Source organism: Serinus canaria, chromosome 3 (genome assembly GCF_022539315.1).
Source record: "Serinus canaria isolate serCan28SL12 chromosome 3, serCan2020, whole genome shotgun sequence".
In the NCBI taxonomy this organism is placed as follows: Eukaryota; Metazoa; Chordata; class Aves; order Passeriformes; family Fringillidae; genus Serinus; species Serinus canaria.
This window is the reverse complement of record NC_066316.1, coordinates 50,681,743-50,753,831: the sequence shown is the minus strand read 5'-3', so window position 1 is coordinate 50,753,831 and position 72,089 is coordinate 50,681,743. Positions and strand designations below refer to the sequence as shown.

Below are 72,089 nucleotides of genomic sequence, written 5' to 3'. Positions count from 1 at the left end.
CACTAAACCATGTCCCCCAGCACTACATTTACATGTCTTTTAAATACCCCCGGGGGATGGTGACTCAAGCACCCCCTGAGCAGCCTGTCCCCTGACAACCCTGTCAAGGAGGAAGTTTTTCCTAATGTCCAATATAAGCCTCCCCTTGTGCAAGTGGAGGTCATTTCCTTGTCCTATCACTTGCTACCTGGGAGAAGAGGCCAACCCCCACCTGGCTGCAAACTCCTTTCCAGGAGTTGGAGAGAAGCCTCCGTTTCTCCAGGCTAAACACCCCTAGTTCCCTCAGCTGCTCCTCACAGGACTTGTGCTCCAGACACTTCACCAGCTCCATTTTCTGCGGTGTGGCTCGTTTGAAGTCTTTCCCATTGAAGGAGCTGTGTGTGAACTATTAATATTTTAATCACTGCTCAACATCTCAGGTCCCACCCTCATCTCCCTGCATTCCCTGCCTCAGGCAAGCAGTCAGTTTTCAAGAAAGCCATTCAAATACCAATCAGAGAAAACTTCATTTAGTTAAGGTTCTCCTCCATTTGCTGTTCACATTCAAAGTGAGATATAATCTGTGGTGAGATGTAAACTCTGGACAATTGATAAAATATGATTAAATGCTTAACAAATAGCCTCACTTGTGTTGTCCACGGTTTGTATGATAAAAATCTTAAATCTGTGAAAGCAATTGCTTCTGACATCTTCAAGTAGGCAACAGGCTGCCCAAACAGTGCTGCTCAGTTAGTAATTCTGAGGCTATAGGAGTGAGAAGCACACAGTGTAGACAGAAATTAAAGCCTACTTATGATGAAGAGTCTGGGTTCTTTTCTTAAGCTCCAGGGTTTTTTGTGGTGAGGGGAGAAATCTGTTGGTAACAGCTACCCTTTTGTGGGTTTGTATTTTTAGAAGTTGTTGTGGTCTTGTGATTAACAGCAAGGAATGGCCACAGGGTAATTGTAATATGTTAATGAAACCCCACACTCTGCACAACTTCCTTGAAGATTCTTTTTATAGATTTCACATTGGGGAGGAAATGATCCATAAAAAAATGTGCTACCTAGAAAATGATAAATCATTTACCACTTACTTACTTTTTTTCCCTTGCTGTATCACTCTCCAGTTTATTAAAACATTTAATTCATACACCTGTCCTCCCTGTGTGTATCTTTTATGGATTTTGCTTTTTCAGGTAAAATCTGTAGGCATTTCCATACTTAAGCAACCACATTCTGTCATCTAAATGACTTAATGAAATAATTTTCAAAATTGCTTCACATGTGCAACACTCCTTAATTTATCTCATTTGTTGTCAGGAATTGGAAGTCTATGTGAACAATTTAGGAACCTTTTCTCTGGGTATGTAGGTTTAGTTACTTGAGCCTGAACATTTTGGCAAGACTTCATCACCTGGAATGATGAATCCCTGAATAAAGGACAATTTGTCTCTGTAGGAAGAATGCCAAAAAGTATATAAATCCTCTAGGTTTTCTACCAGCAGTAAAAGCCTACATTTCTAGAACTGGTGATTCCATTTAAATGTATATAAATATGACCCAGTAATTCTTTGGTTTTAGACATCTTGAAGAAAAAAATTAAGGTAGACTCATTAATCCCCTCGGGGGGGGCTGGATGCTGATGCAAACACATTACTTAATAGCACAGAAGCAGCATTTGACTGGTGCCTTTTCTATGTTCATGGCCTTTATTTCACGGTGATCCATTGATGGTTTTTGATTGCATACATCATGCACCAAGCTTATAGCATCAATAAACTTCTTTCAGTAAATGGACAGTAATGAAATACCATAATCAAAGCAAAGTGGAAGTCCTCTTCAACTGAACAAAAGCTATTGAGTGCAGTGTCCTGGAAAAGGAAATATTCAGTCCCCTCTTGCATTGTTGGTACTCCCACAGAAGCAAGTGATCTTGCAATGCCTTCACTGCAGTGCTATGCATGCTATTAATTGTTTTAATTAATTAAATTTAATTAGTCCAAAAATACTGTGGATTTTAATGTCTCTCTTAAGAATAAGCACAATGAGCCATGTCCTGGACTTCTCTTGCAATGTAAATCGAACTGCAGAGCACATAAATAGCTGTAAGAACCTGAGACTGTCCCTCTAAATGAATTCAAATTAGCAGCCCATGTTACCTAAGCAGCCTAATATTTTACCTAATTAATGCTTTATTGAAACATACTTTGAGACACTGAAGGTATAAGTCTACCCAATGACTTTGCAGGTAGTGGGTTTTAAAACTCAGTGATGTAAGTAATGTATGGACATAAAGTTGAACTTGCTATTTCTCACGTCTTCCCATGCTTTCCCAGCATCTCTTGCACCTTCCTTGGTGTGCCCCATAGACCACAAAGGGGTGATTGGAATGAGAACCAACATCTCATTTTGAAGATAATGTGGTGTTGAATAAACTAACATCTGCTGAAAAACAATGATGCACAATCCAGTTTTGAAACCTACTGACTTCTGAGTTAGGTTCCTAGATGACTTACATGCCTATGTAAATTTAATTTTCTATTTTTTGTTGCCTCCCTCGCTAGCTCGCTCAGCCTGCTCGCTCATATTCTGTACCTTCTTTCTTTCATCAGCTTGCTCAGTGTGCTAGGCAGTAAGCTGTTTGTCATAGGGTACCTGTCATTTCTTATATATCTGTAGAATGCCTCAGCTCTGCCAGGGATTACAGATGGTACTGCAGTGTGAGTGTTATAACTCAGAGGAATGTAAAAATAAAATCTGGTATATCTGTGTTACATATAATGATGTTTTATTTTCTTTACATGCGCATTATACTCTAACTAAATATGTCAAAAATTAAGTGAACAGTGCTCAAATCTGTAAGGATTATATCAAGGGATGTCACAAACCCCTTAGATGGTACAGAATTCACTTCGTGGAAGTCAAAATACTTAAGTGCCAGTGGCACTTCAAGTCTACTGTGAATTATTATTCTGTGACAGAAATAAGTCAAATGTTTATATACAGAAACTGCTTCTGCCACTATTAACTAATTACCACATTTCCCCCCACTCCATTCATTATATATTCCAGTTCACCATCTCTGTTTATCACCCCTTCTCTATGTCTTCCTGCCATGCTACACTAGAACCTCTTCCTTATTGCCAGCTCAGTAGACCTTTCTCAAACTTTATTGAAGGAGCTTACCAGTTCATGGCTTAGCATGCAAAAAATAATCAAGCCAGAGCCTGTCATTATATTCTGCTTTTCTCATGTCCCTTGCTTTCAATACCTACATTAGCCTTTCCATATCTACATTAGAAATGCATAGATTTTTTTCTCATTTAAAAGCATATTAGAGTAAATACTGATCTCTTAGGGGTTGAAATCACCTTTCTCCTTCACTATGTATGGCAAGGCCTCTCTGTTTCCAGGTTATGGACCTCAGTTGTCTAAAAATAATAATAAAATAAATTAAAATTAATATATAAAATTAATTTTGGCCAATCCTATTGTGACAGGTATAATCTTGGTAACATATCCCAGCTCAGCACAAGAGACAGCCACTTAAGAATTGTTTAGGTCCTGGCTTGTTTCACTGTATGGCCTGACCAAGATACAGTGGTCTGTCACCCCAGAACATCCCAGCTTTTGCTGCATTTTATTATATTAGCAAGAAATGTCTACTACCCTAATGAAACCTTGTTTGGGTTTTCTAGGGAGAGTTTTAGTTATTATTCCAACAACCAAGGGAAAAAGGTAAAGATTATACCAGTCATGATTTGACACTTGAAGCAGATGTACTCCAGAGGAGGACTAGAACACATTAAGTGCTCTCCTATAATTTCTGATATCCATGGTGGCTGTCACCCACTAGCTGAAGCTCATAAAAATTTATCAGCACTTGACAATGCACTTGGAAAGACTGAATTCTCTAGAAATATGCTTCACTGAGGAAACACAGGAAAGTTGGATTGCTTACAATGAAGTGATTGAAATGACTGCCAAGAAAAATGCATGCAGGTTTCATTATAACTATTAATCTAATAGGTTCACATTGTATTCTCTATTTAAATCAGAAACATATCTACAATTTCCCACATATACACTACTATTACCTTTAGTAGAAGAAAGGAAAAAACAGATGAGGCATCAGGCTTGAGACTGCAAGCACTGTGTGTAACCTAGAAGCAACTGAGGCCATTTTCTTCAACACAAAACAGAAATGGAAACAAATAAAACCTTCTATACCTCTCCAGCCAATTTGCTCTCCATATAACAAGCTGTACTCAGTGTTTCTTCCAAACACTGCTGCACACAGGCAGTCAGCCACTGGATTTCCAGCCCCATAACCCACATCTTATCATTATTTGTCTGATTTTCTCTCTACAAATCTAAAGGAAAGGTTGGAGCTGACAACCTGGTGCCAGATATCAAAACCACTTCCAGTCTGTCTTTGCTGTGACTGTTCAAAACACAAGAAAACAGGAATGGAAAGATATACATGCAACAGTGTGTCCAGAACTGCAGTCATGGGCTACTCTATTAGAAATATCTGTTTGTCTATCATCTAGACTACTCCATAAAATATTTATATTTTTATGCCACACCCATGGCAGCTACCAAAACTGTACTGCACTTTACAACAAATCTCAGTTATTTCATAAAAAGGCAAGGAACATAAGTATACTGTGCCACAAAGTAAAGAGGTTTTTTTTTTTCCCAGGATCTGGCAGGAAGGAATTTTTAAAATAAAATTTCAACAAAATGCTGGGAAGCACATGATGTTCCACGGTATGAGAAAAGATTTTAAAAATACCACTTAGGTAGTCAATATCTCAGCCACAGGAAAAAAACTTCCTGACCCCAAATCTGGTCACTGGTTTAATCCTGAGTGTGTGAGCAATATATAGCAATCAGACATATATGAATTTAATGCTGCTAAAAATACTTTATACATCTCTACCTCCATGGCCCAGAGGCAGGTGAAAATAAGAACTCCCATTATGGATCAAAGAAGGAAAATTCTTTCTAGCCCTAAAAGTAATCATTGGAAGCCCTGAAGCATGGGATTAGTATAATATAAATACAGTATATACAATATATATTACACCACCTTTTAAATTCAAACCTCTATTAACTATCTTGTCACAGATATTAAGCAAATTAGAGACTTAGCAAGTGTATTCAGTCACAGAATATTATCAATGCATTCCTGGAAAGAACTTCAGAAATTCTACTCTACAAAATGGCAGTGCATCTTATGCTTTTAACCTGACACACCAGAGTATAGAAGATTGCTTCATAAACCTATCATCCAGTCCAAGTTATTCATTAAGCTCCTATTTTCAAGGAGGTGTTAAGGCACAGAAAAATCTGGCTCATAGAAAGTTGCTATTTTCCAGAAATATGACGGATATTTTACTTTTGGAGATTTTGACTGAGGCTCTGACAGGTGCCTGGTATGCAGTACTGATTCTTCAGTGTCAGATGCATCTTTGAAAATCTTGTTATCTAAATTTCAGTGCTTTTGGCAATCTATGTTTTAATAAGGTCATGAGTCACAACTCTTTCAGCATCCAGAAAATTGAGAATCCAGAATTATGCAGTGTTGCTACTTCTGTGGTTTACCAGTTTCTAAAAGTCACAGGGACAGGAACAGCAGCAACTAGAATCAGTCTAGATCAGATAATGTCAGCAGAAATCCAACTGGTGCTTTCCAAACATGTTTGTGATAGCTGTGAAAGTAGAACTTTTCTGCCTGCTTGAGCAAGTACAGCCACTTATGGCAAAGCAGCTTAAGGTTTTGATTATGAGTGATTGGGGTAGGACTGAGACCCATTTACCAGTCAGATCATCTTTTGCTGTAATTTCTTGGCTTATGGTCAGCCTGGTCCAATAGTTAAGGAGTTCCAGTAGAGAACCAGACTCTGGCAGTCTGCAAGACTCTGCTAGATCTATTAATCACTCTGATTTTCAGTTGACCTCTGGGCCATTTTTAGTAACAGAGGCATAGGTCTAGTTAGCAAGACTTTTATTCCCAAAAGAGTAATATTTTCTTATGCACTGTTTTAATTTATGTAAGTTTCCCAGGTGCCAACAGGATGGTCAGTATAGCAGATCTGAAAGAAACAATTAAGGAGCCATGAGTAATTGAATGGCTTTGCTTAAATCTTTATTAAAAAATACCTGGCACAATAACAGACAATTTTATAGCAGCAAGCAACAGAGAATCTCTTTTATCAGATTTCCTTATCACACACAGTTCAGCATCTAGTTTGAAAGGCTTTATATACAAAACTAACTAAAAGCAATATTTAACAGAGAGTTATTTTCTATGTCACTGTAAATCATTGTTCAGCTTTAGGCACTGAAACGGTGGAGCTGTTCTGAGTCTGTTATTTTCTTCTGTTTGGATTCCTGCAGTAAAGAATAGATGGAAGAGAACAAAGAGGGCACCTGACAAATATGACAACCCAAATATCACAGCCAGGAAGGAAAGACGAAAGGAAGACAGAAAGGGAAAGAAATGGCAGGGCTATGCCAATAGTTGAGGAGTTTTTTGTAGGCTACATCACAAGGTAATTGGCTGTGATGTGAATTATGCTTCCCAAGCCAAATGTGAGAGTGCTTAACAGACACAGAGGTCAATTATCTCTTAGTAGAGCCTGCTCAGAGAAAGAGGCTACTGCAATTAGAATACACTATTAAAAATGGTTAGCCATTTTAGTATTTTAAATCACTACCCTTCTCAAAAAGCTCTGCATAGTAATTCCTGTCATTGTATGCCTCACTGAATACTCTGTCCTTGGAAGAAAAAAAAATCACTAAAAATATTATTCCTCTGAGTTTCTTCTGCTATGAGCCTTGAAACTCTGAGGTTATTCAAATAAAGAAACCAGAAATTTATTTCTAAGTACTGTATTTTGCTCACTTCTAAGCACTAAATATGTTTACCTTGTCAATAAAGGGAAATTTAGAGATAAACAGCACCTAGGGAAAAAAAGGTTGTAATTTGCAAATGTGATCTGAATTCTCAGTGTTGACAGTCTTTAAAGGTGTTGTAGGTTACAGGGCACTCAGATGCAAATTGGGAATCTGTTTCACTTCTTTTCACCTATAATATGACTGAACTTTGAAATCGTATTTGCTGTTGTATCTTTTTGAGGAACTCTATCATTTTTGTGGCCTTTATTAACAAAATTAAATCTTTTTTATTACAAGCTTTGAAATATGAACTCCCTTCAAGGTTGTATCAGGTTTCATTCTGGAGAGAAGTAGAGACAGTACTGGTAAAAAACTGTTCTAAAAGATATCTGATTTAAAATAGATAAATTTGTCTTATAATAGTGTATTTATTTAAAGCAAATTATATTTTTCAAAATGTTTGATCCCAACCTCTCTACAAAGGATTTTCGGACAGAAAAGTTCATGCCATGCTATGGTGAGTGAAAAACAAGGTGGAGCTCTGCCACCAAAAATAAAAATTAAATCAAGCAGTGAAACTGTTGTTTCACATACACAGAATGTAGCCTCTCACCAAGCAATTAGCACAATAAAACCAAGAGCTGTGATAAGCAATAGAAATACAGAGATCAACACAAGGAGCAAAGAGCCCCTTTCCCAACTGACACCAACAAACCACCAGGTTTTGTTTACTATGAACCTTCCCAGCAAGGCTGAATATGGCATTTCTTTAGCTATCACTCAAGAAATCTCTTTGTTTGAGAGCTGCTAGTAGAAACAGGAAATGATTATTCAAAATCATCAACACAAACCAAAAATATAATTCTCTTCAATGAGAAGAAATCTACCCAGCAAATAAACACTTCTTCATTTTCTAAGTAAAATCAGTTGAGAGGCATAATTTCTCTGAAAAGGGCTCTGTTTTCCTTCCTTCAATATACAAAGTTGCTTAAGCTCTACTTCCATTTCAAAACTCTGTTATCTTGTGTACATTTTTGTTTGTTTTCGTTGCTATGTTCCTCTCCTGAGAGATTCATTTCACTGATCTTCAAAGAATTTAATAACAGCAAAATCCATTATTTTACACACAATTTCAAAAATGGTAGCTCTGAGCTTAAATTTTCTGCAGCCCATCCCAATTTAGGATATTGAAGATGCACTTGCCAGAGTGTTGCAGCATGCACAAACATTCTTTCAAGCACAATTACCTCTGAAGCATGTATGACTGCACAAATACTGCATTCCTTAAAAAAACTGTTGTTCTTACAGAGTTTTAAAAATCTCTTCTGGAAGACACTAGTTGTCCTCATTTGATATGGGGGGAATTTTTTGCCCTTCTGAAAAGACAACATTATTTTGAAGATTGTTCAGTTCTATTGTAAAGGTAAAGGTAAAATCACACTACTAGAGAAAACCTCTTAAATCTAAACTTGTGGTGGAATTTCAGATGGTGAACATGTTCCCTAAAATCCTCTTATTCAGACATTTATACTTGGAATATATATACTAGCTGTTTGCTTGCTTGCTTGCTGAACTAGCTAGGCCTTTGTCATCATTTAAGAATTTAATGTAGTTTCCTGTAAGTGTTCAACCAGGCCCTATAAACAGAGAAGAACATATTAAAAAACTAGAAACCATTACATATGGGTCCAGCTTCCTGTATCAACATCCCAGCCACTCTCTGGAACATCAGCCAAGCAACCAGCGCAGAACCCCTTAAAAAACTGTGAGAAGTTTTAGCAGATTGGGTATTTTTCTGGCTCAGTTATCTGGAGAAGAACCATTTCCTACTTTAGTGGTTGATGTCATCAGATGCTCTACACACAACCACTTCTTCTGAATACTAGCAGATAGGTCAAAAGGGTCACAAGTTTTCTTTTTCCCAGCACAGCTTAACATCTGTTCAGGACTCACATTTTAATAATGGTTATCTCTGAGAACAATGCAAAACACTATATATTTTTTACTTATCTTCTGCATTTTTAATTTGCTTTGCAGAATAAGTCAGTAAATGACCCAGGCAGGACTCAAGGGTATTATCCTGACCTACAGAGGCCATGTTTATCCCAGTAGCAAAGTATATGCAAACAATCTCAGTTAGAGTTTTCTCCTCCAGTTCCAAAAAAGAGGTTTCATTTGTCAGACAGTCTTGTTAGACACCAACAACACTGACTCCAAGGGCTTGGAAGAAAACAGCAAATGGATAAAGATGGCTCCTGGAGTGGAAAATGATTCTATTGAAGAGCCAGAGACTCTTAAAATCCTTGATGTCTCTATATAATCCTCTTGCAAGAATACATTGGATACACATGGGTTTATGGCAGATACAAGGATATACATAAGGTCAAGGCATCTAAATCTTAATCTGTCCTTTCTATCCACAGTTGCTATGTAACCCAAATTTTCATATTTCCTTGGCTTATTGCAATCCCTTGAAGCATGAGACAATATGAAAGAGTCTTCAACCAAAAGGCCATACACAGCTGAGAGGAGCAGTCCACTTGCTGAGCATCACATATCACAGAGAATACACAGCTCGTGTTGTTCTCGCTCTCCAGTGAGTTCAGCCAAATCCAAGGTTTCAGAAACCTTTGTACTCACCTACATGAGTGTCCCTGTTCACAGCCCTGTCCTTATTACTCCAGAGCAAAGAAGCTGTTAGCCCTGAGAGAGAAACACATTTCTTGAACACAGGGAACTAGTACATGAAGCTGAAGTTCCTGTCTGGAAGAGATCAAAGACACAATACAACCTCAGCTGTTCCTGTGCAAACAGCTAAACTTACCTTTTGAATTACTTTCCCACCTGTGTACTCTGAGGTCTATGTCTCACTGCTTTGGTAAAGAATCAGGGAACAAGACAAAGAGAAAATACATCTTAACACATATTCTTCCCAGTCTAGGAACCCATTAGGATACTCTGGAAGACTCCCTAAGAGCCTCACGGAAGGTATCTGGGAATTTCAATATGCTCAGTCTCATAATAATCCTCAAGAGGTGTTTCTTACAACTGAAGTTGTAAGGTATTATTAGTTTTTGAGTTTGTCTGTTTTGGGAGGATACGGGAGTTGCTATTTTTGAAGTGCTAGTTGACCACATAGTGTACAATGAAAGCAGTTGAGTTTGCTAATTTGAAATGAGTCCTAAAGACTTTAATATTCCTTGCACTATAGCAACGCAGAAAGTCATTCCTGTTTAATTAGTTAGGCCAAAGTATTTGCAAAACAATTAAGAATGTAATTTAATTTTGGTGTTTGGTAAACATCCAGGGATTCATTCATTCTGAACTTATGACCTCCATGTTGAGTTTACTTTGCGAAGTATCGTTAAACCAGTCACTTAGAACTCACAATTATAATGCATGACATGGTAAACCGAATAAGTACATATTACAATTTAGAAATATGTGTTAGAAATTTGCTTTTTAAAAAGTCTTCATAGCTGAGAAAATGAACTGTAGGGTCAAATCAAAATGGTGTCAATGGGGAAGTCCCTTTGGAACATCTCCATGAAGCCGGAGGCATTTAGCCCTTTAAGAAATTATTTCACAAGTTGCCTCCTCATTCCCATGGAAAGACTAATTCAGTGTACAGGGCATTGTGCCTACACAAGCAGCTCCCACCAGGGCAGATCTAGGCAGTGATAGCATTACTGTGTGCTACAGTCAGCCTGTTTCTGTGGGGAGATAACAAGAAAATTCAGATGGCAATCGGCAATTCAGCCAAGACATACAGCAGCAGCCATGTCTCAACTACCATGCAACATGCCTACATTATTAAACAAAAAAAAGAAGTTACATAGAAGGACACCACATTTCCTCATACAAGGATTAGGAAGTGCCAGAATTAAGATTGTCTATCCAGCCTTTATCATCCTCTTCTGTATATGTAGCATGATTGTCTTCACTCATGCTCACACACTTTCCTCCCCATGAGACTTCCCCTGGCACAGACTTTAAATGGGTGATTATTCAAATTTTCATTTCATCTTCCTTATTGGTTATTTGAACTTATTTAATGCCTATCAAAACCCAGAGTGATTATAAAATTATTCATCCTTCCAATTCCTCATTAAGTTACTCACAGTCACATCTAAATCCTTCTCAAGCACCAATCTTCCCAATGTCCTGAAGGGAAGAATGAGTATTAAGAGTCCATCTTACAGCAGAAAAGAAAGGAGAGTAGGTCCAAAATTGTCAAAATTATCCATTAGTTTTCTGTGCCCAAAATGAAACATCAATACATCATGTATTTTACAGTTCTTTATATACTCAAATTATAGTTCTACTCAACTTGAAATGCAGCTGTGAGTACTGAACAAGAGGCCTCTTCTCTGCCTGCAGTTCCTAACCTTGTTCGCTCTTCCTTTCCCACCTTCTGCACTTCAATGAGACAGATTGCTAAAAGAAGGGGACCACTCTGCATCCAGCAAAAAAGTAAAATCAAATTTGAATTTCTCAAATCCCCTTCTGCACCCTCAGTGAAGTCAGACACTTCAGTGACAGACCAACTATGAGCATTAAAAATCGAAATTATACTAATGACTGCAATCAAAGTTACACTTTAGAAACAAAATAAAGCTTCAACAGGCTATCAAAGTGAAAGCAGTCCTGATGCTAAACATCATATAAGGGTTTATACCACATAAGCAACCAGGCTAGCCTCCTGCATAATGTCAAGATGCTCATTCAAAGCACAAAACATCTGGAGCTGCTGAGCAAAGACATGAAATAATTTTTACAAAATGGCTGAAACTATATTATTTTCCCAATTTATGAACAGATAAGATATTTTTACTCATAAAACTCTCATAATGAACTGAGGCACAAACTGAAAGCAGCTTCCTGGATGGGTAATCCTGAGAAAAAGATTACTGCCTCCCTGGTTTCATGTCCTGAAAGGCATTCCCTGTAAGATTTCAGTCTGAAATCTCTTCCCTGAAAGAGAAGCTCATGTCTTTAAAAGGGTGCATGCACCTGGCTGCAGTGGGAGTCCTGTCCCAGACTCTGCTGTTTTGGTCGGGTGCCCCGTGTCAGGCAGGCGCGGCGCGGGGCCGCATTTCCTCTCGCGGATGTCAGCGTGTGCCCGTCCTGCCCACGCCTGGCTCCCCAAGCTTGAACCCTGGGATTTCCCTAAGCAGAAACTGCCAGGCATCTAGCACATATCAAATTCAAGCCTGTTTTCTGTGATGTGGCCAGACATCCACCAGGGACAAGGCTGAAACCACCAAACCCATTTTACAAGTGACCTAAGCCAGAATCCAGCTCTCCAGAGGCAAAGGGCTAGTAAATTAACCTACTGTGTCACCTAACCCTTCACTATTGATTAGTAATTATTCTTTTCAAATGAAACAAGGACGCAGGACATAAGGTCATCTACAGTATATCCTGAGAAAAGCCAATGTTTCCCTACATCCTTCCATCAATCACTGTTGAGCACTGACTTGAAAGAAAAGGTTCTCATTGAAATACAATTAAAAAAGTAATTTAACTCGGTCTGCATAAAGCAAGAAGAGCTTGAGGATGTGAACTAGTTCTGAGATAGGCATGGCAGGCACAACTATGGCCAAATTTTCTTCAATCTGAAGAAGCCACTGGAAAATGTAATAAAATAAGTTGTCAGTGAGTAAATAAAACCAGGGACCAGTGGTCCTAGTAATGCTAGTTTAGTGATGCTCAGAATTCTTCCATGCTGGCTCCCTTTGTCTATACTGACCTCCCTCCTCCTTTTGATCATTCCTTTCCTTTGGATCTTTTCCTACCTCTAATTAAATGCTAATTAATTGACTGAAAAATATGCTGCTCATAGAAATGCACCCACTGAATTATTTTGTCACCTAAAAAAGCCCTCACTCTACCTTTCTTTGAACTATAAATGTTGTAGGAAAAGGAACCATTGAGAAAAGAAACATATCTATATTCTTTATGGATATAGCACTTATAAACTTGAGGTAACCTGTGATCCTGCAGTGTCCTCTGTAATAACTGATGCTGTATTTTCCTGAAGACTGACTTGGAGCACAGATCCATCTGTTCCACTTTTTAGTTCTACAGGCTAAGTTCTGAATTTCCAGAAATCCCTCCAGAATTTAACTCTAAGATATGTTCCATGTTTTGAAGTTGAGACTTGCAATGGGCTTTACTTAAGTCAAGATCCCAGGTCACAGGCGCAGTTTCAGACATCCGAAATTTGTTTTCAGCCTACCATAAACACAAACTTTTCTGTGGTAGCATAAGTTCTGTGGTACAAATTCTGAGGAGACAGAAACATCTCAGTCTTTAGGCCATTCTTTCTGCAACACACTTGATTGCTATCTTCTTTGAGGAATTAGTGTAATTGCTTTATTTCAAAAAAATGAGAATGGGAGTCAGTTATAAGTCGCCACAACATTTTCCCAAGATTTTGAATGGCTCCACTTCAGTTTAAGAGAAAAAATATGATTCATTTACAATTTCTTCCATGATTTCAGAAGACACATGAGAATCCCATACCTAAGTACCATAATTGCATATGTAGCATGGGAAATGCAGTACACAGTGTTCTCCACACATTAATGCCATAAGTTTACAGTAACAATTAAAGCACACAGAGTTAAATTTATATTTTGATTATATCCTGTCAGTCAGGATATTTCTCAGGTAGTGAAACTTGTTCATTTCATGGTGAGTTTATGATTCTAATATCTTAAATATGTATGAAGTGTATTTTATCCGAATTCATGTTTGACATATAAAAATAGCAGAATCTAAATTTCAGCATTTTGCCAAAGGCCACAATATGAAGCTATTTTAGAGTAAAGGTTATCATCCTGCTTAGTTTGGTGGCATTTGGGTTTTATTATTATTATTGTTATTATTAATACTTTTTTCTACAGTAGAAATCTCAAAACAGGTATTAACCTTACATGCTATATGTGCTAAATCCATTTCTCAGATCCAACTTGGACTGTTGCTATCAAAGTATTTACCTAGAAAGCAAGCTAAGAACTGACCTAAAAGAAAAGACTGTTCTGGAGTGTAGCCAGGCTCCTACCTAACATGCAAGAAGAGAGGAGAGGATCACTCCTGAGGCTGAAAGCAAAGAGCAGAGCCTCCCACCACAGCAGTCTGCTTGACTCACAACAGAACAACCTCCCTTTTCTACCTTTTAATGTGCTCCTTATTTACCTTTACATCACCTTTGATATGTCTCCTTCTTTCTAACCCCAAATATCATAATTTTTTATTCCAGTGTACACTAAGGAAGATCCATGTCATGCGCCTTCCTCTAGATATCCCAATCCTGTGTTCCACAGCTCCAAAGTAGCATTTCCTATGTAGATCTCTTCTCTACACACATGATCTTTTGTCTGTTCACATGGACCACACTAGTCAACTGATTCTGCCAAATACTAATTTCTTTTTTATATCTTTTCAGCAGCATCTTCTCTGTTTCTGCAATAGAAGGTATTTCATTCTTTTCTTGTATTCTTTTACTTCATCTCTTGGAATGTACCTCCTGTCCTTGTTTTTATTTAGATTGTGCACTGCCTGACAGGCAGTTTCTCTGGTATACATCAACATATATAAACTACAATGATCTTGGCAACTTTTCCACCCCATTTCTGAGACTGAATCAAATGCAGGACAAATAATATTTCTCTTCATTTTTGCCTATTTCCACAATCAGATGTTAATGTATTGCATCTTTCAGATTCTGACCAAGATAACATAAAATTAAACCACCCTTCCCTCACAGTGTACCCATTTTTAAGATTTAAAAGTTTTTCTGATTTCCTCCAGTTTGCATTATTGAGCATTGCAAACTTCATAACAATTTCTAACAGAAAATACTTAGGCCAAGATTTTGATGTCCTGAAGTTAAACATTTGAGTGCTTTCCCAGCTTGGTGTGGAACCTCCTCCCTCTGGCATTTGTTCAATGTATTTTGAAAAGATGCTTTCAGTTTCTCTGCTCATTGAAGCTGGAGCAATCCTAAAAGTTTTCTCAGTTCAAACCTCTGGAGTTTTGTCTTTACTGTGATACCACACTCACATTTAAAACACTGATTTGTGCTTCCCCTGTAAAGTGTTAAAATTTCTGGTTTTCTTGGTGAAGACATTTATAATAAGCTGTATCTTTTCAACAGTTTCTAACAGGAGAGGAAAAAATTAAGCACTATGATACCAGGAAGTTGGACACTGGAAAAAACAGAGGATCAATTTCTTCAGATATTATTCCCAACATTTTTAATAGCCATTCTAACATTTTCACATTACTTGAAAACTGGTATTAGATATTGATATTTCATCCTAGTGCTAGGAAGACTTTGAGAACAGACACATGATGCTGTGCAAAAAGGGATTGATAATAAAATAGGGTTAACAGACAGGAAATGCTTTGGCAGTGGATGAAACTGGATTGCTGCTGCTCTTTGTTGCTCTAAAAGAACAACTGAAAAACATAAATTTGATTGTGACTCCCTACAAGTCCTAATGAACAGGTATAAAGATCATAAATAATGAAAAGAACAATTAATTGCATCTGAGAGTTAAAGCAGACAGTGGACATGAGCAAATTGAAACTAGACAGTCGCTTCAAGCAGAGGCCAAAATATTAGCAGAGCAATATGAATACCCTTTTATTGTTTACACTAATGCTTTTTTTGAGCAAACAGATGTTCTAGAATTGTAAATCCAATACATCTCATGAATGCTAACATCCTCTGGAAAATAACTAGTTTGCTAGATTTGGATTACAAAGTTTAATTCTTTAAAAAGGAATTATGTAGCTAGCAGATTTACTAAATCCAAAAGTTCCCTATAGTGACATACTTCTGATTTTTTTAGAAATTAAAACCAAAATTATTAACATAAAAATGTCAGTGCCTGAGTATTTAAAATTACCTTCTTTCACAATTCTTTTTTAAAATTATGCACATCTGAACTAGAATTACAATGGCTTCAACACTATGAAATAACATCGTACAAGAGACCACAATTGTGTCAAAGCAGCCATTTCACTCTGGTGAGGACAAAATAGATATTTTTGCATGTGCAACTCAAGTGAACAATCTGTCATTCATATCTTCATGCTTTTCAATGGCAGGTCTTTTCCCCTCTGACACTTGTGGTTTCGATGTATCATCAGCCAGGAAAGGACATTGTTCTGGAAGGTTTAACTAAAAAAGTATTAAAATGTAACTACAAAAAAAAAAAAAATAATTCAAGTAGCATTAAGGATCTGATTTTAACCCACAAAAGAAATGAAATCTAAGTGTAAGTAAATTATGACTGACATATGTCCTTTAACATATGCTAGATACTACTTGCTGCACATGCAGGAAGTTATTAAAACCATTTAACAATAAAGTTTGCATGATGACAGCCAGATCTAGAAGCACGGTCAATTAAAAAAAAAAAAAAAGAGACAGATAAATTCAAAAATTAGGGGAGATAATTCAGTACAGGGTTGCAATTAAAAGTCCAGGTGATCATGTAAACCTTTGTGGTTCACTTGTTGTCAAGCTGTCAGTCACATGGTAACAAGCTGAAGGGACCCTGCAAAGAAGCAGAACTTTCCTCCTGGCTGCCCACAGCAGGTCCTGCAAACTCAAACACACACCTGTGTAGAGAGGTGACCTGCTGTATAGAAATGGAGTCAGTGCTAATCCTGCAAAAGTTACTGGGAGCTGCAAGTGGTTAAAACTTTTGTATGTAGGAGTCTGACTTCTGAAAATTTTGTTTGTGGATATTAGCATTTGGACATCATGAAAACTGATATTTAGTATTAAGAGATTCATGTTGCTTTTTAAAGATAGAAACCGGTGAAAAGAACCCTGAAATTCAGAGCCTATGTTTTGGAAAACCCTTAAATAACAAGATAAGGGTCTCTTCAAAGATTTCCATGAGAGGGGAGAGAGAGAGAGAGAGAGAGAGAAAGGAAGAGGAAAAAACAGAGGGAAGAAAAGAGGGAGGGAACTGGAAGCAATATGTTTTTGGTATTCAGCCTGTTTTGCAGGAGGTACAGCTCATTAAAACACACTCAGAATGGTGCTGCTAGGAAAGCAGATTTTGAGTGAATGTTGGTGAGGTCTGCAAATCAGTTGAATTCTGCAACATAAGCACATTCACTACCTCCTGCAGTCAGAGGGGCTGTGGTTTAGCCAACATTTTTTTGCTGTGAGACCCAGAGTTGTTCACACAGAGAGACCAAAGCTCCTCTGACAGCTCTTGTCTAAAAACCATCCAGCCACGCTCACGTCACAGCAGGCTCCAGCTAATGAAATTATCTCACATCTCTGGCAGGGTGGAGCTTCAGTGGGACTAGGACAGCTCTATTTCTCTCTCCCCATGTAGAGGTAACAACCCAGACATGAAATATAGATTCTTTTCCATATTTTGATAAATAAAACTATGGTAACGTTGATAAAAGACTGTCCCCTCTCAATATCACAGTCTTCTCTGTCCATTTTTTCCTCGATTTTTACTACTTAAATTGCAATTTTTTTCAGTGCATCTTCTATTATAGCACCTAAACAGTAACAGACAGATGTTCATCTCTGCATTTAGGCTCAACAGGAAGAGAACTACAGCTTGTGGTATAAATGGCAAGAACATGCTCTAACCCTTTCCTGGCACATTCCATCCTACAGTATGGAAACCTTGCCATGGATTGACACTCAGCCTCATACAGGCATTGCCTCCACTTCACATTGGAGTAGGACACAGAACAGTTACAAAACTTCCCCAAGGACATTGTGAAGTCTTTGTCAAAACAAGAATAGAACACACATGATTGCCAGTTTCTACTTTAGCTGTATAATGATTATTTCCCTGACACACAATATCTCTTTATGCATATGTCCTTAGTAATAAAAAATAGGGAAAAGAAATACATCAGATATATGTGATGCAGTCTGTAAGCAGAACTCTCTCTAAACAATATGTCTTTCAAATTTTTCCATGAGGCATCAAGATCTCTTTAAGGACTTTATCATCATTACTGACACATAATCATTCCTTGCAGGTGGAAAACATTGTGCTGAGAGATAATTGGGATAGTTATTGGATATGACTCCTCACTGGTTTTAAGGCAGTATGAAGGCATGATTGCACTCTGCTCAAAGAAAAGAATTAATATTCTCTGCATTTATGTCAGATTGAGTGATTTATGGGTATTGTAAGTACTACATTAGATTATAAGGTCTAACATTCTCTGATAGGATGCAATGCAAACTTTAAATATGGGTGCTTTCCCCTGTGAGAGAGGAAAACCTGTTTTGGCTGTTGGAGTCATATTTGCTATTGGTTTATCTGGGTGAGGTAATTTGTTCTCAACTTATGTGGAGGAAAGTGTCATCTCACAGTGCCACACTCATGGTAAAGGGAACAAATATTTTGAAAACCCTTCCCAAATAAGTGGGCATATTAATGAAAAAATTCTGTTCTCTGTAAATGGCCAGTTTGCTGACACATTTGTGAGCAATACACCGCTCTTAGGAATCCTGTTTGTCATGGACAGCTTGGGAAGAAAATTGCTAAGAAAACTCTGGTTCCCCAAATAAGGGCTTGGGCTTGAGAGTATGTGGGAGAAAAAGGGGGCAGTTAGAGAGGGACACTTCTTTATCCTACAAGATCTTTTAGGTAGAAAGCCCTGCCTGTGTGCTTGCTGAAGGGGAAAAATTCCCTATGCAGAACAAGAAAAATAATATCTTCATATAGCTAAGAAATCTCTAAGGAAGCCTTAATTTTGTTGATTCTCTGTTCTCCGGGACAATATTCAAATGTGCTATGTGTGAAGGTTCAGCTGTTTATTTTCATTCAAATTGTGTCACACCTGAAAAAAGTTAAACAGGTTAAAATATGTGCACTATGTGAACAGCAGGTGTGGGATACCAAGGAAATGAGGACAAGTACATTTCTGTAACAAAACTAATATTTTGTCTTTAATTCAAAATTGGTCTGAGCCAAAGCCTTACTAGAATCAATGCAAGCTTCTGCATTAACTTCAGAGGGTTTTGGATCAAGGCTAGTAGCATTCCTGTTGTTAGGGCCCATTGTTTAATTTTAGCAAAAGAAAACTCTTTAACTTCCTTTTTTAGAATAAAAAAAATTACAAGACCAAATGTCAGTTGTGCCTATTTTTTTATGAAAGGCTTCTTCACTGAATACTTTGTCAATAGAATTGTTAAGCTGTGGCATATTTTTAAGATCTTGTTCAATGAAAAGGGATGTTAGAAATTACCAGACCCAAAATTTACATCTCATGCTATGGAAGCTTCCCAGGATGGGGGGAGGAGGAAAAGTAAAGAAACCAGACATAATTTTATTGCTTAGGAAGAACTTTGGCTATTGTTCTTTGCTGCTTTCATGGGCTATAATGTCACTGTATGCAATTCTCCAGGCATTTCCAGTCATTGTTCCATAGACAGAATTCCCATTGAAGTCAGGAGCATGCAGCTCCATGGCAGGATATGGCTGTAAGGGCAGTGAATTTTATCCTAATGTAACAAGTCAGAGGACTGCAAAGTCATCACTAAGCCAGGTGATGACACTACTGGGGCTGAGTTCCCTCTGAAAGAAATTAGAAAAACACAAAGATACAAGACACCCAGTCCAGATCTCCCCTGCTGTTGCTCCACGGCCAGAGAAACTCAGGTGAAATGTTTGTAACCTTCTCACTCTTCCAGTCACCTCAAAAAGCTGAAGATGAGAAAGCAAGCTCTTCCACTATACAGGCAAAACATCTTTGATGCCAAAATTCCAGTTCCATTTTTCCCTGGACCAAACCAAAGCTTGCCGCAAAGGTGTCATGCCACATCTGCTCTGTTTCACAGACATCTGACAAAGAAAATCACACGGACCTTTGAAAGATGTGAGAGACATTGAGTTTTTTACTTGTTTGGGGTTTGGGGTGTTTTTTGCTTTTTTATTACAGTCAGCACTTTATTGCTGGATCATCATTACCTCCAAAAGTCTGGTTTAGTATTAGTTACCATCTCAGTAGCAGTTACCATCTCAGGCTAATTCTCAAGTGATCTGCTACCTGCCTCACTGCAATCAAAGTGGTGTCCACCTATATATCTTCAGTTTTTAATGCATGTGAGTCCTTAACCAAGAGATGCAGGGCAGCTATGAAGAAATAAGTTCAGAAGAAGCATTCTGTTATTGGAGGGCAAAACTCAGCCAGCCACACCTTGGATATAGGCTGCTGGGAATATTGCAGAGTGTCCCAAACACTGTTCATGGCCATGAATATGATTGCCTTCCTAAGTGGGCCCCAAAAACAAATATGTTACATTTAAGACACCAGTGCCATGGATATGATTTCTCCAAACATTCAATCTTAAGGCTACTTTCAATTTTTCATTATTGCTTTGTGCCTGAGGTGACTCTGAAAAAGAAATTCTAATGGAAATGATTTTGTCAGTTTTATGAGGAATGGAAGAACGAAGGATATAGTCTCACTGTAAAAACAAAAAAAAGGTGGTAGCACAGCTCCTACAAAAATGTCTGATTCTGAGATGTGAAATTTAGCATGGGTCTCTTGTGTTTAGTTTCAGGGGAAAAAAATAGCTTGAGTGATAATAAACAAGAGAAAAATCATCCTTGTGCTTGCTTGGTAGACAAGCAGCCTGAGGAAGAGTGTGTGTGATATCACCCATGATAGGGGAGAAGGTGGATACCATGTCATTTAATTCTCGGCAAATCTGGATTTTTGTCCCCCTTTCTGCCTCTGGCCTCATGGGTGACACTGAGAAAAGCACTCTTCTCTACTTTGTCTCTGCTTCCCAACTTTAAAATCAGGAAAACATATACTTAGCATTATTTTCTTCTTTTTTTTCTTTATTTCCTTCTTTTCTATGATCTCTCAGACCCCTCAATTAAGGATTCAGAAAAGAGCTAGATAGTGTTGATATTATTATTATGAATAGCCTAAAATAAGATGAGAATGAATCAGAAATTATGACTCTACAACTTTTTTTTAACACAAATTATACAATGTTCAGTCTGGCACAAAATTATTTTGTATAAGGGGACAGAGAAACAACAAGGTAATATGGCTGCTTTTCTTAAAGCAGCAATTGATTTAGGTTACTTCATATTTATGAAGTCCAGTTTGTATGTCTTTTATGTTTTCTCTAGTGAGATTACACGACTCCACTCTGGGAAACACAGAGGGCTGGAAACACCAAAAGAATGAAACACAACATTTGAAGTTTTTCAAATAGTCAGTGGTTCCATTTTATGTCTGTTTAAAAAATACTTAGTTGAAATTTTAGGAGATAAAATGCTGCTCCATTTAGGACTACATCTGCACATGTGAGTGTGTATGTGTGGGCACACATGTGTACCTATATATTTTAATAAATGTTTGATTCCGTAAAGCATTTTAGAAGCAATAAAAAAGAACAAAATCTGGTCCCTCAGCTTCTTTAATTGACAATATCTCATTAAGCTCAAGGATTCGTTCTATTCCAAGTGCATGGCAAAAGACAAGTCAAAAAGTTTACTTGGAGCCAAGGGCAACAGGGGAGTTGTTTTTTTCAAGAAACATGGCTGTACAAAACTTGCAAAGTTTATGGAATCTCTCTGGTTTGTATTGCTTTATGAGATTTGACAGAGGAGTATTGTTTCCAGAAGTGTAACTTCTTAATGTGTTTCCCAGAATTCTGAAAATATTGTATGTAGGCAGTAGTGGTCTAAGGGTCACCTGCATCCTGCTGGAATAAACTTACCTATACATGGATAGAAGTGGGTAATGATATATGAAGATATTCTATTTATTTTCCAGTGGACTCTTAAGAATTCTCAAAGCTGTTGAGATATCAAGAATGCTTTTATCACAGAAGTATATTTTAAAAGCTTTGGTGTTGAGCAAAACCTTCTACTTTGTTGTTTATTAATATTTAGCATACAGCACAACACCCTTCTACCCCTGCCTTTTCATTTCACTAAAGGCCTCACAGGTAGCATTCAAATGAGGTCTGAATTTCTAATACAAACTAACTTGATCCAGAAGTCTCTTCTCAAATAAATTATCATATGGTATTTCCATGGATGCAAAGCACACTTGACAAATATTTTAAACCACGGCTCTCCTGTACTGGCCATGTGCAACCAATTGATTGTTTTGTTGGTTTTTTTTTTTTATAATTAGTTTTTTTTTTTAATAATCTGTGAGCTGTAAAGCACTTATCATGGCTGCCACCCAGACTTTCCAATAACATTAAAACAAAGCAAAACAAAAGAGCCCTCAAATATTGACTCAGTAATCTATCTCCCTCCCTCAAGGAAAGCTCGCCTGCCATAAAATTCCAATCAGTTGCACACACACAATTATGAAAATATGGGCCTCAAAACTTCATTCAAAAGCCTGATTACACTAAATATAGATCAACACGTAATTTCTCCTTCCTTTCTATTTTTACATCAAGTTTTTGACAAATGTTGAAATTATAATGAATGGTTTAGATTGTTTTTCTTTCTTTTTTGCATCAGAGAGTTTGTGGAGGGTTTCATGGGTTTAATAGCTACGTATTCTTTATTGCTCCTTTAAAATACTAATAAAAGTGATGAAAAGGCATGAAAAATCATCACTGATTGCATAGGAATTCACTTAAAATACGATCTTTCCTTTGCTCAGTTATCATCTGTGATGGTGTTTCCTTACAGAAATGGTAAAGGGCTAAAAGTTCTTAATAAAAAACACATGCTTTTCTTTACCCCACCACCACACTTGAATGTATTCCCCTGGGGAAAACTACACCAGGCTAACCACTGCAAGGCTAACCAGCCTTATGGTAAATCGGATCCTTTTCTAAAATGTATCCCCAGAAGACTGAGTTTAATACACTGTTTCTGAGAATACCTTTGTGAGATTGTCTTTTCCCTTTGACAGTCTTGCTCTTCGTATTTAGAAGCAATCTCAGCTGGTTAAGGGCAGGAACAGAAAACCTCATTTTGAGACAATTAAGCACTGAAGACCAGAATTACTGGTCCAAACCTTAAAATACAGGGACACTGAGAAGAAGCTCTTATCACACTTTTGGCCAGGTCTCAAATATAATGGACCTTCTAGTTAAAAAGTGAAAAATGGTTTGGCAAGGGTTTCTTCATTTATGTTTTGAAAGTTGATGTTCATTTGAGAAAATATGCCCCCCACATAAAATGGGAATTACCGTGGACTCAGAACCCAGACCTGTCTTGGAAGAAAAAAAAAAATTAAGCCAGATCTTCCCATTTGAAAATGGCTTGTTGGGGTCTGCCAGTGATAATTGATTCCACATAAAACAGCTTGACTTCCTTGTTCAGGAGCAGTGACATAGCCTTGCACATTAAGGGGGGCAGAGGGGGAGAAAAGGATCTTAATTCAAAGACAGAAAGAGAGCCTAGAACAAGCATTTGACCTTGCTCTGAATGGGAAAAAATAGTAAGCGCTAAATGAAATTTAAAAAAAAAAAATTGTGATTGGAGAAATGAGAGTATCAGATCAGCTGGGTTTCTGGCAAAGCTGCTTTCCAGAATGGTTAGAGGGACAAAATGCCTTACAATACACTCCCCCATTGTCCATCATGCAAGTAGCTTCAAAAGCACACCAGGAAGGGACTTCTTCATGATGGTGGTAGGTACAAGGAAGGTTACTGGGTTAGGAAGAGGCTCCTTTCCTTTGTAATTTCTCTCTCAGACTGTGAGAGGTTAAAATGGTTAAGCAGTTTTCCTTCACTCTGTATTATGGCTCATTCCTACAAGCAATAAAATGAAGGAATTACTTGTAAGGGCAGAAATGTCATTATTTTTGCACTCATCCTGACCCCAGCATCTAAAAATACAAAATGCTGGAATCTGTGGAGCAGGTGACATTTTAAAAAAGGGCCCAGGGAAGTCTAATAGTGTAAAGGCTAAATGTACTTAGGAGGTGGAGGAACAGAAATAGAGAGATATCTCTGCTTCTGACCTAGGCCTAACAAGATTGGCCACATAATTCATTTCAATGACTCCTTGTCTGTGCAGTTTACCTCTGGGTTTAGACAGAAACATTTCTCTTTAGCATAATGGATCACAGTGTCAAGTTGCCTACCTTCTGCCTCAGAATGGGGTTAATTTTAGCCTGATCCTCATGTTGAACACACAAGGAATATATATGACTCATCAACCTTTGCCAAAAGCATAAGATACATTTCTGAAACTCAAAGGCTATCTGCTGCTTGAAAAGGTTTAGCTGCCTTGTATCAATCGAACCGAGCTTCCTTTAGGTCTCCAGCAGCCCTACAGGAGCTACACAAGAAGAGATATAAAATTTCTAAAACACTGCATCACAGTTCTGCAATCCCCTTTTTTTTTCTTCCTAACAGCCTCGCCATACACCAAGCCAAAATCAAGTACTTAATTCTGCTTCCACAGGGATACTGCATTATTTCTAGTGTATTAGCTAGTATTTATCCTGCAGGCTCTCATCTCTGAGCATGCTACAGCCTGGAGAATCATGCATTTGAGCAGGTGCTAAAGAATTAATGGAATGGTAAGAAAAATATCTTTATACTCATTTTGACTGGAAGGCAGACATGGCTAAATACTGAATCACACAAGTAAAATTTCAAGGAGCCTATGAGAAGTCCAGTAAGGATGGCCATGTAATTTGAGACCAATTAAGACATTTTTCTGCATTTCCCTTAGTTTATTTTGTTATAATCAACAAATACCTGCTAACACTGGCTGTCTTCCACTCTAATTTCCAACTCTTAAGTGTAGTCAGGCCACCTACAAAGGTGTAAGCAAAGTATTCAAAGGGCAGAATAGCGTAATCTTAGTAAGGGAATTTTAAGCACTTCCTGTCTCAGAGGACCTAGACTTTTTTTTTACATTACTTTTTCAGAGCAGATTTGACCTAAGGCTAAAATCCCTGCTACACTGCAGGTCATAACAAAAAACTCAGGGGTTTCACCACAGTCAGGCTTTCGCTTAAGGACGCTGTAGCTCGCTTTGCTGCTGCAAGCCAGAACTGAGCCCAAAGAGCAGATATGTCAAGCAACGTGGTGTCATTTCTTAAGAGGCATCTCTTCACCTGCCTCAGTAGCAGCCTGTTTCACAGCAGGAAGGATGCAGTTCCCTGTGACGGGATCCTGTACTTCACACGGGCTGCTCTGCTTCCTCACAGCATAATGACTCATCAGATTTAGCCAGGAGCCCTATCAAAAAGCTTCAGTCACACAACACTTTGCCATTTACTGCTGTATTTACCTTGTCCTCCTTACAGGAATGTTTTTCCCTGTGCCCATCTTCCCAGCACAGAAACCAGGCAGACCAATGCTGGGGTACTGCAGCTTTGGCAGAGCGCTTATCCAGCAGCATCTTTCTTGCCTTTCCTACTTCAGAGAATATCCAGCCCCATCTCTTCTTCTCTAGCCCCACAGAGACAACCCTGTAGTCAAAGCATGGCCACTGCTTGCTGCCAGAGCCAGCTCCCATCAAGGGCAACACCAGCTTTTTGCCACCCAGCCCCTCCGTGCCAGCTGCAGTGGGAGACGTTGTCACTGCACTGATAATTTTTCTCAGAAGCAAAAGTCAACCCCTCTGAGATGCAGAGAGCCTCCTGTTATAAACTGGCATAGTTCCATTAAATTTATGCTGAGTTACACCATTTGTAGCACTAAGCCTATCCTCTGGTGTATATGAATTATGAAACAGATTTTAGTTACAGTATCCCACGTTGCTCCTCAAGTAATAAACCATATAGTATTCCCAATCTCCTTAGATGCATCTTTAGTAATACCTTATAATGTTTTTCATTGTTTTCCTACCTTCACTAATTTCATTAACTTAATGGTCAATGTCTTTATGCTTATTGAAAAAACTCAGGGTGAAAATGGTTGTTACAGAACAACTGAACTACAAAAAGGAAATCGTTGATTGGAATACAACTGACAAAAATAAAGAAGTTCTGATTCCTTCTTTAGTTATTGTTTTTAAGCAGAGCACATAATCAAGCTCCAGATTTTGGATGCATATGAAATATCAACCCTAATCTAAATGAAAAGTAACCTCCTCTATAATGGGATGAAACAAAAACCATAGCTCTGAACACTCCTAAAATTTGGGGTTTTCTAAATCTGGATTTGAAATTTATGGCTTGTGCCTACTCAAATAAACTTCTATTTAAAACCATATTTCAATAAACTTCTATTTTGTGGTTTGAGCCTATTTAAGTAAGCCCTTTAAAATTGAGTTCTATTTATAGGCCCCAAATTTATTTACAGTATCATTTTTTATGATTTTAGGATTAGCTATATCTTTACGTAAATAAGAACCTTTGTTCAGAAGATATTTCTCCCTTCTTCATCCATGACCATAATCTAAGGGATACAGCAGAAATGGTTGCATCATGTGTTTATTATTAAAAAATAAATCACTTATTGGCAGTGCTTCACGATAAGAACATGGAAGAAAGATGAAAATGAGAGGGCGAGAAGATTTTAGTTCCTCTTGTTCCCATAATTTCTTTCTTTTCTTCTTGTCTCTGACCATTTCTATAATTTGTGATCTTTTTACACAGTTTTAAAAACACTACCCAAAATGAAATTATTACATTTTTTAAAAATATTCTTTCTGACAGAATATCTTTTTAGGTGCCGTTCTTTATTATCCACTGCCATCAATGTTTGCCTTTCCCTTTTTCTTCTTCCCTCATCTCTTTCCTTTCATTTTACCCAAATCTCTAGCAGTCTTTTTCTTTCTGTTAGTACCCCTTCCCTCCTATTTGGAACAAAAAAACAGTGGTGAACTCAGGTGATCCTCAGAGATCAAAAGTGTAGGTGACCGTGCAAGAGTCACCTTGCAGTATTAGGGCTTTTATAGCTTCCTTCTTATCTCCCCATTAGCACTTGAACTATACCTCTTTTTCATAAGACTCCAGGCTCTCTCTCAGGAGAGATGAGCAAAGAAATAGATGACAGTTACCACTTCTAGGTTTTCCAAAAGTTGGCAATCAAAGTGAGAAGTCATGAATCTACAGTACTGCTGCAATATCATTTTCTGTAGACCTAAGACACAAACTGTCATCTGATTCCTTTAGGCTCCCTTACCTCATATGCTATGTTTTTGTTTTAACAAAGGAAAAGGTCCATCCTTTTTTCCATTTCAACTGAGGAGATATGACAAAAGGCAGAGTTTTCACCAACTAATTACAGTCCTTTGGAAATTACCTTTTGTGCTAGGAAAATATTTTTTTTCCTACTGATGAGAAAGTAAGCAGTATGAATAAAAAGTACTATTTAAAGAAAGAGTACAGTTACATAACCTTTCCACAAAATTCAGACAATTTTTTAGCTCCACTTTGCAAGAAGAAGTATGCTACTTCCGCAGAATGATACACACAATAATCTATAAAAAGGTTTCTATACAGAAAAAAATAATGGGTTTTTTTCCTTTTGGAAGAGAGTATTGCCTTATGTCAGTGCACATTCACCATTCAACAAAGCCATCACATTTTGCCATATTCTAGCAGCAGAACATGCCTGCATACACTATTGTGTCCCTAGCTTGAAAACCAAGGAGAAATGTGTACACATGCTTAAGGACAGACTCAGCCCCTCGGGGTGCAGGTTCACAGTCACCATCAGCTGGTATGGGGCCCCACTAGCACCAAAACAGAGCTCTAGGTCAGAAGGCAGTTGCCTGCACTGGAAAACCGTGATCATTATTTCATTATTTTTTGCTGCTGATGAGGTCTAGAAGGACATGTGAGTAGTCCTCCCAGCTTGGCACAGCATTACCAGCACCACTGCCAGAAATTTGGTTGAAATGCCACCAAATCCGGTGACATTTAAAGAAGGTATGTATGTACCAAGAGGGGTCATGCAAGTTAAAGCGTAAGTTAAATTATTTCACAAGATCTACACAGGAAAGCATTTACTACAAACTGTGTCTGCAGCATATTCCCCACTTACGGGTAGCGCCAAGAAAGCAAAGGCATGAACCAGTACTCAGGATAAGAACAGGGCTGGGGATTTTTCTACTGCTGAAAAATATATGCAAAAAAATCTATTCTTCAGTGTTTGGCCAGTGTGTGAGAGAACCCCAGAGGCAGTTTGTAAGCATAAAGGTGTAGCTCAGGCTTCCAGGTTCCCTCAGCAAACCCAACTAGCATGGAAAACAGACCAAGATATGTATGGTACCCTAAAGGCATGAATTATTCACCTCATTCATTTTATCTGCTACCTCCTAGAACCCCAGAGTGAGCATGCCCTTTTTTGAGCTGTATGTAAAATGCATTGAGAAAGGCCCAGTTGTTTGGATGGAGGTACCAGATTTGCATCTGTGTTAGAAATATTCTTCCCCTCTCTCTCTATCTCCCCCAATGACGTGAACTGAGTCATTATTTCTCATTTTAATAGAAAACAGCAGGGTAATTTTTATATAAGAAAAGCCAAACATCATGTGAATCATGCACAAAATCTTTTTATTTTTCCAGGAAGGGTACAACCCTGAAAAGAATTGTTAACAAATAGTGGCACACTACTTTTGGTGCCCTTCTGCCTGCCAAAAAAAAAAGAAAGCAGCAACAACAAATAAAAGAATCACAAAGAAGCTCCGTGGTTTATTAACTATACCACTGAGCCTCTTGGCCATCACCGTAAATCTCTTCAAATTCTTGCTCCTGTTTTGATGGAAAACATTCAGTTCTATAATAACGGTACTTAGATAACCTGTACTTGACCTGTCTTTGGATAGTGATGATTTTCCATACAAGATGTTTTACTGTGATAACACAGTGATTCAGACACTCTGTCTTAAGGCAGCTGGTGTACAAGTGCTTGGCTCTGGAAATTTTTTTTTCTCCTCTGCTATTTGAATGTAAGCTGCGTGCTGAAGGCCTTTCATGCCAGGCACATTTTCAAAGTATTCTCCCAGTTAATGCATTTCCATTAGAATTCCACTGTTTTTTATTTCAAGAACACAGCACTGCACCCATGGGAACTGAGCTTTTCAGGTGTTAAAGAGGATTTGTTATAAAGAAAGTGATTATAATAGGATTTAATGTAATTGAAAGTCAAGGTACAGTAGCCATACACTGTATCAGAGACAGCATTAAACTTGTTTTGTGAGTGAAGGAGTTTTGCTAAGTAGAACCTGGGGCCACAATGAATAAACCAGGGTGGAAGACCTCCTGCTGCTGTGCTCCGTTCATTAGCCAGTGCTGTCCTGACTGCTTTGCTCCCCAGAGAGGCAGGGCGAGCAGCAGAGCTGAACAACCAGAGCCTTGTAACAGCGTGGAAAAAACCTTCGGAAATAGCAGAGGCAGCTCCCACGGATTCAGCCCATCCACGCAAGTCCCCATCCTGCGGGTTGTCACCAGCTCTGGAAGAAGTGTTTCCAGCCACAACCCCAGGTAGGTCACACACATGGCCTGGCGTTGCAAGGCAATGCTTTTGTGCATTTTGCACAGCACCAGTGTGAAACTAATTTGGCTCTTCCACAAATTCACTGCATTCCTCTGTACCATCTACCCTGCTGGCAATCAAAGGAGTAGTCAAAACTCTCTGGAAGAACCCTGTTCCCCTTAATTGCTTTCCTTGCATCCTTGAAATCCTGTGGACAGATGGGCTTACGGTATCTTACATATTTAAATAACCCTTATTATCAAGTAATTGCCATTCTTCAGAATTTTCATCTTCTTTTTTCTTATCATAGCTTGCACTCTTTACTTTTGGCTTCATTCCTGCTCTCTCTCCATTTTCCAGAGGATCTTGCTTACCTCAAACAGCATTTTGAACTTCGCCATTTAATCACAATTTGTTTTCTCTTTCTTCCTGCTTTCTTTTTAGCTGCTTCTGTGAGTGCTACAATGTCCTTAGATAACTTCTTTCTCGATTGGATGTGGGTAGTAGAAGTCACTGTTATTATCTTTTATTACACTTCTTCCCTTTTTGCTATTCAACATTATGCATTCAGTAACTGCTCCAGATCAGAGGTCAGGAATTTAGACTCGCTAGTATTTGGGCACTTTTATACCCCTAGCTGACTTGGTCAAAATGTTTTTCATTTAAAAGACAAAAAAGTCTCTTTGAATAAAAATGTACTTTCAAGGAAAGAAAAATACATACTTTACAATGTTTTCCACAGCGAAGAGAATTGTTCCAGAAAGAAATCCGTTCAGATCAGACCAACCCCAACTAGACTGAGGCTTTAACCAAGCTATTGCTTCAGTTTTCACTTTTCACAGGAAATCTCAAACAAAAAGCCTGACATTTTTCTTTCAGATTTCCTAGAGATGTAATTGGCATTTGGAGGTCACGATAAAGGTAGGTGACTGCATACATCTGCCCTTAAAAAACAGTGACAGCTCTGTGTTTTGGGTCTTCATGAGTCTGGTTCTTCACACTGAACAAAGACGTTTAGAAAAATGAAGCATTTTCATGCACTACAGTGAGAGTAATTTTCTCACAAGGTGTTCTTTCCTAACTGACGCAGAATGCATGCTCAAATTTGAGCCAACCACAAATCAAACAACTTGGGGTTTGCTGCATGTATGCACATATGAACCAGCATCATAATCATCACTACACACCACTCCTCTGCTTGTTGCCATCCCTGAAAGGTAGGCCCCTCCGTGGTGTTGCAGGGCAGCAATTGCAACAGCATGAGCAGCAGCCAGAGAGCTCCAGTGTTAAGCAACACCTTCCTGGATGGTTTGCTTTTCATGCCTCTCCCCTTCCACAGCTCAAAAGCTGCATGAGTGCAAAGAGAGGATGTTCTGCTGTGAGCAGGCATCAACCAAGGAAGGCAGGCTCTTGTTTCAGAGAGGAACAAGACCTGAGGAGGTGGAGGGTGTTGGGTCAGAGGAAAGAGGGGAGGCTGCTTATTTTCCAGACTTCCTTGCTTCTTGTCTTGCAATTACACTTTACCATTCTCCGAGATGTGGAACAAAACTGGAAATGCCAGGTTCATCATTCCCATCCTTCTCTTATTCTGATTAAAGTCCAGGCAGCATCTGCAATTCTGAGCCAGCTCTTTTATTCCTTTTCCCAAATGTGCAGTGACCATGTGCTCCTAGCATTCCTCGTACACAGAAGAGAAAAAATGTTTGCACTATTATTTCTTTCATTTCTGCCACTTCACCTCTCTTTTTTGAGACAGGATTTGTATTCTTTCTTTCTGAGGAAGAAAGAAAAAAAAAAACAACAATGGAGAAAGTTCATGACCAAAAAAAAGTGAAATGTCACCAATAATTAGTTAAGATCACCAACCTGAGAAACCAGTTTAGAACACACATAGGCACACTCACACACGCACAAAACAATTAGTGTTTCAAGCTTAAAATTCAGGACCTTTGATGAAAATGTGCAGTGGTGAGAGGATCAATTTCTGATGATGTTCTTGAAGGGCAGAAAGAGAGATAATAACTTTGATGCCGGCTCTTTGTTTAAATGACTATTGTTTGTAGTTAGCTGCTATTTAATCTCCCACTACAGAGAGGAACCACTACACAGCTAAACTCTCTTCTAATGAGATCATTATTTTCTTACCACTCTTCAGAATGAATGTCATTTTACATAGCAAAACTACAGAGGCAGCGTTTTAGAACACTGCTACCTTTTATCTAACCAGCATAAGAGGCACTTGAGAAAAGGACAAGGAGGGTCAAGAAGAAAATGTAAGCGGCAGAGCTTCTTTGCCTGGCAGGCAAGGCAAGGACAAAGGAAGAGGTCCATGATAACAAGACTGGCCGTCATTATCAGTGGAGAGGGGTCCAAGCTGCAAAGTTTCATAAATACTTACAGCAGGTCTGGCCCAGTATATTAAAGGGATTTGTCCGGATTTAATACCAACCTTCGGGGTTTAGTCACAGTTTTAACTATCACTAAATATTGTTTAAGACTTTGACATTTGCCAATTATTATCCAGCCTGGAAAGACACCGGGAATCTTAGCAGCGTCAGAAACCTCTCCGCTTTTGCGTACTTCCCCTTTAAAGAGAGAAGTCTCTCCCTCCCAGACAAAGGGGACATGCCTGCGATATGTGCCATTTTGCATTTCATTTTAGCTGCAGGCTCGGGGATGAGAGCCGGTGCATTCTGCCACAGCGGTTTCAAACCCTCCTGCCCGCCCTGCCCCTGGGCCAGATGTCCTCCGGCAGCACATCCCAAACCTGTGCCTGTGCCTCGGCCTAAAGGAAGGGCGGCTATGCACCAGCACACCGCATCGCTGCTCGGGCATGGGATCCTGGAAGCAGGGAGGGAGGGAGGGAGAGAGGGAGGGAGGGTGCGCACTCTTGGAGGCAGTCACGTTTTAAATTGCTGTGAGTCGCTGGTTTGGTGCCTGCCACTCGGATCAGTCAAGCAGGGCATTCATATTCATGGGGCTGACACTCTACCTGTGCCCCTCTGCCTTGTTAATAAATGAATGGAGGGTTCCGAACAGGAATTTGCAGACCAAGTAGCTGCCTAGAGCCGGCTAATCAGAAAAAGTAGTCCCAGGGAGCAGGTAGAATACATACTGCCAACCTTGAGCATTCAGAATCGTCAAACTGGCCCACAGAATCATGAGAGCTACTTAAAAATCATGTGATTTTAATAAACAACTCTCATGGGAATGCTTTTATTTGCTTTTGGATTTTACAGATTCCCAGGATCATGTTTATAAACTTTTAGCCAGAATTTAAGGCCCTGAAGGCTCTTGTTAAAAAGGGAAAGAGAAAGATCTGCGTGCCCCCCAAACCACACCCCCCCACAATCCCAGGAACATCAGCCCCATGACAACAAAAGATGTCATCAGAAATCCTACCACTTGTCAGATTTTTAGAGCCACCGGAGTGAACCATCATTTAACCTCTTTCTGCCCCTCTCCCCCTCTCCCCATATTCCTCTTTAAAAGCGTGGAAGTTTTTGCATTTGCACCTTCATTTGTTCCCCGCGTGTTTCTCTAAATCTGAAATAAGTCACCTCTTCTGCCCTTTGTTTATGGGAGAGCGTGTTCGAGAAGCGAAAGAATCAATGCTCCACTCATCAAATGGAGGAGCGTTCGGCATTCAGAACGGGAAGGGATGGAAATAAATGCCTCTGGCCGCCGTCCTCGCCCTGCTGCTCCGCGCTCCGGCTGCGTCCGGCCTGAATGCGAGCGGTGCGCGGGGAATGGGGCCTCTCTGCAGCTCTCCCTGCAAGGCTCCGAGCATTCAGGCATGTGCAGACATGCCAGTCCTGGCCGGCGCTTTTTGTTTTTGTTTGTTGTTTGTTTTAACAGCTGCTAATAATTATATTATCCTGCTGCAGAAGTACTTCTGGGAAATGGGGATCTTTGAAAGCGCCGAAGTGATAGGAGGAAGATGCCGCTTCCCTCCCCCCACTCCCCTTCACCATGTTAGTGTTCAGATACAAACAGCATTCCTGCCTCATTCCCCTCTGAAGTTAAAAAGACTTAAATTCTTTACAAGGAAGGTCATCCTTTCGTAGCCAAAACCCTGTTTGCTTTTGCCTTTCCACTTGCTTTCAAACGAAACAAAAAACAGCCCCGAGAGTGCGCAGCAGCCCACTTCACCAACTCAGAAATTAAGCATAACAAGCTCGGGGGGCGGGGGGGCAGGCTGTGTTTCAGTTTATTGATGTGTGTGTGTGTGTGTGTGTGTGTGTGCGCTCAGCACAGGGCACTTCCCAGCAGCCCTTCCACAAATGCTGTGCAGAGTGTTCCCAACGTGACCCGGTGGTGAGTTAGAAAGCTCTGGGCACTGGGGCAGCAATCACACGGTGTTCGGGACCTCGGTGTGCTCGCTCAAAGGAACACTGTCAACTGCCTTTAATAGCGTTAAATATAATTTATCAATTCTCCATTGTTTGTAATAATAACCTCCCTGAAGCTTGAGAATAATGTTTTCTTTTCCCCTGCAGATTTTGTCCTGTCAAACATTTTTTTTTTTTCGTGGTGTTGCTAATAGACCTTGAAATTAACATCGCATTTATGTTTAGGATCTATACCACGATTGTTTGTGCTGGTGCGCCGTGCTCATCCATCAGCAGAGCAAAATAGGAGAAGGAAGATGCATCTAAGCCCATTACCACCCTGGGAAAAAATGGGTCAAATTCTGCCCTTAGACATAGGCACAGAACTGTCATTAAGGTAGGGGGAGGCTGGCTGCATATGTGTCACTGAGGCAGAATTTGGCTCAGTGCTTACTAGCCAACTGGTTAAGCTAGAGGGGGCACAAAATGTTGGGGGGTGTTTTAATATGTCCCATTTAATATGTCCCATTTATGTCCCAACTGGCTGTTGGGGATTCTGCTGTCATTCTGTGACATCAGGTATGTTTAACATGAAGAAAAGCACCTCTAATTACCTATGAAATTAAAATAAGTCTTAAAGTGAATTAAATTGGGATCTAAACCCTTTGAACAGTCACCTAAGAAAAATTACCAAGCTCCAAGTAAAATTGGAAGTCTGGGTTTGTCAGACTTGCTTGTGTTTAATAAAATGGCAGTTATTCCACTTTACACTAGCAATTAGCGTTAAAAGAATTTATAATTTTTTTTTAACATTTTTCCCACTTTAACAAAACTTCAATAAAAGTTATGGTGCTATTAAAAGTGCATTGTGTGAGAATCTCTGTAAAACACAGTTTCAGGGTCCCATTAGCAAGCAAGAATCAGGAAATATTTAAAGGGCCCCTTGGTTATACCTGCTAGTATCTCTTTCTTTCCCATGGAAAATGAGAAATGAGCTGGAATGTAAACAGGGGGGAGGAGGAGAATAAGAAATGCACCAGAATGCATTTGGGATAGCCAAATCCTATGGCTTTGCACAAGGCCTCTGACTTCTAGGGAGGGGGTTTCCACCGCTTGTAGAGAGCTGATGATGCATGGAAGGCTGACGCTGCAAAACAGCCAGCACAGGGGGAAGGGAGCAGGGGGAAGGAGTAGTACATACAGCTTTTCACCTTTTGGTCTCTCTTCAATTCACTCTCTGTGCATGTTTTGAAATTACTCAACCTGAAGAAATAATCACACTTGCAAAACCTGTGCGTATCTAGAAATTGCCAGAAATTCATCTTTATGTAGTGCTTGCATACAGGAAATAAAAGCTGGGTGATTTATGGCATTTTATTGCACTTCTTGGCCATTGCTAATGTTTTCTTCATTGAGAAATGGCAAAAGCTGCAGTTTGGATTTTTATTGCGCAGTTCACCAGCCTTCGCCCCAGCCCCCTTCCCTCTTTTTCCTTTCCTGGGTGAACTTGCTTGGAGTTTAAGAGATGAAAGTTTATGGAGGCAGATGACTGTCAAGGGGACTGAATCCAAACACAGAGCCAATGAGCATGTTGCCAGATTTTATCTACCCTCACTGAAAATACAGTATCCAGAAAAAGATGAGTGATTATAAAGGAGAGTGACTTAGCCTCTAACTTACACAAAAATTCTTGGACGGGTTTCTGGTTTTCTTTTTTAAACAAACAAAACAATGTTTCCTGGTTGGCAGTTCCCAAAGTCTTTCCCTTTTTTTCCCATTTTTTGGCACATTGCTGAAAGGTCATGCTGATGTATTTCCAAAACATGCTCATTGAGTACAGCTTTGCAAAAAATAAGAGCCCCTTTCTTTAAAGCCTGATCCTCCTCTCATTTAAAGCAGGAGACAATATTTCAGCTGTTTGCTGGGATACAGGAGTAGAGCCTAATCAGACAGTCAAACTCACTGTATGATTAAATATAGACTGAGTAGCACCAGCTAACTCCTAAAGCTGCTGACACCATTATACAATCCTGTTTACCATTGCTTGTGTCTGCCAGACTGTAATGGTTCTGTCTAACAATGCTTGTGCTTGTCTTCAGCCTCAAGTAAAGATTTCTGACAATGAGGCAAGGGCTAAATCAGCTGTTTCTTGTGTTAAAATACTCTAGTGATAATTCCTTCAAAAGCCCTTGTTCCCCGTGCGCTTGGGGGAAAGAACTTTATTCTTTCTTTATTCTTTAACTCCTGGGATGAGCCATATTCCACCAAGATGTTGCCAGATGAAAATCCTTTCAAAGACTGCACTGCCCATATGCTCAACGGGCTGCAGTTTTATACTGTTGAGTTTGTTTAAGCACCATGCATTAGAATGCATACAGGGCTGCTTAAACTAAAGGTGCACAAGCACACTTTGCCTGCCTCTTCCAAACATTTGAGTTTGTTTGCAGGAATACCGTCCTGTAATGTGTGCACATGCAGGTAGGTACACGTGTGTGTGGGGGGGGGCTGTCATTGTTTATTTGGCTTAGGCAAGCAGGCAGGAGGATGGGTAAATGGACAAAGAGCTTAACTAGAACTCAAGGAACTCACACTCTGTTCTTGGCACAGCATCAGGTTTCCTGCATGACCTTGTATAAGTCACTTATTCTTTCATGCGCCTCCATCGTCCTTGCCTGTGAGAACTTTCCTTCCTTCCAGTACTCTTATATAGTTAAAATCCATTAATGAACCATGCAAGAATTGGCCAGGGGGGCAGAGAGGAGGGGTGGCTGTTAAAGGAAAACTTTCTTGATGCTTGACTTGAAGGATCTCACTCCTTCCAGGTAACTTTAACTGAAGAATAAATAACATTATCAGTATCCACTGTTGTGTCATAGTAGGGCTCAGAGGCAGTAGTCATAAATTTGGAATCTGTTGTGCTGGGTTATGTGCAAGCAAAGGACCAAAGTATGATATATTTAGCCTCAAAATTACCATCAGAAGGATTTTCATGATCGAAGTCAGCATTGCAGATCGTTGTGCCCAGCCTTTGTTTTTCTAGAATTTTCATATTTAAGGGAACACAGTGTGAACTCACTGAGCTCACAAACACTGAAAGTTTCAAGTGCTGCCCTGATATGAAGCCTGCTGCTCTCTCTTTTAGTTGTTTTCAGTAAGGAGTGAAATCGTGCTGGCTTCTGGATAGGGCTTTTGTCTAAGGAGTTAAAGCAAACACCAGTGTGTTGCCTTTAAACTCCAGTCCTGATCCCAGTGAGTTTGCAGAGGGCTGAGAGGCTTTGAAAAAAGGCAGGTTTTTTGTCACCTTTGACATGCAAACATCCCAGCAAGTTACCTTGTTGTTTATTTCCACTGTGCAACCCTGAACACGCTGCTTTCAGGGTGCTTACCTTCCATAGCATGACCTTTCAGGCAAATATATCCCTTCAAACGTTGGAATTCAGCGAGGTAGAATTAAAATCATTGACCTTTCATTCTCCTTCCCTCTTAGTCCACCTCCCTCTCATATACCCTTTAATAACTAAGAAGCACATCTGCAGTTTTTGCTGTAAACACTGCAAAAAGCATTAAGGTTTTTAAGGTAACCTTGGCAAAATCCAAATTAGAAAATATACTGCAGGGATTCACATTTAACCTCCAAGTTATTCCACAGCATAGCTGACAGCTTGCATTCTTCAGAACTTTGTATTGTTTGCTTTTTTTCTTTCCCTCTCTCTTTGTAAGCAACAGGACAGAGAAAAAAACATACATACACACCCCTCCCACCCCACCCCCCAAAAAAAACACATAAGAACTTATTTTCTCCATTAGCGGCCTGATACATAAAATACATATGAAGAACCAGTTCCTTTTCTGGTCACTGAACTAAAAAGAAACACATTTCTTGCAATATTAGAATAACTGTCAAATCAACAACAACAACAACAACAACAAAAATAAAGCCTGGGTTCTTTTATAAAAAGTTGTAGAGCTTATTACATGATGATTCAGATCTTCAGCTTCCTCCCCTCTAGTCAGGACCACTCAGCCAAGAAACAACCATCTCTGTTGAAGTCATCAAGATACTGTCATCATTTCCTAACCCTGCTGGTGCCATCACCTTGGATCATCCTGCAGGGAAGAAGGGAGCCAAAATCAGTTTGGGGAACAGGCAGGCACAGCAACACAGCGGCAGTCATTCAGGACAGAAGGCATCTGCTCAGGCTCACTGAGAGAGCAAAAGAAAGAGAAAGATGCTGCAAAGGCGAGAGGTGGGGTTCTGTTTTTCTCAGAAACGTGCTGCACTGTAGGGCTGTGCCTTTTATTTTTGGCACAAATTGCTGTAGCAAATTATATAGCTTATCAGATGTGGTTTGTTAGGCTCAGTAAAGAAACCACTGCAAGGACTTGTTTTCCTTGTTGTCTGCACCCGATTATGAGATTGGCACAAATCAGATTCCTGATGTTGCACAGGAGCAAGGTTGAAACTCCATGGGCCTTGTTTTTCCTGTAACCAAATTAAGCATGATTGGGTTACAAACCAATTCAGCTCACTTGGGTTGGTTCCCTCTCTGACTTCACACAAAAAGTAGTCTGCCTGTTCACCTCGATGCTCAGGGAGTTACTTGTGGATAGGAAGCTACGTGCCAATTTCAGTCATTGCACAAGCTCACACAGCTCCTCTTCAAACAGCTGAGAGGGAGTGATGTGCCCTTGCTCCAGAGTTACATTTGGTCACTTAACTGTGACAGCCCACAGACTGCAGGGTCAAATCCTGCAAGCCCCTGTTTTCTTCTCAAGAGCCCAGACCAGCCCTAAAGGATGTAAACATGAATTAGAGGAGGTACAGAAGGGATTTCAGAGTACATTAATAAACAGGGTTTAGCTACAGCAGCTAGGGAACAAATACACATTTTATTCAGTTCTCCAGACTGCTGGACAAATAACCTTAAAGGGGTGGGCAGTGAGGCAATTAACACCACCACTTAAATCCACTAGCATCTAGAGCCACGTGCAGTGCCTGTGTCCCACACCACTAAGGTACTGTCACCACTGAAATCTGTTTGCCCCCATGCCAGTGGTCCCTAATAAGCAGATCTACTCAGCAGTGAATGGCTGGTGCCAAAGGTAGAAGGGAACAAGAGGGAGAAGATAGGCCAAATAAAAATTCCTCATCCACCCATCTGTTTTCAGGGGAAGAGAGAAAATATTTCATTTTCTACCTGTAAAGAAAAATGGATTCATGTCACATCCTTCCTTGATTATCCCCAGCATTATGCAACTCAATAGATTTGCTGTCTTGATTAGACAGGCAGAATAGAATTTTAATTGTGAGGCTCTGGAAGGCAAAATGGAGAGATTTGTATGAAAAAACTGGGAGGCAGCAACATTATTGAAAGGCTGAGCTTTTTATAGTCAGCCTTTCTGCTTCATTCGACCATCTGCCTTTACTTGTGCTCTGCTGCTTGGGGTTGAGAAGTTGCTGGCTTTAAAAATGAGCCGCAAAGTTTAACCAGATAAATAAATGTGTGCAAGATCTCTCCCTACTAGAAGAACAGCCTTCAGCATTCCAGCTACATATGCTGGCAAAAAGAATGTTTTAATTTTAGCATTGTTTTTACTGTTTATCAAACAGAAATTATGCATGTCGTTGCTTGCACAAGTCACAGTTAAAAGTCCCTTTCATAAAGGCCTGAGAAATGCAGACTGACAAAACTATTTTACTGGGGGGCAAACAGAGAAATTATTATTTATTTTTTTAGACATATGCTTATGGGTATATTGGTAGGAAGGGGAGTTGGCTGGCCTAAGCTAGTGTTTGCAGGTCAGGGAGAAGGTGGGAGTGTCTGAGTCAGAAGCCAATGCTAATTTAAGGAATCTGGGGCTTTATTCATGTCAGAAATCAGAGCTGCCCAGGACCAGGTCAAAGCAAATGTGGAGTTTCTGATACCTTAATTCTACATCAGTGCTCAAATGTACCAGTCATATTTGCTGGCTAGGCAGGTGGGCAGGAAAGCCAGAAATTTCAGTAGACAAAACGGTTTGAGTGGTATGTGGTAGTCTCCACTACAGGGATTCAACTCATTTTGGGACATCAGTTGTAAACAGTGATTTTTCTGAGGTATAATTTTCTCCCTGTCTTTTTAATCATAAAAACACTGGAGACAGAATACATCAGTTCCACAAGTTCATACATGGATTGTCCAGAACTCAAACAAAAAAATTCCAGCCCAAATAATCCATACTGAGTTTTGTAGGGTACCTGATTTAACTCACTCTGAGCAGGCTTTTAACAGTTCAGTGATGTGCTTTCTCTCCATGAAAAAGTCTAAAAGCAGGTTGGGTTTGTTCCAACAGGAAAAACAGTTTCAACTATAAACAGTTTCAAAGGGCTAGGAATGGGTTCCCTGCCCATATCTAAGCTTCTCTATAGGTGAAATAAATATGAAAATGCCTTGAAATGCTACTAAGCAAGCAATTTATATTATTTGGAGTATATATATATATATATATATATATATATATATATATATGGATTGGAGTGTTTTGTTCTGGCCTATAAAAGGAGCCTAGGGGTCCTAGTGTCCAGTTAGTCTGAGCATCTAAAAACTCTGGAAGTTTAAAGCTTCTGATCTCACAAATTATGCTGGAACTCTCCTGGGACTATTCAACATATGGAGATTTCAGGAATTTCTGCCTTCTTGATGGAAATGTTTTGTGTACCACACCTTGTTACCTCTCTTGGCTGTGGTCCTGGCAGTACAGCAGGCACTGCCTGGCACTCAAGCACTGTCCAGTAACACCCTTGTTTCAGCTGCCATTTCACCCCACTTCTGCAGCAGCCTCTGGGGAAAGGCTTGCACGGTTTCTGCACAAACTCTGTTTGGTATCATCTCTGCACTGCACAGGAGATGCAGCCTCTAACTGCAATGTCAGCTTTTTTACACCATTTTTCACTTTTGGAGGTTTGCAACTATGCAGACTCTTGTGAGGGGTAAAAAACTGCACCATCACCTACTGAGGGGTATTTTAGGTAATACAGGAAGAGTTTGGATTTTTTTACAGAGGTCAGCTTATCCATCACAATTGACTAACAGTGTTTTTCCTTATCTCAAGGAATAAAGTATTCATTCAAGGACTGTGCTCATACTTCACATGGAATTTTCTTTACTGCTAGAAGGAGTCTTACAGTAAGAAGGGAGAAAGCAAACTTCTAGCAAAAAAAATGTTAAGCAGTAACTACAGAAATTAAACTACACTGCCTTTAAACATTGCCAGAACAGTTGGAAATCTCATTGTAAGGCAGGCATAACAGACAATTAGGGACTGACTCAACAAAATAGATGTATAAGATGTGGTGCCCTTATACAGCAAAGCACTTAAGTATCTGATTATATTCAGTCTTGTCTTTTACCTCCACATTTATTTATGCATTTTGCTAAGCCTGATTCTGAACAAGAAAAGCTCATCTGAATTTAAGACACTTTGCTGAGAAGATAATATTTCAACTGATTGAACAGAGTTAAGGGCTTCTCCTTCTCAGAGAAATGAAGGACATGCTGATACAACTGAATTCAACAAAAACTGCAAATGCTTGCTGCCATCTCTGGAAAGTGGTACCTTTTCTTAGGGATCTCAAATGGAGCTCTCATGCCTGATGTCAGGCACCTGCATATGGAAATGTTGTTATTGCTGTGTTAAACTCTAATCAGTTGCTATTACTGTAGGGGTGAAGCAATCCAGTTTGGAATTTGAACCTGCACAAACAAAATCCCATGCACAGAGCAATGGGCCGTCTACAGCAACAAAGAAAATGTATGGTCCAGCTGTTCCAAGGCTTCTCCTTTCTGTGCCTCACAGAATCAGCACTGCTGTGCTTAATGATAACACATTCATCAAACTGCACAGAAATATGGGTTAATTTTAAAATGTATCAAGTGTAAAAGAGAGAGAAAAGGAGAAAAGCATTTCTGCAACCTTCTGTTTGTGGACCTTCCGAATTTCTATTCTAAACACGAGTCTAACATCATTCATGGAAATACCAGCTCAGCACTGTTGTACAGCAGTCTGTTTCTTTATATTTATTTTGCCCCCCTAATATTTTCTTCCATTAAAGTTTTGCAATGTACACAAACAAACTGCAATGAGAAAAAAAAAAGACAAAAATGGAACACATAAAAAGGCAGGCAATAGAAATGACCTTTGCCACTCTTTTGACAGTATTTTGCACATTTCTCTGCTAGTGGCTAAGATTATTTTTTTTACACTTTCAGGCAACCGTAGATGATAACATGAATAAAATTGTATGGTGTCTCATGAATTTAACAGAAGCATTTTAGAGGCAATAATTGCTCTTTCTGGAGTGTACTTTAATTTAGAAATGGAATTCTTCCTGTGATTTATGTAGCAGTATATTTTATACCATGTAAGGTATGCTTTTAAAACTGCCTCCTCACATGCACACCTATTTGAAATGTACACACACTCCTTCATACACACACTCACACAAACATAAATACACAAATCCATAGATACAGTGCACATAGATAAAATGTGGCTAAATCCAGATATGAAGGCAGGTATTCATGCTTGTACAAATGCAGAAATTTCAAATTATTCTATCCCTAATTAGATCATATTTTGGCATAATGCAGACCCACAATAAATTATAAGCAGAAGATAACAGTCAATGCTTTCCAGGAGTAGAGGTTAGGGGGCAAATTTTGGGTCTTTTTTTTAAACACCACAAACTTCTGATTAGCAGAAATAACAAGATGCTGATTGCTTTGTGGTTTCTCTTCCTTTCAATACATGCCCAAGCAGAAGATACTCTGTGTGTCATGAAATGCTAAGGAGACAGAAACATGGCAACTACTTGTCTACAAGATTGTCATCTTCCACAAAGAGAGTAGCAAGCCCATTGTATTAGTTATAGTACTGACTGCAACAAACAGATTTATGCAGCTGATGGGCCCATTCTTTCCATCTGCCAAAACACTTTCCCTGCCTGCTAGTATGGTGCAGACAGCACTGTGTGTTTACTGCTGCTCTCCACCAAAGTAACCATGTGAACATGCTAATGCCAGTGACCCAGTCACACTGCTGTGGCTGGCTTAGTAGCCTGGGGGCTAGAAGCCAGGAACTTTATTCCTTTTTTCTTCCACTTGCTGCCTTTCTGTTTTTTCCTATCCCACAAATTTGACAAAGATTTCACAAATTTTCCCACTCTGCAGCAAAAGGAAACCAGCCTCGTGTCAATTTTTCCACACACAAGTGAGGCTGGCCCATTGCACCCTAGCCTTCGGATGGGGCAGTCGGCCAGGACAATACTTTGTGTATCCAAGTCCCTGCATGGCCATTTCCCAGCTGCTAAGTTACAGCCAGAAGAGTGGAGCCTAAAGGGCTCTATTGGTAGTCCCCTGTGCTGGAGAACAGCAACACCAGAGTGTGATTGTCACTGGAACAGCTTTAGGACCCTGACATCCCCCATCCCTCACAAGCTGGTTGACTAGTGGGCTAATGATCTAGCTTGGAGCCTTTCCTCCACTGCAAAGATATTTAATTAGTAACAAGAAGTGGAGTAGTTGGAATGGAGGGGCAGAAGACAAAGAGCAGCAGAGTAGCCCAGTGCTTCAGACACACTCCTTACCTCATTTTCGGGAAGACAGAGAAGCAAACTCATGTCTGCTATCTAAAAGAGCTATGGAGACAGTTTTCTTTAACCTAAGAACCAATTCTGTTAGCCTTTTTCACATTCACTATTCTTTCAAAAAATATTCCCATTTAAGTTGGGTACCTGTAGAAGAAGTAACTGTTTAGCATTAGAATGATGGGCCAAGGCCCCCTACAACCTAGGCATAAAGGACTGGGGCTTTTTCATTTCTTTTTTCTCCTCTATATGTCCTTCTGTGAGTCCCTCCCTGGAAATGGAAATGGTGTATTGTAATGCAGATTTCCTGCAGAATCTCACAGATCACTCTCTGCAGGGATTTCTCTCTTCAGCTGAAATACTTTTCAGCCATGGTATTGTTCATTTATTCAACAGCTTTATTTTTAAACATGGAATACTATAATTGTGGATTACTAATTCCTTTTAAAAGCATTATAGTGTTTATTTTTTGATTGAGGCTTGAGGGCTCGAGATCATTTAGCTGAGTTTTGTTGGTGTCCTTTTTATTCCATTATTTATGAATTTAAAATACACTATGAAAGGATTAAAAGTAAAGTAAAAGACCTCAAAACCCCACAAGTCTTGTTTTCCTTACTCCAATCCCAGCACCCAGTCTGTTTTCTCTTTCATGATTTCTGCAGAGAACCATTTTCTTCAATGTAACCACTGGCTGATTGACTCTTGCCTCTGTTTTCACTTTGCTCCTATGTTTGGAGGTCACAGAACCAGCAAAGGTTTCATTTAACTTCTCCTTAGAGACCTCACTTCAGCCCCAAAGCACTCAAGAGCCCAGAGTAGGGCAGAGAAACACCATCCACCTCAGCCCAGAGCCGAGGTGTAAGGCTACAACGGGGAAGTGGGAAATCCTTGGTCCTGCCCTGGATTCAGCCCTGGGAGCAGCTCTGGTCTGTGGCCTGGTGATGAAGAGACCAGCAGATGGGGTCATCTTCAGCAGTGGCATCTCCCTTACTATGGCTTCAAAAAGTCGGGCAAGTCAAAAGGACACAATGTTGAAGTCTCCCTCTGCCCAGCAGGTAAAGGGAAGATCTCTGCTCTAGCGCCACTGGTGCAGCTGGTACGGAGGAAATATTTTTAAGCTTTTGTTGTGCAGCTGCTTCAGAGAGATTAATCCAGTTTTTGTGGAGAAAGGGGAAGACTGACCCACAGAAAACAAGATCCCTGTGGAGGAAGGAGGGGGGGAAGGGTGGTATTCACTAGCTTCCCCCACCGCTGCAAACAAACTTTTGGTCTGAGCCTACTCATCATCTCACAGAATCACAGAAGTGTTAGGGTTGGAAGAGACCTCTGGAGATCCTCTCCCGTGCATGCTGTATGCCTTACACTTCAGCAGTGGAGAATACATTTGTCCTGGGCCTGTTCTTACTGTGGAAATCCATGGTAGAGCCTGGAGAAATCAGTGTTGTCTTCATCACTCAAGCTTGCTGGCAGTACCAGACAGGATGGCTCTGGGGATCTAAAGGAAATAAGCCCTGAACTACACTATTTGGGGATCAGTTATTAATTCTTTTTTCAAAAAGAAGCAGGAAGGTTTGTCCTTGCAATGATGACTGCAGCACACAAAATCTGCAGTCTGGCTCATGGAAAAATCCTGAAGCATTAAACTGATGCTCAAAAAGTTGTTTGCACCTTACTGTGCAGAGCAAATTTTGAGATCTGTTGATATTAATAGGTCTCAAACATGTTTAACTAGGGAAGACTGCATCCCACTGAAAGCAAGGCATGGGATTAGGAGTTTTGTTGAATCTGAGCCTCCAAAGACCTGTACCTGAGCTGTATTATTGATCTGGAAGTAATGACCACAGGTATGTTTTTATATCTCCAGAATAAAAAATATCACTAATTGAAAAGGACTATTTAGACTTTACAGAAATATTTGCTATGGGGTAACAACAGTTATCTTTATCCACTGATCTCTGCCTTAATTTATCTCTATGCACTGAGCTCTGCCTTAAATGGGCATGGGCAGTTTCCACTGATGCATGTAAACATAAATTATTTAATAAAGAATAATTGATTTAGAATTGTAAAAAATCAGCAGCCTTGCAGAGAAAAGGGACAGCAGTAGACAGATACATTTTAAGTACTAATGACTCTGCCTTATGAGAGTAGCTTTACCCGGTGTATAATGTATGAGTGGTAAAATAGGTCAAACCCTGGAAGCATCCACATCTTTGAAATCACTATGAATACAATGATTTTACTGCATCAACAATTGCATAAGAGCTCCAAAGCAAAGGCGCATGTGGAATGCAAAACATAATGAAAATCCTTGCTCCTGTGCTGCAGATTAGAGAGCCACTACAGATTTTGGATCCCTTCCCAATTTTGATACAGTTACCTTCCTGTGGCCAGTGCTTCTACGTTTTTATTTTTGTGTGTGACAGGAATTTGCTCCTTTGTTCTTTTTGTGCAGTTCATAAAATTTCAACTGTTAGTGGTACACAGCATTTGGCATATTAGCAATGGTAGTCATTTTTATTCAAAGAAAAGTTTGGCCATCCCGTTTGTATTCTGCTGGAGCTCGCAGGGACGGGGGGAGGGCTTCATCCCATGACATCCCATCCCCCACAAACAGGGGAAGCTAGTTCACTGCCTACCTACCACTGCAGCTAAAGTTATGTCAGTGCCAGGTAATGAAAAGGCTTTGTTACTTAACAGGCAAATAATAGAGAGCCTTTGTGCAGGGATAATTACAGTGGTTTGGATATTCCTGGATTAACTCTTGGGATGAACATTCATCTCAGTAAATCACTAATAAATACACAATAGCACCATGTCTCTCTCTATTTTATACTCTAGTCATCTTGGTCATGCTACTCCAGGTTTTTCTGGGGCTGATTATGAAGTATGGGCTTCGATGTCCTTTGCCCATCCTTGCTGTATGACTGTAACATAACAATCACATCTTCCTGGATTTCACCTCCATCAATCTGTCTTCTGATAAAGCAGCAACAAGGTTGAATAGATTGCTGCCTGCTGGGAAGAGTAACTGGCAAATATTTGCAAAGCATTTCGAAGAAGCAGGACCTGACTCATTGCAGCATTACTTCAGTTTTGACATCAGTATTAACCATTAAAATTCATGTCACTATCATCTGACCAAAAAAAAACAGCTGCTGAGAAGCAAGTCCTTAAAGGACCATGTGCAATTGCTGCTCTCCTTGCACTATTTCTTACCTGCTATTTTTGCTGAGTTACCATTTGCTTGAGCCAGGGCACCCTAAAAGTCTGTGTGGGGCTTCTGAGAACAAGGGAAGGGATGCAGGGCATTGATGGGTATTGGAGCTGCCTGGACAGAGGAGCAGGAATCACCTTTGCCTGAGCCTCTTGCTAGTGTGAAAACACTCCAGCTCAAAGACTGGCTTCAACAGGAAGATGAAAAGTCTTGAAATCATATAAGGAGCCCTAAATGCTGATCACAAAGATGTGCTGCATGTCATGCCTTCATAATTTATGTTTGTGGAAATCAACAGAAGCTCAACACTTGGCTGTACAGGCAGCCCCTTATTTCACAGGTTGACCCATAGATACAGGCAGTGACATTTTGCCCAGTATTGTTGCCCTGGACTTGAGGTCTGACTGAAGAGTTCTTGAGGAAAATTAGGAGGCACAAGGTCCAAATATTTATTTTATATTTACAAGCAGTATTATTGAAAGTAAATTAGGCCACCTGACAGCCATTTTGAGTCAGAGGGCTACAAAATAGCCCTCTTTGAAGGAAAAGTAAGACACAAAAGTTTATAGAAGGGAAAAGAAAAAGTGGACAAGTACTGCTATTGTCATGGAATAAGAGCACCGCAAAATTGCAGTGAAAATTGGAAATCAGTAATTTTATTGCCAAACCTGATTTTGCCTACAATAATAGTCATGAACAGTGGAGATGGAAAAAAAGACCCATTCGGTCATTTCTCCTGTCTTGTTGTTAATTAAGAGTGTCTCCTTGCAAGGATTTTGACTGTTTTGTTCATTTTAAAAATAACTAAAGCAACGAGGGTTCAACTCATTCCCTTGGGAGACCATTCAGCAGACTAACAGACCTCACTGCTGTGAAATTTTTCCTCATTATCAGCATGGATCTTTCTTTGTTCACTTTCATCCCCTTATTTCTAGTTATACTTGGTTGGACTATTTCTGTATTACATCAAATTCCATCATTTCTTTTCACATATATATTTCTTTCCCAAGGCAGATACTGGGCTAAATCTGAGCTCTAGTGAAGAAACTGGATGTAAACTCATAGTAGCAATTGGCTATAATAGGTCCTATTTTTACTATATATTGAGCACACAAAGAGAATTGCCTTTAAATTCTGAATGGAAATCTGAAAATCAATTTTTTTCTTCAGGGAATCTTTTTTTTTTTCCCCAAGTATATGGCTGCCTGCTTCTCAAATCCACTTAAGCACTTAAAAAGCAGCTTACAGACACCAGATTCTTCCCCTCCAAGAAAACTGAACTGACATGCTGGAGCTGCAAATCACATAGTAGTTCACATTTAAAGGGAAGGAATGTCTTTTATTTACTACAGGACCAATACCAGGCATATCTTTGCTCAAATAGTTAGCTAAGGGTGAATGTGTTCTCTGCAAAAGGTCACAACAGGATATGTACCACTTAACTCTCAATTATGCTCTATTTATACCTCCCTCTGAAATTTTCCCTAATTGGGAGATTCAGGGAATTTTTCTCCATTTAGATATATTTTGGATATTTCACTGTCTCTGAGAGAAGGCATTTGTAGAAGAGCCAATTAAATATTGATGATGATGATGATGATGATGATGATGATGTGAAGTAGACAGTGGAGCAAGAGAAATTTGTGTAGGGGCTTAAATAATATTTTTAACTAATAATATGCATGTTGCCCCTCTTTATTTTCACCCATTCTCACCATTTTCACCCATTTTCACCAATCTAACACCTTTAACATTCAGTCACCTGTAAAGAAAATTAAAGCTTTATTGAAAATTGTTTTTCTTTTACCTCAGGAAACAGTGAGGAGAATACATGAATAAAAATACAAGTTTTCAAACCAGTGTTAAGCAGGGAGAATGTGCAAACAGACTGCCAGCAAACAAATGAATAAACACATTTCAGAAGCTTAATATTAACTTTAAAATGACCTAATTAAATTATAAAGATGTTTCCTGACGTTTATCTGAGAGATTTATCCTTTTCTTTGAAGCACATTCTCTATAAAGGGATATCAGTCTCACCATGACACCTTCTTTCAAGCTGACAACTATTCTCAAGAGGGAAAAATAAAAAATAGGACAAAATATTCATGCCTGTAGCCAGACTCCCAAGACCAGGTACCCATAGTTTGGGTAGGAAGGAACTTAAGGACCATCTAGTCCAAGTTCCAATCCCCTGCCATGGGCATGGACACCTTCCACTAGATCAGGCTGTTCCCAGCCCCATCCCACCTGGCCTTGAACACTTGCAGGGATGGGGCATCCACAGCTTCTCTGGGCAACCTGTGCCAGTGCCTCACTATCCTCTGAGTGAAGAGTTTCTTTTTAACATCTAATCTAAATGTCTCCTCTTTTAGTTTAAAACTGTTCCCCTTGTCCTCTCACTATCTGCCTGTGTAAAAAGTCATTCTCTATGTTACAAGCCCCCTTTAAGTACTGGAAGGCCACAGTGAGGTCGCCCCAGAGAGTTCTGCAATGCTTCTGGTTATAAGACATTGTTTTTTTCTGTGTTGCTAACTTTCAGTGGGGTATAACTGTCAAAATACATTTCTAGATCCTTGCTTTCTGTTTCTGGCTAACTCCTCCCTTCTTTTATCTTTTGCAGTTCATATAAAATGAAACCCTGATGATTTGTAAACTACAAGTCCTTGTGAAAATAAGGACTGTCCCTTGTTCTTGTGAAAATAAATTCATTCTGCTCAACTTTCCCTACATTATACACATTCTGAGATGACAGATTACTCCACTGTGAAGCCTCTGGGTCTAGTCAGCTGCCTGGCAGTGAAAAGAGTGTGTGGATTACAGGTGGTAAAAAATCAAAGTGACAATAAAGAAATGGTTAAAACTACATTAAAGCACATGTGTGTATATCAAGAGAGAAAAAGCTCAATGCATTCTGGAGAATGATACAGTGCACCTGTGAATTTCCTAGGCTTGCTGTGTACATGGTAGACCCTTGAAATTAGCTGGTATGAAAAATGTTCTTGTGGTTTCGTTTCCTCTGCAGGGTTTTGGGTCAGGGTTTTGTCTTGTGGTTTTGCCTTTTAAGGATGTTTGTTATTTTTTCCCTCTTTAAGCAATGAAAAATGCAGGGGAAAGAAATTTACCAGTTCCAGCCCTCAAAGAGCATACACATACACATTCACATACACATTCTCACCCTGTGTTTGTCACCATTTCCTAGCTCTGTCTATTACTGCACAAATCAATCTGCTTTATCATTCTCTCCTGAGAGCATGGTGCACAGTCTGGAATCTGTTTCAGAATATGTTGAAGTATTATATACACATTCATGTTTTGTCAGTTTATTTTTTAAAAAGCAAGTTCAGGGAATTGATGGTGGCAAAATTCACAGTAGTCTTTGGATCTTGTAGATCCACCTTCTACAGTTCTGGGCTACAGAGAAGGAAAGCTCTGTCACTCATTAACTTAGTGCTTGATGTCCTAAATGACAGAGGGGGGGCAGAAGTGCCAGCAAGGGTTGCTCTCAATGTAGAGTATTCCATTCCTCAAGGACCAAATGATGTTCAGCACTTTTTCCAGACAAGGGACTCAGGAAGAAAAATAAAAGCCCAGATGCTCCAGCTCAGACTGTGATGAAGTTTTACTTTTCTCCTTCTCATGAGTGAAGTCGGGAGCTTTAGAGTATGTTCCTAGAGGCATGTTTTCCCTGGTATTCACATGTCCCCAGTATTCCTTTGGACCTTTTAGGAAGCCTTACATCAAAAGATGTGTAGTGGTTGAGACTGATGACACTGGAAAATGTGGGAGGGCTCCTTGGGACCTTGATTATCTCCAGCCTGCAGCACAGAAAACTTAGGTGACTTTCCTAGATCTCAGGAAGATTACTTTGAAACTGCATGAAACAAATCATTCCACAAAATAACTTCCACAGTCAAAAGTTGGTGATATTATTCCATAAATCAAACTTGTATTGCATTCAGTCCCTCCACTCCACTTTTCTCCTTGAAGACATGTAAGCAAAGCCAGGTTTCCTTACTTCAAACAGTAAATACCAGCCATTGACTTCTAAATTAATTTGAGATGTCTGTTTGGCTGTGATTGCACCAGGGGATGAACGTGAAGTTGTGATCATCAGATCCTTCGATTCTGAAAGTACAGTCAAGTCAAATATTTAGATTTGCTTCTGGTAAGCACTAATGTTTTCGAGAAGTCCCACAGATAGGCTTGGCAGTCTTCCTTTCACTCCAGAAAGGATTCTGTGTCATCAGTTACACCCTAAAATGCAGAGGCTCATAGGAGCAGTGCACACTGACATTTGCAATAATGTTGCTGATGTAAGGCAGCAGTATGTATAGATTTATATAATGTCTTGACCAACCAGTACGACTATAGTCTCAGCTTTTCAACAGTAGATTAAGACAGTAATAACAAAAATAATTAAGTTCATAAAATACTACTGTGTGTTCTTAACAAGATTTTAACAAAATCTGACGAAATACCAAAGAGAACTTTTTTTTGTTTTGGACCAAGTAGCAGGTTAGGTGGCTTGAATTCACTGTAAGAAAATCTTGTCTTCCTAATTATCTAACCAGGCCTTCCTCCCAGCATCAGTCACTGCAGGGCAGCTTCAGCAAAAGTACCTGCAGTAACCTGTGCAAACTAGTAGAGACAAGTTCACAGCAGGTTCCTGGACACTGTTTTGTCTAAAGCTACTCAGCCATTCCATGCAGCAAAGCAGCTACTGTCTTAGAACTCCTGCTTTTGCTGTGATCAGAGGGGATGCACTGCTTTTAGCAGTGGGGAGGGATAGGGACAATTTTCAGGAAAAAAGTAAAAAAGAAAGAAAAAAAATAGGAAAACCTTTATGAAGGCAAGGGCATGGAAGTGACAGTTCAAACCAAGCAGCTCCAAAGTGCTATTACTAATTTCAGAATCCTCTAAAAGTATGAATAAAAGCATGAATTCAAATTAATCAATTGTCTTTTAAAGTCGCTGAGGTAGCACTCCGACTATTACCTGTGCTTTTAGAGTGCATCTCAAATGTGTCATTCAGGCTTCTGAAGACAAGAAAGATACGAATGAATCACCTTGTTACAAATTAATCAACCTGGGATTACAGCTAAAAATTTCAAAAGCACCTTAAAATGACTTAGAAATCTAATTCCCATTTTCAGAATTGACTTAGGCAGTTACATCCTGACTCTAGTCAAAAGTCAATGGGATGATAACTCCTAAATCACTCAAATGTTACTCACTTCTATATGTAACACAACACCAAGCGCCTCCATGGTCCCGTTTGCCTTTCAGTGGGCATCCAAGGCTTCTGCTTTTTCATCCCTGATTTCAGTCCACATTTACCATATGTTGTGCCTTCATTTTCATTAAACATTTTGAAAAATGGAGGTTTCAAACAGCGAGCCACTCATTCATTCATCTTTCCACACAGAAACCTAGCATCAGTAAAACACCAATTTCAGGCATTTTTAACTAATAAGGAAGCAATATTTTTCCTGACATTGACAGCAAAAACCCATCCACCCATCTGTATGTTTTACAAGATGATACGGCACGTACTACTGCCACATCTCAGACTAAGCATGCATTTTGGTCTTCTTCCAGTTCCACGCCTTTTTCATAAGTTAATGGGCAATCATAGGATGCACAAAGTTTCACTTGAGTCCTAAGGAAATAAAACAATTGTTGAACTATCTGGATGGTACTGCTCTTTCATTGACAGATTATAGCAAAGTCTCTTTTTATCCTTGGGGCATTGGAAATATCTTTTTATTTCTTCGTCTCTGTCCCCTTCCACCCTGTGTCTGTCTTGTCCATTGTATCTGCAACATTATGTTGGGAGTACTTCTATCACAAATGTTTGATTCCACTATGGCACAAGCTGCAAAAAATAAACTAAGGAATACACATGTCTAGATTACACCTATTCAGAGGCATATACAAACATAATATCTTGCTCTCTGGCACAAAAAAGATGAACTTGCCAGTGCTAGTGAATGACCAGTTAGAAAAAAGAATTAAGATAAGGCAGAGAGGCAGTGAACAAAAGCAAAAATCACATTCAGATCTGAAGGAAAATTATATTCACAGTAAGTCAGCAGTCACCCTGGCTTTCAGCTCCTTTTATGATTTCTCTTCCCTGCCCCCACTCACCTCCCGCTTTTTTCACTGCTTAATTTTTAGTTATTTTGCTCAAGACTGTATTTTTCACTCTTTTGTCATCTTCCCTAGACAAAAGCACAGGACAGGACTTGGGGAAAAGGATCAGGGAAAGGGAAATTCCTATCCTGACATTTATTTCTTCAGTGACCTTGACAAAGTCACCTAATTTATTGTTTCCCTTACTGTAACAAAATGGACAGGAATGAAAATGAAGTCTTTTTCTGACAGTCACAACTGCTTTGCGATCCAGCCCTGTCGTCTGAGCCTGCTCTGAAGCCCCAGACTCAGTCAGCACAGGCTGGAGCTGTAATTGTTATCAGTACTGCCTCGCCTCTCCCCTAGACACACTTTCTATGGTGGTCAATACCTGTTCAGCAGCCGGTCATGGTGGGAGAATAGCAACCACCAGAATAAATGCTGTGCCCTTTCTCCCAAGCCTGTTGCATCTCAATAAACTTCACAGTGTCTCCAGCAAAGGGGGAATTCAAAAGGGTGGTCCCAAATCAGGACTCTGAAGGGCTTTGCATTCAGAATAAGACACTGTGGGAGTATCATGATGACAGCTGCACTTACATCACTGAAAATAATTATTCTGATCCATGAACACAAGCTAAGCCGTAAGAATGGTCTTGTAAGCAAGGTCTGTTTTAATAGAAACATAAGTATTATGCATTACAGTCTATTATAAATTGGTTGTAATTTTCTCTTGACACTCTGTGAATTAAACTAGTTAGGATACAAAAAAAAAAAAAAACAACAAATGCCACAAAGCAGAAAGCAAGCTCGGTGTCTGAAGGTTAATGATTGCTCATGAAAGCTACAGAAATAAATTATCTGCCTAGGGACACTGTCACATGATCGGCACAAAAGCTGCAACAGCCGAAAATGTTTATGTAGAGAAAAAAACACTGTCAGCATCACAGCGCCCTTCCCCCACCGCCGGAGCGGAGTCCCGAGCCAAACAGCTGCTCCTGACTGCTTACATTAAACTAATTTGTGCTGCAACATTGCAGCTGCTTAATTTTTAGACTGAACTTTATCACCAAGAAGTGTTACAATAACAAGTGATCCAGCTCTATCTCTCAAGAAATAGCAAGTTCCTCAACAACAAAGGCAGCTTAAGGTGCCGAAATTCAAGAAAGAAGTAAGAAGACAATGACCAAAACAGTATTTTAAATCTTAATTACCTACTGTTGCTTTTACTAGGAGAGGGCTTAAAAATGGGTTTACTTCTAAATTAACTGCAGGAGTCAGACTGGGGGAGTCAGACTATGTCCCTAAGCAGACAGGGGTTGTCCCATCCCAACATTGGGGAACGAGTGATGGAGAACCATGGCACAGGCTTATGGAGCACCAAGGTGGAAGCAAGGTGAGGTGCTGGGGCTTCAGAGAGTCACCCACCCTTCCCAGCTGGCCTCCCCTGCACCTGGTGTTATGAGATTGCACTGCAGAGCCCCATCATTTGCACCCCCTTCCCTGCAGCCTTGCCCCTTCTCTCCCTCACGTTCCCACTGAGGTTTGGGGTTTGCTGTCCTGTAGCTCTTCTCGCCCATCTTTTGGGCCACAGATTCACCGATGTCTCCTTAAAACATTTACGGCACTCAATATGTAAAAAGAAGAAGTTTAAAAAAAAAATAGGGGGAGTGGGGGGGGAAACCCTAGCTCATTCATATCCCAGCAGCTTGAAAGCCCTGACCTCCCCCTCACCCCTCCCGCTGCCTCCCCCCCACCCCAATCCGAAAAAATGCGTCCTAAGGCACTGGCACCGGAGGAAGTGTTTACAGAGAGTGGTGCGCCTTGGGTAACACAAGTGCTGCTCTTACAAAATGTCACATGTTGTTCCTCCCCTTTTCCTCTGAATTATTTTCCTCTGTTAACATGCAGGGCTTCGTCTTTTGCTGAAACAGACACTGACCTGAACTGGTGGTGATTCCTGCCAAATATGCAGGCACTGTTTTGCTACATTTTGGAATTCGGCGAAGTCCATGTGTCAGGCATTTGCTTGCCTCAGGAAACGCCAGTGCTCAGACCAAAGGCCTCCCCGCCCCCTCCCACCCCCAGTGCTTGGAATGCACAGAAACTTTTCAGTTTTTAATTAGTTTTAATATGATTAATGTTTTTAGCTGCATATCTTGTTACATCCGGTATGCTTGTCAAAAAGGGAAAAAAAAAAAAAAAAAAGGAAAAGAAAAAAAAAGGAAAAAGGACTATTTAAATGTACTGGTCTTAGTTATTAAGAAAACAAATGGAGATGTGGAGAAGAAAACCCACAACCCACGGAGAGAGCAATTATACAGTTAAACAAAAAGCTGTAGTTGCTCGCAGTGGTAAGCGGGTTGCAGATAGAGTGTTGTTTCTGCTGTTTGCCTGTGTGCCTCTCTGTGCCTGGGGAGGAGCAGAGGCACAGGGAACTGTTCATGTGAAAAAAGGGGTGCCCCAACACTACACCCCACCTTTCCCAGCCTGCCAAACACCAGCTAGAAGGAGGAGACGCTAAATGAAATGATGGTTCCTTTCTGTTCGATTTAAGAGCATAAAATAAATGCAGAATCCCTGGGGGGAAGGGGTAGGGGTCTTTGGTTTTTATCAAAATACCATTAGTCAGACTTTTACCCAACAGCAGGAGCTGATGGTATCTGGAGTCCATTTTATTGCACCCCAAATGTTTAGGAATGGGGGTGACTGGACAAACAGGCCCCAGGGGCTTCTGACTTCTATTCATGGAGCAAAGCTGCAAATGGAAAAAATATTTTAAGGAAAAAAAATTGGGGCAAAAGAAAGAAAAGCAAAGTCCCTTGCACCCTTACCAGATCTTCCTCTCGAGTCTGGCCTTTAAACCTTTAAAACTTTATGGATATCTTAAAAGAACACCTCTGAAAGGAAAAACCCAGCTACAAAACTGGAACTCATCTGTTCAACACAGAAAGGCCGTGTGAGGGAATAACTGCAACTGAGGTAAAGGAAAAAGAAGGAAAGACAGTTAAGGAGTGTTTGGATCAGGAGTTTTAGGGAAAACAGGGGAATTGGAAAAGGAGGCTACCTTGGGTCCAGAGGATCTACAGCAGAATACAGAAGTATGAGAACACAAAAGGAGGAATCAAAAGGAAACAGCAGCACACTGAGAGGAATCTAGGTAGAGATTTACTTATCAAATAGTACTCTCTTAAGTGAAGGAGCTTAAATATGCAGTGGGACTACAAGCAAATATGGGGACTCAAGGATAGGTTGCAAAAATAAATTGAATTTTCTCTCTGAATTTTCAGTCAAGAATATCTTTGCAGATTACAAAACAAAACAAAACAAAAAAAAAGAACAAAACAAAACAAAAAGCCCAAACAAACAAAAACCCCAGCATATGAATATGTTAAATGGTCCCTTTTATAAAGCCCCAGGGGGTGGGGAAAGTTATTACCCCAGGCAAAGGCAAGAGGTTCACCTCCTCCAGCCAGGTGGGCCCAGGGGGTAACTCTGCACTCTCCTATCCACACTGTGCCAGGTGCCTCAGCCAGTGCAGTATTTCAGTGAAAACTCTGGTGCACCTCTGCCATCCTAATTCTCTCCAAAAACCTAAAAATATTCCCAGCCAAATCCAGGTGAAACTATGCATGTGTCTACGAAAAGATTTGGTTTCACTGAATCAACATTTTCCAAATATTCTTCAGGAAAATCCCAGTCCAGCACAATATTCATGAGAACAATGAACACTCTGCCAGCTCTATGCATCCTGAGCACACATACACATTTGTGTGATTCACTTATGATTATCCTGACTGACCTCTAATTCATTCCTTTACCCTTCTTCCTCCAGATGCATTTGCACACTGACAAACCATTTTCTTTTTAAATCAATCGGGCAGGAGAAATGTTTCTCCATCTGCAGAAATTCCTACACTCACCATCCAATAAATTTACCCAGCTGTCTTTGTAGAGTGACATGGCAAAATAGCACATTCAGTAAAAGCCACATGAGAAATTAACGGTGTAAAAAAAATACTTTTATCAAGGATCTTTGACCTCTGAACATTAATCCTGCTCTCTAGGACTTATTTATTATTTTAGGGTAAAAAGAAGTTCCAAAAATCTTTGATTTTTCTACATCCACAAATTACTTCTAAAGATAAAGGTAGAATATTTATACATACATACATACTTCCATATATATATATATAATATATATATATATACACCAGAGAAATTGTATATTAATACATAAATAAATCATAACTTGGAGCCTGAAATTTTTTCCAGCCTTGTAAAGTAGTAAAGGTAACTGAAAGGAGAAACCCTTTCTGTCCCAAGAGATCCTTGTGATTGCATTTAGCTCTTAAAACTTCTTGAAATATCAAATTTCAAACTCACAATATTTTAAAGTTATTTTTTATGGCTGCCTCAAAGGCTTTGGATAGATATACAGGTGGAAAGTACCAGAGTTTACAAGCAAAGAGTAAAAATTTTTTTCCAATTTTTTTAATATAACTGCTTTGAAAATATTTTTTCTGTTGGCACAATACATGCATCATATTTCATGTACAAAGTGAAAGGTATAGGGTACTGTTCATAGCAGCAAGAGATGACTCACTATATTTTAATCATTAGGAATGTGGCTGTCCCAAATTCACCCTGAAAAAAACACCTGTCATGATATAGTATATTCTCTTTACATACATATACAACAAATATACAACTGTCCTCTTTACTGTCTAATTTTTCCATTTAGATACTGCACAAGGTGTACCACGTTTATTTTAATTTCTAGCAAGAATATATGGCTTTTTTTTCTAATCATGACATAGGCTTACGCAGCTAATAAGATATGCACTAATTTCTATTTCAGAGCATTAATGCCCTTAGTTACAATACTCACATGTATTTTTATCCCAACACATTATTGGTGTGTTATTTTTTTAAAGAGAAAATAAGAATTAATGTATATGAAGCACTTACATTATAAACCTCTTGTTTTATACAGCACTGAATAAATTTTGTGTTCAAGCTACTTCAAAATGCTTAGGGATAAGGAGGTATTAGGATTTTGACCAGCTCTTGGCTTTTGTTCTTTTTCTCATGAAAGAAAAAAGTATTAAGGAATAAAATTCTCAACACCTAACCCTTTGAGATAGATGAAGCCTTTCAGCTACAGCTGTCTCTCTAACAGGAGCCGATTTGCTTGATAGTTACAGATATTTCCTGAGTCATTTCTGCAACACATGACTTTGCTTGTTCCGTCACTACTTCCCAACCTAAGTCAGGTCCATTCCCCAAGGCAGACCATATGGGACAATTGGAGATCTAGCCACCCCTTCACATTGCAGTAAGGATGCTTAGGTCCAGATTCTTCCCTCTGCATTTCTGCACTTCACTTCAGTTTATTTTCACAAGCTCCCAAATCACTCAGCTCTTGTATCTGTTGTCTATAGTCAATGGAGGAAGACAAATTGCTTCAATGTGCAGCCCAGCCCACATAAACCAGACCTAAAGTCCTTCTAGATTTGCTCATCTCTCTCCCTTGACTGCAGAGAGAATCAAAAAAACCCTAAGCTTCAGTCTTTGGCAACTTAGTTAAGCACCTAGATTTACATAGATCTAATCTCTGCCTCTAGGAAAATTTCATTGGAAAGAAACCTTAGATGAAAAATGGAAATGAACTTTTATGAGAATGTTATTATGATTTTGGTCCTTTTATCTAGATCAGCTCTAATTAAAACAAATAACTTCATCTTTAGTGAGAAGATCTGTGCTTTTGGCAATAGGATGTCATAGGACTTCCTTAAGAACCCACTTCAAGAAATCAAGCAGCCATGATAAGCTCTGTTTTGAGAACTCAAGGTATTGCTTGTTGGAGGAACATTTCCTTGCACCATTCAGAAGATAAAAAGGTGTTGCAAGGTGAAGATCTGAAATAAATAGGCCCATTTGCCTCATCAGCAGGAAAAACACAAATGAGGGGACCTGTGCCACAGCAGTTTTCTGACCAGCTGAACTAGACATGGAGTCTAACAAGCACTGTCCACCAAGGACCATCCCTTCTCCCTTTACCAAACACATAATTTTATGCATATGTTGGAGTTGAGGGATTTCTAAACTGATGCTGAAAACACTCCTGTAGAAAGTGCACTGAAATACAGCACCCAACAGTGTCCTCCAAGACCATCCAAGAAGGAAGAAAAAGCACCTCAGGTGCTATCAAAATGTCATTTTGACATTTGCTTTGTGCTAGGGTGGTTCAGCTGGGTGAAGCAGGTAAAGCTACACCTGAAAGAATCTCTGTTGAACACGCCATTTACCCATACTCCATCAATAACCTCCAGACTGGAAATGAAACATGCTTGGAACAGCTGGCAGGATTGTCAGAGGTGTGCCATTGATTCTGGAGCAACCTGAGCCCCACACCATTGCCTCTGCCGTTGACAAAATACCTCCTCCTAGCAATCTTTCATGGAGCATTATTAACTGCCCGAGTAATGCAGTGAATCAGCAGAAGCTTTCACCAGCTAGAAAAGAAAAAGGTCCAAACTGATGGTGCCCCCACCAAATGGCCAAAATGGTCCCAGTAAGCCCAGAAACCTCAGAGACAGCGAATGACCAAAACTGAAGGAGTGATGATACTGGATGTGATTTCTGAGATAGTTATATGGTAATTCCCCTTGCCATTCTGAATGTAGTAATTGAAAATTACTAATTGCAGAGGTGAACTGTCAGATATTTTCAAAGGGTTTTTCATCACAGAAGACCATAGTTTCTATAGAAAGGCAGCTGTAGACACATGAAAATTTTTTTGCTGAAGGGGACCTCTGATTCAAAAGGAAGGGGAAGATTCAAAATGGGGAAAGGGATGTTTTAAGAAAGCCAAAGAATATTTCTCATATATATGAGATTTTAATCCCCTAAAATATAATTTTAGAATAATTTCAAGACTGAAAACATATTAAACCCCCCACATTTTATATTTCTTAAATAAATGGCTACAGTTTTGGGGCCATAATAAGGACATGGAGCATAAACAACAAATTGAATAAGAAAAACAAGAGATCGCTCTCCTTGTGAATTCAGCAAGTCACAATGAATCTTTAAAACAAAGTACAAAAAGAGGAAATTAACTTCAGAAGAGTCTCACACTGAATCTAACCACTGTTGCAACTAGTTGTTAAGAAGAAAGGGATCATTAATTGCTTTTTACAATTTTTTCTTCTAATATTTTTGACCAAAAGCTGAAGCTGATGCTCAAAATATTTCTGAGAACAATCTCTAAAAAATCAAATGTTAAACTTTGAATGGATCCCTTTTTATGCTCTATCATTTAAATTAGAAAACACCTATATGTTCTAGGACTGTGATAAGACAAATCATATATTTAATTATATAATGAATGAAGATTAGAGTGAGTTAGAAGCTACCTGGAAAAATGGCATTTTTTTAAGAAATGTTGACTTATCAAAACTGAAGTTAAACAACTTCAGTTTGGTTACAAAGAAAAGGAAATTTTGGCAACTCTCCCAAATCAATGAACCTATATCAAAAAAAAAGAAAAGCTTGATGGTCTGATCCCATGTTTTGTTTTTTTGTTATAAAACTTTTTATTATAATTTTTAATTAGCATCTATTACATGAAGTTCTAAAAACTGTGTTATTAAAACTTTTCTGCTATTGATTTTGGCACAAGCTTATTTATATTCAGGTCTGTCTAGTTCAATATAATGTAGACACATGACTTTAAAAGAGAATTTCAAAAAGAGGTCTGTGCCTTTAGAAGACATAGTTTGCAAAAACAAAATGTAATGAACAGAGCTGGCCACAGACGGTGTGAGAACCTCAATAGAATTTAGAGAAAAGAAAGTGCTTTTCAACCTAGAAAAATTCACCCGAGTCTGAGGTCCCATTTTCCAGCTCTGTCTGATCCCTCACCTCCAGCCCCATTCTTCACCTGTCTTGCTGCATGCTCACACTTCCCCTAAGTATGTGTCCTGAGGAATGAGTCTGCACACAAGCTGTTACTGCTGAGCAGCTGGTATTAGGAACAGGGCGTGGGTCTACCTATGGGACTTGGAGCCTACATGCAACTCACACCAGCCTTGATTATAAAACTTTGTCACTCTCCCTCAGAAATCAGGAGCACTGGCTATGGAAATGTATTTTAATATGTCAGGCCAGGCACTAAGAAAAGCAGGACTAAAAAACTCCCTAGATTTGCAATAAGTATGCTTTGAAAAAATTACTGGTTTACTTCCCTCATTTTCTACAATTTCACAACTTTCTAAACAAAATGTGAAACATATTCCAAATTAATGTGGAATAAATTATTTTTCCTTAGGGTCAGAACTGTTCATAAGTAGCACCTTCATCTAAGAGTAAATTGCTGATATAGTGATGTACCTTAGAAGAAAATATCCTGTTTGCAAGGGCAGTAGAAACTGGCCTTCACCATGAATTGCCACCATCACTAATGAAAGTGGCTAGCTGGATGGCTAAGGAGACCTCTCATCAGAGAATGTTAATGGAGAGGAATCAACCTTATATGCAATAAGTGAACAATCAGGTAATGGAGTCAAGGAACCATATAGGCAAGGTGGAAAATAAATGCCAGGGACTTGAGAAATCTAATCAATGCCTGATTAAGCTAATTGAAGCCTGGCCACTGAAAATTAATGATTCAGAAAATTGCTCCCAGAACAGAAAAAAGCAAAGATTGCTGGATCTCACATAAGAGACAGAAGGTTCAAATGTGAAAGCAGTTATCAGGAGATTAATACATGGTACCCAGGGCACATAAAAGTTTGCTATCTCACCTTTTGCCACACTACATATATTGCTTCCCTGCTGCTTCTCTCAGCCCAAGCACCCACCAAGGCTCTGAAGTCCACTAGTTTGATTTTTTTTTAACTGTAAGAATAAGGGGAACACCAAAGCTGAAAAGAGCAATAGTGTTCTAATTACTCCAGAATGTCTTCCTTTCCAACTTCAGTGAAAACAAAGGGCTTGTGTTCAAACTGAAAAACATTAAGTCGTGATGCTAAAAATAACTATGGCAAGAAATGCAAAAGACACTTTATCACAAGCTTAGGTAGAATTGCTCTAATCCTAATTATCAGTGTTTCCAACTAAAGGATCCTTTAGAAACCCTTATTGAACTGGTGGGCTTTTGGTTTTGTTCCTATTATGTGTGTATTCCTGGATATACATGGGTAACTGCTGGGATCTGTAAGAGGTCATTAAAAAAATACTTTAAAAAGCAGGCTTCATATCAGAGCACTTGTACTTATTACACAAGGAATTTCCCAAGGTACTGGGTTTTGAAACCATTAAGTTGTAAAAATACTTACAATTGTACCTTTCAATATTTAGTGCTTTCTCAGGCCAAGAGATCCCAAACCAAATTCTTGTGGTTTCCATGGAGTTCATGCTAAGCCATGAAAACTAGGTTGTAGACTGTCCATAGAAGTATATCACACAGTGCTAAAATTCCTCCACTAAAAATCTGATGAGAAAAAAGTTCATGCCTTTACTATATTTATTTAACTCTTGAATTTTCTCTGAATTTTTCTGATTCTTTCATCTGTACCTCATCACTCATTTGAGATGCTGTCTTCATTGGACTCACATCTTTAAAAGCCATCTATGACAAAACTGAAGGTGGGACAACAGTCCTTTGGCATAAAATAATTTAGGGATCACCACTTTTAAAACCAACCCTGATTTTATCCTGCCATTGTGGCAATTTTGCTGCCAGCTTTGCTAGTTCCACCCGAAGTTTGTCCATATTTCTTCAACCTTAATTAAATTAATTTGGAGCATATTTATAATTTAATAATTTAATACATCATTGGTCTTCCATTTTCCAAAAGATTAATAAACAGACCAACTTCCACCCATAGACTGGATTCTGACATACTCCAAAGGTTTGGTTTTTTTTCCCCCGAGGAAAATGAACTCCTTTTTTTCTTTCCTTCTGCTTTGTACTCATTTATCCACAGAGGATGATACTTTCTCAGAGTATTACTCTGCTCAGAATATCAAAGATACTAAAGTGTTACTATGCCTAACTCAGACATGCCCTGATGCCTAATGACACACTTGCATGCAATTAATATGCAGCTAAAGAGATTCCCAAAGCTGGCTGAATGTGACACCGCTAAGCAGTGAAACAGAGGAAATGGGTGGGGTTTAGGCATCAATTCAGCTGAAGCAGGCATTCTGCCAGGCACTGTAAATCCTATCAGAACAAAGGGAACAAAAAATTCACTCCTTGGGATCTCAGAAATCCACCGATTTTAACAGTTATTTTGAATAGAGAGAATGTAAGATCAAATCTACCTTCTGCACTGATTCAGAAGGAAAACTTGAATCTCAGACTTCTGTCTCCTCTCACCACCTTTCTAGGGAAATTCCATCCCTTTGTTTCCTTAGCTGTCACTTCAAGAAGTATCAGTGATTATGTACAGAAATATACTTTACCAACTGGTTTTTATTCATCTACTGTGTCATTTATACATTTAAGGAACTAGTGAGGTGCAATAATCCTTTACAAAATTTGTGTCAATTTTCCCTACTGTATCATCAAACTCTGTTTCTGAGATTTTTTTATAGCTTCTGTATTTTTAATCATCCTATCAGCCAAGTTGCCAGGAACTGAAGTCTTACTGCTCTGCAATTCTCCAGGTTATTATGCAGGCTTTTTATAAATATAATATTTGCTATCTTCCAATATAATTGCTGACTTAAGTAAGAGAATGTGTACTTCAGTTAGCAGCTATTTTATTCCTAAATTCATTAGCATGTCTATTTATGCTCCATCCAGCTTGATGCTGTCCTTAACTCATTGTTTTGCTGGCTTTGGACTTTTCAGCAGACTTTCACCTTCCCAGCTGGGTAGGAAGAACTTCCAAGTCTCCATTACATTGAAGATGAAATTCCTTGACTTGACAGTTGTCAAAACCCCATCTCTTGAAATGAACTCTTTCCTTCAGAATCTGCCCTGTCTTGATCTATCAGCTACCAGTGCTGTCCAGTTTGGATCAATGTTTGCCATGGAAAGAGAACACATGCATGGAAATGGAACTCACACATAAAAATAGCATAGTGGGCAATCCTCCTCACTTGCTGCAAGTTCTGTCATGTCCCTAACATCTTTTGAACAAAGATTATTGCAGTGAGTCTACATTGAAAACAAAACAGAGAGAGAACTAAACCAGCCTTCCCTCCAGAGCAGGCAAAGTACTGTACTCTGCAGAAGCAGAGCTCAAAGGTTGTTGGAGTAGCTTTGGAAAGGCTCTCCCCTCTCTTTGTATCTGCCTGGTTACATTCATTTCCTCTGAGTTACTGCCCTGAATCAGAATACCTTCTTAATTACCAGTGCATCGAATTTCTGTTATTTATCTCTCTAACCTTTAATGTTGATTTAGGAGAACATCAGGTCAAAAGCCAACTAAACGTACTGTTCCAAAATAATTAGGAAAGCACTGTATGCTGAGCTGCTATCAACTCCTTTCTCCAGACTGTACAATCCTCTTTTGCCTTCTGCCAAGTACAATTGCACAAGAAACTCTTTTCTGAAAATACTGATCATTTCAAGTAAATCAAAGAAACTTTGCAACATTCCTATGAAAATCTATCAGCTTTACTTCCTAAGTGTGGGAGTCTTCCCTAGCTGGTGTAAGACTACTGAATTTTACCATGGAAGGCACTCTTCTAGATCAAGTCCTTCATCAGCCAGCTCTTTATAAAGACAAACATTATTCCACAATGCCATCAATAGCTTTATTACAAAAGGACCAATGGAATCTCACCCTGTTACTACCATAATACACATTGATTTCATAAAATCTTCAGTCTTAAATGTTCTCAGCGTCAAGAATCAAATTCTTAAGCGTTCACAAACAGAAAGCATAAAAGGGCAGCAAACATGATTGAATTAAAATTTCATATGGAATTCAAATTTTTGGATATATTTGGTTGTGAGTTTGGGGTTTTTTTCACAATTCAGTCAACTTTAGTCAGATTTATCATTGATTTAGCAATCTACAAAAAAGTGCACACATGCAGATACTTGCTGGGTACAGCACACTAAGATATTTACATGGAATTTTAAAAGAAAACTTTAAAAACTGGAAAAGGACATACCATATTTTTAGAAAAAGCTGAGATAATTATTTCTGTTCACTACATTCAAAAATCAAACTGGTTTTGAATTGGATAGTGAACACGTACATAAATTCTATGTCATATAACAAAAAGAAGCATTTGTTTCATTTAAATTAATTTCTTGTAGTCTTTATCACAACTACAATGATTGAAGTGGACAAGAATAAGTTGCAGCTAGAGATCAGGTGTTAAAAGATAAATCCACTGAAAAGCATAAATTTCTTCTATAGCTGCACTTTTATTACATGCAACAATTGCAAAATGCCACTCAGGAAATGCCAGCTCTGAGCTGACTGATAAGATCATTTCCTTATCTCTTTTTTAGCTCTTGTCATTCCTCCTTGCCATACAAGTCACAAAAAATAGGCCAAGAGGGGGTGGGGATAAGTAACATTTAATAAATCTACTAAAAAAAGGCAAATGTGTGTGTATGTGTGTGTGTGTACATATGATTTAAGAATATACATCTGACTAATTTTTTACCTATCTGTGCTGACATATGAACAAACAATATTCGTATTTATCTGTAAACAAGTGAGTAGTTAAAATGAGTCAGCTTTGCAAGCAGCCTACATGATGCTCCTGATAAGAGTTTCAGGAATCTACTGGTATCTACAGAGGAACTGAAGTATAAATATTAAATAATTACTAAGAATGTATTCCACCTGAGCCAGTAAATGATAACTTTCCAATCTGAATTCCTCTTCTTACAACAAAGAAAAGACTCTCTGGTTCTCTTAACAATTTCATGGTGTATCCCAATGCTACCACAAGCCTTGAGAGATAAGGATTTTCCTCTGTTAAGAAAATCAAGTTATTAAATTGGTCAAAGATGACTCTACCAGAAATGTATTCAAATCTTCTTTATTAATTACCATAGGAATTTAGTTTGAGAGTCAGATATAAAATTTTACTCAGCTTTTGCAGATAAAATATATTATGTACAAAAATTCCTGGGATTTTAATTTAGTAAAACCCCAACAGTACTTAACTGAGCAAGTTATTCTCAGTACAGAGAGGAGCTCTGCAGGACTGATTCATTCTTTTACAGTGCATTAGTTTAATCACCTAGGAGATTTCTAACAGACGATGAAATCTAAACAGCAGCAGGAACTTCAGTTATCTTTGGATGAACATATTCAGTTTCACATTCTATCCTAGCACCGAGCTAAACAAAACCATTTAAATACACTTCAGTTTTATCCACACAATTTATGTGACTTTTGTTGGATTTAAAAAGGCAGAACCAGATATTGTATCTTAATGCTGCAGTTAAGTTCAGGTTCTCCTGTAAATAATTCTCTTGAAATAGAAGCCAATGGGATTTTTTTCTTTTACTATTCTTTGACATACAGTAATTGCAATAGCACAGTAAAATTTGTTTAGGATAGACAAGAGAGTCAAACTAATGATTACAGCAAATTATAGAGCAGCCTTCTGTTATGCCCTATACCCTTTTGAAATTAATTTGTTATATTACACAGTCTCCCAATTATCAAGCAATAATCCAAAGAGATTCTCAAGATACAGTGACATATTGTTAGCAGCTCAAACAGAAGTTTGAGAACTCTAGAACTCTAATGAGCAGTCAAAATCAACAAACAAATGAATAAAATCCTATTTTCCCTATACAAAGAAGACTCCTTACTGGTAAGAAGATACCAGATCAGGCCCAAACTGTATAAAAACAAAAAACAGCTTATAGTAAAATATGATAACCCAAGTTAATAAAGTTCATTTAAAAAAATGAATGTTTAATGCTACCTTGACTATTTCCACTTTTTCAATGTCTCTAGGAGATGTAAATGTATTTTGTTCTATAAGATCCCACATTTTAATAGATCATGCCAATGTTTGTATAAAAAATTACTCTTCTAGGTTAATGTTTTTCATTCCCTTATTTTTTGTGTGTGTTTCTCTTTTGTAATAGAAGAATTGCTCATAACCAAAGATTTTAGTCATTAAAAAAATATAACATGCCCTGTCTAATTTTAAGACCTGTGTGTAGAAATGTGAAACTGGGTGCCAACATACAGGAGCATTCTGAAAGGAGCTGACATGCAACCAAATTCAACTTACAAAAAAAGTTTTGCAGTTTAAAGTTCAGACAGTTCTTGACCCATAGTGGAAGTATGTAGCATTAAGTCTTTATCTCCTACACCTTCCTTCCCATTCTACATGATGCTGATTGTGTCAGAAGAGACACAGTCAAGCGTCCTCCCACCTACTCATCAGATGGCTGTGCCATCGAGGGATCATGGTTTTCACTGGAGAGAGGATCTTCCTTGCATACATGGGAGGTGAGGAAATGCTTTCCCATCTGGCTGCATGAAGTCACTTGCAAAGGAGATCTTCTGCTTCTCTGAATCCAGAGAAAGCAGAAATTAGGCTAACATGTGGAAGACAGATATTTTGTTGCCCTGATTCCCAGGTCCAGTATATTTTCATTTCTCATTCTCTGCAACTTTTTAAATTTGAATCCAATATTGCTTTTAATTGTTGACAAGGAAAGCTTTGCCATCAACTCATTATGCAAATCAACCAGAAACTGTTAGTTATAAGGTTAGATGAGTTCCTTCACTTCATAAAATCAAATGAACTATGCAAAGTTCATAGGTCTTACCTACTATATCCATCTTGATCTCTGTGCATTTAAACAACAGCTGCACATGGAGAGGTCTGAATTAAGGACACAACAGTAGCAACTAATATAGTAAAGAATCAATACAATATTTACTAAGGTGATCTGTGAGAAAAACAAGAAAGTTGTTAACCTGTTCCAGTATAAACAGCTTTCAGAAATGTCTTCCTAGGTCACTGAGAAAGAAAATGTTTGATGTGGAGTAGGTTCAAAACTGAACTTTCACATAGGAATATTACCCTGTAAAAAGGAAAGGATAGAATATACTGCCACACATAATGTTACAGACACACTTCTAGTAAATAAACCTCCATCTGGAGCTCCACGTTTAGGAACTGGATACTGAACTTTGGAAGAATAAATTGCATTTACTTTTAAATATTTTCACAGACATTTTTCACACTGATATAAGAATTATGTAAACAGCTGCTAAAATAAATCACCAGTATTTAGGTTACAAGCTGTCTAGAGTACACACTGTCTTTAACTTTATGGTTGAGAGCACCCTGTGCTGTGCACCCTGTCACACGGCCCCTCTTGTTACCTGTTTCAAATCCAGCACTCAGCGGAAATGGAGATCTCAGTGCACAGGTCTTTAAAATGCTTACATGCATTTTAAGATATTACACCTGCCAGAAGACCTTGTACACTAATTAGGCATAGCAAAGTCCAAGAGAAATTCAGATTCCCATTGTACAGTCAGAGAAATAATGCTCCAGAGGCTAGTTAAATAATTAGGTCAAGGATTCCTTGACCCATGTCACAAAATCATTTATCCAACCATAAATCCAGATAAGCCCTTGTATTGTGATTCTTGGTACAAATTGTGACAGGGAGCAGAAGATACACTACTTCAGTGCATCTGCATACAATTTCTCTTTTAGTTCAAAGTCATATTCAAAGATTACCATCAGGAAATTAATTCTGGGGCTGACCAGAGTTAGATTCACAAAATACCTGCTTGACTCTTTAGCCAAACATTTAAAGCACCATTTGAACATTCACTGCTTAAAATAACCCCTTCTTCCACTGCTAAAGTTAGTAAGGTGCTGTGGAGTAGCTATACAACCATCTAAATAGTGACCAACCATTCATTACTTGGTCATAAAAGAATTGAAAAAGGCTCTGTACTTACATCTCTCTCTCAGAAAAGTCCACATCAGTAAACAGAAGCACATGAAAGAACCATTCTGGATTCTCTTCTCCTTAATAGCTGTGGCAGTCCTTTCTGCCTCACAGGTTTAATTCAGCTGTTACATGACCATCATTATTTCCAAACAAGGAGATCACATCTCCACCCCTCCTGATGGGATTTTTTCATTTGTGAAATCTATGTAAATATTTCTGAGTAGAAACTGCAATGCCACATGTCCCATCCCCGCAGGTGAAGAAAATCCACTATTGGCCTCCCAGTATTTGGGCTCTCACTGCAAGCATGACACTGAGGATGAATGAAACGTGACAGTCACAGAGGGATTTATTTTAACAGCTCCATTTACATCCAAGTTCCATTACAGACTCTAAGGAATGACTAAAAGAACTAAAATGTGGGTCAAGGCCAGAGAGAAGCCCACGGAGAACCAGCAGGAAATATCAAGCACAGGGACTTTGATGGAATTCACCCTATCCAAAAATGACCCATAGTGTTTCTGTACCATTCAGGAAAACCTGCCTGTGGTTTTAGAAAAATCACATGAGGAACCCTCAGCAGCTAGTACCTCCAGAGAGGTGCATTGCACTGCATGGATGTGTCAACTCAGGTCCCAAGACACTGCAATCAAATTAATGTAGAACATGGATCTAGTTAATAAGTCCTGCCCTTCAGCAGACAAATATAATATCATATTAGCAGTATTACTCGGTGAGCATAAGACATTAATAGGGTTATACAATTTGGCCCTCTCCACCTTGCATCCCATTCTGAAGTACACATGTGCTAAATCTTACCTGGTGTACTTTTAAAAATTTTTAATATCCCTGACAGTCCAGAAAGCACTCCCGTCCCATGGCCCACAGAACACTTTAAGAGCAAACACACTTCATTTTAAAGCCTTGGGACCTGACTTCAGGAAATTGTCTCAATCCAAATACACTTTGCTGAGTGTAAATTCAAAGCTTGGAGCAAGGCCCATAGGGTAATGAACCTCAGAGGCTATTAATCCACAACCTACAATTTGTAAATGTGCAGGATACTGACTCAGTAGAAAAAAATAATTTTAAACATCTGTGGTATTCTTTCAATTCCAGATTAATTACACTGCTCAGATTGTAATGTTAGCCAGAAATTTCAAGTCTCTCCACTGCTATGTAGAGAATGCTGCAGTTTCCTTTGTGTTTATCACTGCTCTGCTACAGTAGGAGGCTTCTTGCCCAATACAAGCTTATGTTCAGTTCTGTGTCCTACATTTATTCCACAGCTCACCTTGCCTGCCTTTTCTTTCTCTCTTTGTCTGAAGTCCTTCTGAAACTCTTTGTTACACAGCATTAATTATTATTATTACTACTTTTAAGACAAAGGCTGTGTACATACCCCCACATCACTCCATCAAAATGGTGATATAAATTAAAATCCAAACAGGCTGTTTAATCCTTTTGAGAAGCTAATAATTATTTTCAATCAGCAAAGACTATTCTGCCATTCCAAAGAATGATTAATGAGAGCAAATGTGTTTGTAATTTATTAGCAGCAGCTTGGGGTGTGGGGGGAACAACTTAGGAATGGCAGCCATAGCATCAACATCTGATGATGTGAAGGCACTTCTGTTGCATATTATAAAGTCAAACATAAGGCTGCCTCTTTGGTGATTTATACTCTGCACAGTGATACCGAATGCCTGGGGTTTTTTTTCATGAATGGCTTTGCAGTTATTTTTTTTGTAGAACTGTCATGGAATAAAAAGAAATCAACGAGTATGTACCTCTTCCACAACACTCACTCACCCATCAGTATTCGTCAACATATGCTTCTCAAGGAGCAGAAGTATATCACAATAAAACAGGAGGGAAAAGACAAACAAGCAGCAGGAAAGCAGAGGATTGACTGGACTGAGATAGGAGGAGCATTAAATCCCTCTATCTTAGTACCTGGTGAAATAGCTTTATATCCTGCACACAGTATAGCGTCTGAGAACTCTATAGACTTGAATATGTAATTTCATTTCCACAACGTTCTTACAAAAAGAGAATATGTCCATGTCAAAAACAGGAAACTGAGAGATGGCAGGGCTGAAAATTCCTTAAACAACATGAAGTTCTTATCTGTTCACTTAGTTGCTTAAATACTGCTAAAAACTTACTCTTGAGGTTAGACCCCCACAAGAGGACTTTGACAATAAGTGTGACTTTATGTGCCTGGACAACCCACCTGACAGTAGCCAGACTCAGCTTTCATTTTGTCTTGAAAGTACCTTGCTTCTCAAGCACGGAACTTTCCCCTGGTCTAAGCAGCACTGAAACTTAGAAATGAAACTAGAAAGGCAATTCCTATGTCTAAATCACCGAAGCATTGAATTTCTCAAACAAAGCAATACATGCAGTACATCTAAAAGTACAAAAATCCAGCCTGAGGTGTTTCACACACATTCTACTTGTTCTAGTGGCAAAAAGAATGTCTGCAAATGCAGAAAATCCTCAAAATTCAAAACAACAACATTTTTGCATGCAAAAAGATCTCTGTGGGAATATTCAAGTAGATACTAAACCACCTCTGAATGGATAGCATGTTCCTCCCAAACAAGTGATAGGACCAAGCTGGAACTATCTGAAACCCCTATCTCTTGCCTCCCCCCCAGGAGGGTGTTTCTTTGATAGCTGGGATCAGTAGCAGCACCATCTGCCCCTTCTTTTGAAGTTGTGTCACTATTCAGAAAAAAAAAAGCAAAACTGAAAGAAACAGAAGGAAAAATTAAGCACAGCATCACAGCGTCTCTTTTCTCCCTTCTTGTAGTCCTAAAATCTTGTTTTTCTTCTCCGTCTTTACCTTTGTATTAATGTAGAGGGATGAGAGGGAAAGCAATCATGACCCATTTTATAAATAAGCAATTATTCCTGACAATTTAGCGCTTGAAGGACCCCATCTGGAGCACTGTGTGTTGTTTGGGGTTCCCTAGGACAAAATGGATACTTACAAACAGAAAAGTTCCATCTCTCTGGTGAAGCACGTGACATAGGACAAGAAGCTGAGGAAACTGGATTTGTTCAACCTAGATAAAAGGCATAAGGAGAGTCTAGTTTCTATTTTCAGCTTCCTAAACAGGGTAAAAGAGACAGAGAGAAGTCAGAGAGAGCAGTGCACAGCAAAAGGCCAAGACACAATCCTCAAAACTTACATCACGGGAGACTGCAATGACATGCAAAAAGAAAAAAAACCCCAAAACATAAGAAGAATAGGCAGAAAAAGGAACAGGCTCACAAAGAGGTCATGAGACTTCCATTCTTGGTAATAGTCAAAGTTTTCCTGGATATGATCCTAAGCAATTTTACCAAATGTTAGCATTGCTTTGAGCAGGGGAGGGTTGACCGGATAACTTCCAAAGATACCCTCTGTCCTAGCCCATTCCATGACTCTGCACAGACTTTCTTATAATATGATAATTAGGAAGATGCAAGTTTGAAGTGATGCAAAAATAAGAAGGATGTGACACACAGGATGACCTTTAGTGCCCAACTTCACATCTGCATTTTGAGGAAGAAATGCCT

At 39.1% G+C, this 72,089-nt stretch overlaps 1 long non-coding RNA gene across 1 annotated transcript; it reads right to left on the bottom strand.

The window, feature by feature from the left end:
- Positions 1 to 37,547: 37,547 nt before the first annotated feature.
- LOC127059409 (uncharacterized) lies at positions 37,548 to 71,655 on the bottom strand. The gene is made up of 2 exons (XR_007777164.1): positions 71,519 to 71,655; positions 37,548 to 37,721 (listed from the first exon to the last, which is right to left on the bottom strand). It is a non-coding gene; the product is annotated as an uncharacterized LOC127059409 (long non-coding RNA).
- Positions 71,656 to 72,089: the final 434 nt, after the last annotated feature.